Here is a 72,089-nt window from a genome sequence, read left to right as displayed (position 1 = left end):
AAGTTTTCATTAGAGAACAAAGTACTTTTGTTCCACTGAGATTGTATCTCTCCCATAAAGCTAATAAACACTTGTGGGTATAGCATATCAATGTTAGCAAAATAATTGTTTTATCGTCATCACTCAACTTGACATCAACATTAGATAAATGACAAATAATTTTTTTGAACTCACCAAGATATTTTTATAAGCTTACACCTATTTTTCTCTAAAAGGAATACAACTCTAGCTTCAAGACTAACTGGTTGGTGAGATTCTTTTCCGTATACAAATTCTCCAACATCTTCCACATGTCCGCTACTAAATCTTTTTATATCAAGTAATACACAATATAATCCGCCAACGTTAATAGAATCACACTCATTGCTTTTGAGTTGATCTTCTCCAAATCTGCATCTTCCATCTTCTTCGATTTCGTGCCAAAAACCTGTCCTAGACCATGGTGAATAAGTAAATCCCGTATCTAAACTTGCAAAAGACTAAAGTTCCTTCATCTATCAAACTTCTCGACCATGTACTTTCCATCTTTAAAAGTTCTTTCCATCTTTAATAGTTGTCGCCCTAACTCTGATATCAGTTGTTAGGATTGCACAAGCATAATTGGCAAATAAAACAAATAAAAGCACGCACACAAGAAAGACATAATTAACCTTAATTCTCTTACACCAATCTCTATTTATGGAGTCTTCAATCTTGCTCCATATATAACTTCCAAAAACTTCAAAAACTCATTCACACGCATGCATTTGACGTGATGGACTGGTCCATATATTATGGACCAGTCCAAATAGGACAGTTCCTAACACTATCGTTTTCAATTTCCCAATTCTACAACTCGCATTTAATTTCCTAGGGGTGTTGGACCGGTCCACAAAAGTTGGACCAGTACAAATACTCCAAAAACTTCATCCCGCACGAATTTAAACCACAAAACCAACACATATAGTCTAATTGAGACGCTACAATTGACAGAAACTTATACAGATCTTTCATGCAAACATACTCCTAAAGGAAAGCTGGCAATAGTTGCAAACGTATTAGCAAAGTTCATATTTATCCTATTCAGTTTAACATACCTAAATATATCGGATTTACCGTCTATAATTTTTATATATATATATATATATATATATATATATATATACCTTCTTCAACTATAAGAAACAAATTCAATTTTTAAATTTTTTTTTAATAAACACAAATATAATGATTGTACTAGTGGGCCTATCTAACAATTCTAGCGATTAGTTGTGTGAAATGATCATTACATGGTGTTGAAGCCAGCAAGCCTTTCTATTTTTGGGTACCATCCAAGAAATAAATTGAGATTTGTTCATGTTAACAATTCTTGAGATTTGTTTGTGTTTCAGAGGGCACTAAATTTGATTAAATTACATCTGTCAAAACAAATTGTGAGAAAAATCCAAGCATAAGCAACCAAAATACTTGGACAAAGCTCTCTTCAGATCAATGGAGTCAGTCGGCTCCATCGCCTTCATGGCAAGTGGCTGGAACGTTGCATGCACCATTTATGTTGGCACCAAGTACATTTATAAGTATGTTTAGAAGTACCGAATCAGTCATTTGAAATTTAAATTTAAAAGAATTTTTTTTTTCCAAATTTTAAATTGAATATCGTCGAATTTAAATTCCAAGACGTGAATTCGGTACTCCCACGCACAATTTCTCTTTGTGTGTCTCTTCTTTCCATCGTTCTGTACAATGGATTCACCCTTCAATAGGACTGCCTCAACGAACAAGCCACTGCTTGAGCCCAATGCCTCAACTTTGTCTTCACCTGTTGGGGATTGTCACCTGAACCCACAAAAATTAATATAAATGTCAAAAGTACATCAATGCCAATAAAAAAAATGGAAATTACACCGACCTTAAATCTAGTTAAACTAAAATGATAAATTACCCTAATTTATATATATATATATATATATATATATATATATGAAGTTGACCTAAAACCCTCCCGAACAACAATTCAATTATTGCAATCCCTCAATCTTACTTAGTCATTAGTAAGGATGGCAATGGCAGTTTGGGACGAGAAACGTCATCCCGATCCCGATCCCAATCCTCATTTAGAATAGCTACTCCATTCCCGCTCCAAAACCGCTTATTAAATAGGGTGAGGCGGAGCAGGGTGAGGAGCGGTGGGGACAGAGCGGGACGGGTTTTGTACAATGTTTTTGTAATTGTAATACGAATACAATGAAAGTAAATAATAAAATAAATTTTCAACTATGATAATAATTTTTTTTTTCAAATAAAAATAAGATTCAACTTCTTAATTGAAATTTAAGACTTAAATTATTGTTGGAACATCAAAATAATACATAGAAGTTCGCAAATAAGAATAATGTAAAAGAATATTTAGTGATTGGAATAAAATAAACAAAGATTTGTTTGCTATAGAACTAGTATTATTGAATATAAAATGAAAGATAACGACGAAATTGTAATTTAATTATCACTATAAACAGGGCAATGCAGGTGACCTTTCCCCATTCCCGCTCTATAACCATTCGGGCTTTCAATCATAACTCTCATCCTGACTCCAAAACCATTTAGCCACCCGTAACCGTTCTAAACGGGGCGGGTGGGCCCAACCGGCTTGGTTTTTTGCCATCTCTCGTCATTAGAATTATGTCATAATAACTTAATAAAAATTTAAATTTTATTTAAAGTGATTTTCATTTTAGTTTTTTCTTTTTAAATATTTAAAAGATAGAAATTAAAGATAATTACGCAAGATTAAACTGATGTTATAATGACGAAAATGTCCCTTTATATAAATTTAAGAAAATTTAAGTTTTCTCTAAAATGGTTTTCATTTTAGATTTTCTTTTCCCTTTTAATTTTTAAAATTTAGAATTGTAAGAAAAATTTGAAAATTATGCACCATTAAAGTTATTTTATAATAACTGAAAATTACGCACCATTAAATAAAGGGGCATTTTCATTATTATAACATCAGTTTAACGGTCTATAATTTTCTAAAGTTTCCATTTTAAAAAATTATAAAGAAAAACAAAACTTAAAATGAAAAACATTTTAAAGAATATCTAAATTTTAACGTTATTTTATTTTATTTTATTTTATTTTATTTTATTTTATTTTTTTGGCAGGGAATATTGTGCCAAAAATTAAAAGTATAGGGTTTATTTATTTTTATTTTATTTTATTTTATTTGCTGTGTGTACTAATCCTGGATGAATGTTTGTATCATATATTGGTTAAACATGCATTAACCTGGATTGCAAATCTTCAACGCATCAGACTCACTGAGAGGGCTTCCGAACGGCGAGGACCGGCCTCCTCCGAGTGACATCGACGACGACGAACCACTACTGTTGGGGGTTGAGACTGGGCTGGTTGAAAGCCTGTGCACCGCAAAATACAGGTCAAGCGCAGGCAACGTGTTGCACAGCCTTTGTCCATCCTCTTCGTTGAACCCGAACCCTAGCTCTATGCACCCTTTGAGCTCACTAAGATCCTCGTCCGTCAAGTCATCGCCGTCATTTATCCCATTCTTCCTCCGCTCCTGCCTGAGAATCTGGCGGCGCCGCCTCTCCCATGCAATATCCCGAGGAGTCTCACACATTGACAGCTGCTTTGACAACCTCTTCTGATTCCTCCAAAAAGGCGGGGCGTGTTCTAGACGCTCCAACTCCTCTGTTTCGGACTCCGAGGAAGAAATGGCCGACGATGACATAGATTTTGTATTAGACTGTGGCTCTCCCATTTTTTTTTTTCCTTTAAATGGTGATTATATATATATAAACAGTACAAAGAAATGCAATAACTTTGAAAGACTATGAATATCACTAATACAATTATGTTAGGAGGCCTTGGCGGGACAATGGAGTGTCACCGCCTCGGCCAACGGTGGAATTATCGGCAGGACACCGATAAAATTAAATAGTCGGATACGTTCCGATTCCGTTCCGAGGAGGAATGGGGGTTTCTCTTTATTGATCTGAAGGAACGGGACCAGTAGGACCAGCTCATGCTGCTGCAAATTTGGAGAGCTTTAACGGGAAAAAACACTGCTAGCGGATGGGTAGGGGCGGCTGTCACGGACATCCATTGAGGGCTCTCTCTCTCTACACCTTTGGTTTGTAACTGTCAAGAATGGAATATTTACGTTAAAATTGGCAAGTGAAAGCAATATAATTATATATATACATATAAAGTGAGTCAACTTCTAGACAGTTAGAGGTGTATTTTTAGGTATATTCTAGTCAAGTAGAAACATGCTAACTAGCATAACTAACTAAAAAGTTTTGTGTATTAAGTTTATTTATAGCTTTAGTAAAAAGTGTCTAGCATTCTCTTATCTTTAAAGAGGAAGGAGGGGTTCGAGGTCGACTATGGATAAAAATATATGCGTAAGGAAATGTGTTTCTTGCTAATAAAAAATAGGGCAAATTTCACGAAACCTTCAAAACTATCACTTTTTTTATCAAATACCCCCAACCTACTTTTAAAAACTCCAACACTATGAAAATTGTTCACATTGCACCATGTCTGTGATAAAAGGACGAAACTACCCTTCTGATATATACCAAATCAATTAAAAATGTCAAAATAGGTATTTTACCAATTACTAAAATACCCTTTGTGACATTTAAGTCACCAAAGCACAAAACGACTGCCTTTTGAGTCGTCTCCGGCTATGGGAGGTCCTTCGTCAATCAATGGTTTGTCTAAAGAACCTGCAACTGTACCTCCTACACTAAACGGCACTGCTTTCAACATACTCAACGTCGGATCAATCATTGTCGGTTTGTTTAGCGTCACTTTGGTTGCCTATAGTTGATCGGAGGTTTCTCTCTAGCCGTAAATATGCGCCGGAAGGCGGTAGCTCTGCCTCTTCTTGATGGCGCTCATCTCCATTTCCAACTACCGGCAACTCCATATACCAGATGGCCACAAGCCATCCTCATTGCTAATTGCGTTGCACCCACCACCAAAATCAGCAATGCTAAACCCTGTAGAGTGGTACTCCAAGCTTCAAAACTGAAACCCATCTTCGAAATTGACCTTCATCTGACCCAGCCATGACAGCCATCACCGTGCCCAGCTCCCTGCCATCGCCACCACGGTTAGATCACAGTCAGCCGGAGCCATTCAAGGCCGAGTCATCCACGGCCGAACCAGCCTCCACCAACAGCCGAGCTCACCGATGTTTCGCGCTCCCTACCGTAAGTCGTCCCTTCATCTCTGATTGTCGCCGCCGAAAACCCTTTGACGTCACTCTCTGCTGCCTCTCTATCGGTGTTCTCAACTTCATCATCACACTACATACATCACGATGTCCTCACCTCCAGTGCAGCCTTCTAACGTCGCTCTCACCACCACCCTCTGTCACTGCTCTCTGTGCATTATCAACACCACCAAAGCCCACATACGCTGCCGCCTCCGCTAATTCTCCATCGATCTCGGGTCCTCTATTTCACCTCCCTAGCGGACAAAGTCATCACACAGCCTTCACTTTCTCTCTCTAAAACTATTCTCTCTATATATATATTGCTATGTCCGCATCAACACACAAAACGCGGTCGTTTTGTACTTTGGTGACTTAAATGTCACCAAGGGTATTTTAGTAATTGGCAAAATACTATTTTGGCTTTTTTAATTGATTTAGTATATCAGAAGGGTAGTTTCTGTGATACCCCTCGATTCTAGAGCCACGGGTGATCAAGTCCGAGCACAAATCCGAGGGATACTAGCTGTCAATATGTAAACAAGCAGGAATAAAAACTGAATTAAGAATAAATTAATAATACGCTGAAAGAAATCTAAAATAAAAATCCTCAAACTTTAAATAATAAATTAATATAATTTAAATCCTTCAAATCCATACAACTCGGGAATCCATCTAGTGGACCCCTAATAATTCCAACTGATAAAACGTTTACAAAATTAAAATCCAAAACTAAAAAAAATAAAGAAAATCCTATGTAGTCGGAAGAGTGAGAGTTTGTATCTGCATCAACACGATCAAGCTCTAAACCTGGTACTGACGAACACCTGAAAAATAAGAGTGGGTCAGGCCCACATGCAAGTTCCAATCTACTACAATCCGTATATAAACCCGATACGCATATACATCCTAAATAGCTCAATAATAGCTAAAGTAGTCCATATAGATATAAGTACACACTATAGGACGTTCGCTAGTCCAGTAGATTTGTCTCAGCCTGAGTATAGATACCATGCAAATCACATATAATGTGGTCACATGTACCTATGTACCTAGACCTACCAGGGAACAACACCTATGTCCAGTTATCCATCCTAGGCGATATACGCACCCTAACCGTGATCAGGAGACTCAAGCTCGTACCACGGTACCATAAATATATATATATATATAAATTCCTTCCTAAGATTGAAAAATAAAGCAACCATCCATTATGTCATTCAACTGTTTTAGTTGACAGGACATGCATCCATGTAAGAGTTAGCTATTTTAGTTAATCCATTCTGTATGTATGATTGGGTTGGAATTAGCGTTTTGATCTAATCCGTCCCTCCGTATGTCACCGTCCCATACCGGTACATACATGCATATGATCCACAGATGATGCACATTCAAATGAATATCAAATATATCCAGAAACAAACATAATAGCAATCAAATATAGATAAGATCCTATTATGCATCCAGTATATGATTATAATCATAGATCCTCCTTTTAAATTGTTAAAGTACTGATAAACAATTTAAGCCATCCATTTCCATATAATTGACAGAACAGAAATTATGACAGTTCAGCAATTATCATCCATAACATAATATAATGAATATCAGAATTATAAATTGCACATTATACTAGAATTCCCAACCAATACATCCATACTAGTTCATTTACATTATTAAAACGAAGACTAGCATTTAAATCCTCCTCAATCCTTGTCGGCATGTAAATTAATATTTAATTCTCATGGCGACTATTTAATCCCCAACTATAAGTCCGGAGTATGATCTAATGATACTTAGATATAAAAACTGAGCACACCCACTCAGATTTTATAACCACACTCCTATTAGTCTGTTTACTTTACTAAAATAGCCGCTAGCATTAACCCTTCCATATTCTGTGACGACATGCAAATTAGTATTTAAAATTTCACGAAGTCTATTAATCCTTAAATATAAATCCAGAGCATAATATATTGAGACACAGAAGTATAAACTGAACACATTTTATTTGAATACCAAAACCACCTCCATGCTAGTCCATTTAGTTTTCTAAAGCGAGACTAGCAATTACAACTTCCATTACTCCTGACAGCATATAATTTAGTATCTAAATTTCATGATGTCTATAACTATAGTACAAACCAACATTCCTGGGACTTAATAATGTTATATAAATCATTGATATAAAATCCCAAAATTACCTTTCAATTCAGTCTATTTAATTTGCTAAAACAACTAGCAATTAAATCTTCCTCCTTCTTTGACAGCACGAAAATTATTTTTTCTATATTTCATGATGTCCATTCCCATAGCCTACACCAACAATCCTACTTCTTTAATGTGTTATAAACATTATTTAAGAACCCCCATCAAAGTTCAGCATTGCCTTTTAGCCCCTGAAGTGACAAAAATCACAAAAATCCACGTACTGGGCACTTACAAAAATTGGAGCCGCCTCCAATTTTAGGTTGAGCCGGCTCCAATTTAGGTTGACCCACCTCAACACTTTGTGGAGCTGGATGGAGCCACCTCCATTTCAATGGAGCCGCCTCCATTGAAGGGTGGAGCCGCCTCCACTTCTCCAGCCTTCGTTTTTCCTTCTCTGTTTCCTCTGTGTTGCTTATTTCGCATCCGGCCAAGTCTCAATCCTCTGCCCCAACTTTGTTAAAGATTTTTAAGGTTCAAATTAAGTCCTAACAAGCCTAGAAATGTCTTTAATTCCAGCATGAATTACTTAGCAAAATCTTAAACCATGAACGTAACAGTTTATGTTTTCTCCGTTTGTCTTCTTCACGATTAGCGAAGTTTAACCCTCCGTTCCAGAATTTTTCTTACATTCCTAGGGTTCAATTCAAGTTCATTCAATCCTAAAATTCCTCAAATTCTCTTGTGAAATTTATGATAAAAATTTGAAATAAAAACACAACAGTTCATAGTTTCAAATACGAACAGAGGTCTAAAATTGTACAGAGACTCTATCATGCATAAAACATCCGTTTTAATAGTTAAATTAAATTCCTGGAGACTATATAGAATGCACATGACACAAGTTTAAAGAAAGGGGATAGAATAAAACTTGCCTTTAGGTTTTGGTTTGAAACCTTTCAACGCCGGGTTTATAAATTCCGGCAACCCCAACACTGTTCTCCTCCTCTGGCCACCGTTACCCTCCTATGTGACTTCTTGATTCTATCCAGAACCAACCCCTTCATTCTCCTTTAGCCCCACAAGCTATCATCAAAACCTTCTATGTTTCCCCTTAAGCTTCTCTCTAGTTTTCCTCTCAAGACCTCTCTTTGGTTTCCTCTCAAAACCTTATTACGTGAATAGAGTTCTTCCCAACCCTAGCAGACGTATCAGGATATGTATCAGGATATATATATATAGGCATCCCAATCTTAAGTCTGATTATAACCGTATCTCTATAGGCTTTAATTAAACCCTAATATAAGTCGGCGACCTAATTATACAAAATCAATAAAACCGTACGACACAAACAACTTATAAAAGCTACCAAATATAATCTACCAAAGACACGTCAATTAAAACCAATAAATCAAAGAAGTAAATTTAATCACAATTAAACAATTAAATAAAACCAACCAACAAATAATTTTAATTAACCAATTAAATAAAACAAACACATAATAATAATTAACCAATTAATTTAAAATAAATTCACACTAAATCAACTAAGTAATTAAACCACATAAGTCACATAATTAAATTAAAATGCTATAAAAACAAAATTAAATTCCCTTTTTTATCCTTTTGAAAACTATGGGTATTACAGTTTCATCCTTTTATCACAGACATGGTGCAATGTGATCAATTTTCATAATGTTAGGGGTTTTCTAAAATAGGTTGGGGGTATTTGATAAAAAAAAGTGATAGTATTGGGGGTTTCGTAAAATTTGCCCTAAAAAATAAAGAAGAAGTTAATTTATAGCTTACCAACACCATGATATTCGATCTTTGATTTTAGGTATATTTTAGTGCTATAGAAGCAAAACTAGCATAACTAACTAAAAAACTAGTGCGTGTGTTACGTTTATGTATAGCAGTTTGACTTTCTTTGCGGGCCTTTAAGATTAAAGATCAAATCATCAAATTGAATTGAAGCTTCATCAACGTAAAGACACAATCGAGGATTAGGTAAAACATACAGTGAATTTCATGCCAGTAGAGAAGGGGAGAGATGTAGTTGCGGTGGTGGCTGCATGTGGAAAGGGTAATTTTGGAATTTTAATAAATAAAAAAAATAAAAAAATAAAAAATAGATCAAAATAGATTATCAAGGAACAACTTGCACCAAGACAAATAGCAGGGTGTTTTGTGCACCAAAAAATCTAATAGGGTTTTTTTGCACCATTTGAATCTAAGAGGGGTGTTTTTTGCACTAAAGCCTATATTTTTTTTAACCCTAATATAATGATTAGGGTGTAGCTAAATTATTATATGTATAATCAAAGAGAGACAGAGAGAGAGAGAGAACGAGACAAAGAGAGAGGCAACGATAAAGAGAGAAAGGCCGCATGACTTAATCTGTTTTGTACAACTGTTAATGTAAGATTTTCAGATGATGTAAGACATAATTCTGAACCGAATACTGAACAGTTCGACAAGTCTGTTTTTTACCAGAACGGAGTGTTTTTTGGATGGAAACGATCGATTGAGCCATGTTGGTTTACGGTCGAAAACCGTCGTTTAAGGATCCGAAATTGCATTTTTTAATCAGTTAGGAAATAGTGGATTGAATATTTTGTGATTTTTGTTCGAGGTTGAAACAAAATCTGATTGTTCTAAATTTTTATATTAATTTGTTAGTTTTTATTGATTATGTTTCTTATTCTGCTTTTTCATAATTTTTAGAGAAAATTTATTTTTAGGCTTATTTTCAAAATTAATTTCAGCATGCTAAAACTCATAAAATTCCCGAAACGTTAAGATCAATCCTAAAATTTTTGTTCCAATTACAAACTTTACATAAATATAATAACACCACCAATACAACAAATCTGATTATTTACTCTATTTTTTTTTCCTGAATGTGAAATTTTTTATATTTATTTAAAGTAAAAAATATTTTATAAAAAATTCTCTTGTACTATTATGTCCATTTTTTTTATATAATATTTTTCACTTTAAATAAATATAAAAAAATTCACATTCAGGAAAAAAAAAATTGAGTAAATAATCAGATTTGTTGTATTGGTGGTGTTATTATTTTTATGTAAAGTTTGTAATTTGAACAAAAATTTTAGGATTGATAAAAATTGAAGTGTAAAGTTAAATTTTATAGATTTTATTTAATAGTAAAATATAATCCAAAAATAACAATACAATACAACTCATCAGGTGAGCAGGAGAAAAAATAAAAAAATAAATAAAAATAAAAATAAAAAATAAAAAATAAAAATAAAAATCTAACAACAATTAAGCCAAGAGGATAGGTAAACAAACACGTAGCCAATAAACCACGTGACTTGCCAGTAGGATAAAAAATAAAAGAAGTTATGTGGTGGTAGGTTTCTACACCTAGACAAGTCACAAATGATAACTGATTCCTAGACAAATCACAAATGAGAGCTGATTTCCAGACTAATAGGACAAGTGATTGTAAAGTCACAGTCGCGTTGGGCGATTGTGGTTAGCAAAGCCCATAATTTTATGGCATGGTCAATTTATTTAGGTATGGTTGAGTTGCCTGTTTAATTTTTGTATAGGAATATTTACTCCCAAGCATGGTTGAGTTCCCAATGTACATTGTGCATTTAGTTGCCTACTTTCCTATTATATCATACTTGTTTAATATCACGCATTTAAGGGTATTTATTATCGGGTTAGTTTTGGTTAGAGATAAATGGTTTATCGGTTCTTTGATTGGGCTGTAATAGAGATGACTTGCTCATAGATTTAACCCATCTTTTTGTTGATATTTTAGATCCACGTCAGTTCCAGCCACAGATTTGAGGACTCAGCATTCTAGAGATTATCTTCATCATCTACTCTTCTGATTATTTCAGGGTAGGGACTTATCTTATATTATTCTAGATTTTATGGATTTTAGATTATAAATGTTGGATTATGGATTTGGATTTAGGAGTCCTTGTTTTACGGGATTCCCGAGTTGTAATAAATGGGTTTTTAAAGGTTTATATGATTCATGGATGTTTGGGATTTAATTATTTATTATCATTTCCTTTCTGCCTTTATTTCTTTTATTGTTATCATCTTGTATATATTTTTTGCTTACATATTATCAATTGTTTTGATATTTCCTGATTTTCGTGTATAAGCTTGGCCAACTTATACATGGAAATTAGGAGGTGTCACAATTAGTCTCCCTCTACCAAACAAGTTCAAGATATCACAGCTCGAGAGTTTTGGCGGGACTCTTGCACCTGCAAGTCGTATCAGTAGATCATGTGCAGAGCCTTCTCCACCATATTGAAGGGGTCGACACGGGTTTGGTTTAACAACTTGAAGCCAGGGTCGATCCATAGCTTTAATAAACTCAACAAGCAGTTTATAGGGCACTTCATTACAGAACGGAGGCAAAGTGAGCTAGCCACTTAATTGTTAAACGTAAATAAGACAAAGGAGAATTATTGCGAGATTACATCAGTAGGTTTAACACCGAAATGTTGCAAGTTGGTGAGGTGGACGACGAGGTGGCGCTAACTGCTTTCATATGAGGGCTATAATCATCATGATTCTTGTTCACTCTATCGAATAAACCTCCAACTTTCATTATGAGGACCAGATTTCTTCTTCGTTTTTTCTTCATATGCATTTATATGTTTTGATATGTGAGGAATGTGTTTTAGGGTTGTTCGGGATTTTCACTAGCCTTTCCTAGAGTCACATACTCTTAGAAACGCTTTCAAAACTTTTCTTTTATGTCGGACATGTGGGCTGTGTGGCCCAGGGACGAGTCAAGTGCTCGAGATTTAATTTCGACACTATTCATTTATTTATCTAAAGACACATTTGATATTGGGGATTTAAAATGTGACACATATTTGTAAATGTATGTGTAGATATTGATCATGACATTTTGGTAATTAAGAGGATACGGTGGGGCCTAAGTTTGGACTAGTTGGTATGTGTGTAATATATATGCATGCGACGAGTGAGAGATCACTCCTCTCTCTCATTTGGCCAGCTATCTTCCTCCCTCTCTTTTTCTTCTTCTTCTTCTTCTTCTTCGTCTTCTCTATTTGAGATCTAAGCTTCAAGCCTCATTTTGACCTTCTTCCTATTGGATTTTGGAAACGCCATTGAAGCAAGGGCGGATCCAAGGGTGGGCTTTGGTAGGCTCGAGGCCACCAAAAAAAAAAAAAATTTATTACTATAACCAATTTTAGCCCAGCCCAAAAAAAAAAAAATAATATTATTATTAATATTACTCCACCAAATATTAGCCCACCCCATTAACAATTCATAAATCCGACCTTGCATAAAAGAGTAAAACATAGAGCACGATGAGGGCTTCAATTTTACTACCTCCGTCCCATAATAATTGTCAATTTGAAAAACTTTGATTCACTACCACCTTTTATTTTTGAATCATTTGATGTTATTTTTAGTCATATTCGTTTGATATACTTATATACTACCTATATCCCATCCTAGAGATCTATTTCGATAACTTTGACTTATAAAAATTGTGAGTCAAAATTTTTGAAGTAAACAACTAATATGAGACGGAGGGAGTATGATTTTATTCTACATTTGGTGTATTTACACTTGATGGAATTTTCTAGGGTTTGCTCTTGATCAAGGTAGGAAGTGTGATATACCTTTTATTTATGATTTCCTTGTGTTTTGTGAGCATGGGAGGGTGTGAAGCATGCTAGTGTGAGTACGTATGTCTTAACCTAGGTGTATTATGATGTATATGTGTTGATGTGTGAGATTCTATGTCTTTAAATTGTGTATTACATGTTTATGATGTAGATTTGAGCTATTAGCATGAGTATATGTAGTAAGCATGATGTATATGTATATGATCTATGTGTATAATTTTCATGCAAATCTCTCTTTTTATATATATATATATATATATATATATATATATATATATATATAGTTGTTCGTCATTGTGGCTATTGTTGAGATCATTATTGATATTGAACTATTGAAAGCATATGTAGACAATCCTAGTTGACATAATGTATCCCATGTGTTTGATGAATTTCCTAAATGACATAATCGACTTATATAAACTCAAGATGATGTTGAATTTAATTCAATTGCATTAAGAAGCATGCCATGATAATAGAATGGATACTAGGTTATGAATTGTTTGGTGTATCATCCAATTATGTGCGTTTGTGAGGCGTTTGAAATGTAAGGTTGATATATGTGATATATTGCGACAAATGTGCGATTTTGGGATATACTGGGGTTATAAAAGCAGGGAGGGCATAGCCCTTAGGGTTGAAAATCCTCAAACTTGGCCAAGCAGGTTATCATCAGCAGGTTAGTAACCCGAGAAGAACCACTTGGGAATGTGTTCAGGTGTGTGGGCATGTACGAGGTATCCCCATTCTTGATTTTGATCATTTTGTTGTTGAGTTGGTTATTTGGTTTATAATTACAACTTATGGCACTTCTGTATTTCATCATTTTATATATGCCTATATGTGATGAAATAGGTTCTTTCTTGTTGCAGCATGTTGTTGCATGGATGTTGTTTATAAAAATGATGGCTATCATGTTTCGAGAATTAGACGTTAGGGAGCATGTCCCCGTTGCAGTGCCTAGCATTCTTTTGTGTTTGTAGAATTCAAAGAAATGTAGCTTAGTTGTATATCATGTTTTTTTACTGAACATTCGTTTTCACCCCTTTATTTTTCAGGAGGGAGTTGCTTTAGAGGATTCTCCACACTTTTAGCGGTGACTTGCTTGTGGATGCTTGGCATGGAGACTGTGGAGGTCTCTATTTTTGCTGTGTGTGGCATTTTGTTGTATTTAACTCATGTGACTAGACTTGACATTATGTAATAGACGATTGTATGTATTCTTTTGGAAGAGAGAAATGACACGGGATCTCCAACTTTTGGAGTGATTTCTTCTCTCTTTAGCCATCAGTGGTGGATCCAAGGGGGGGCTTGGGTGGGCTTAAGCCCCCCCTAAAAAAATTTTTTTTTTTTTTAGTATAGGTATATTTAGCCTAATGTTTAAAAAAAAAAAAAAAAAAAAAAAATTAGTAGTAGTATTAGCCTCTCAATTTTAACCCATCCAAACAAGCCCAATATCTAAGTCATAATTTTAAAACAAAGGCCCAACCAAATAGGCCTAAGCCAAACAAGCCCTAAACAAAAGTCCAGAGAAATCCTAAATTCCTAATCTTACACAAATCAGAGAACTCACTCCTTCTCTCCCTCTAAAATCTAACCCTATTTCCTTTAAAATTTTCCAACTCTTTAACCTTTCGATCCCCAATTCTCCCTTAATATTAGCCCACCCCGCCCCCCCCCCCCCCCCCCCCCCCCCCCCCAATTAACAATTCCTGGATTCGCCCTTGCTAGCCATTCTATGTATATGGCACTTGTTGTGTAGCAATGCATGAGGCCTCATCGGCCATCTTTTCATGCATCTATGCCATTTTCATAGCTTATTTTTCATTCACATGTTGGCCTTTAACATTTATGTGATGTATATACCTTGAATGGGGGTAACTTGATAAGTCTTCTTTTAGTTTAGAGGTTTTTTTTAATTATACTGTGAATTTTATGCACGATTTTGAAAGTAGAGAAGATTTTTATGATTTTAACCCTTTTCTATTTTGCTATTCTCAACCTAGCTAATTGTAGTCTTTTATTGCATCTTCAGCCTACAGAGGGATATGCATATTGCAGATTAATTTATCAAGGACAACAAATGGAAATTTATCTTTTAAGAAAAAAAGTCGGAATGCAGTTGTCAACCATTTTTTTTTTTCAGTGGTGTAATTTAAATTTTCAACCACAGATCACACATGTATGTTCTGATTTTACCATCAATTTGCTATACGTCTCACTATTTTTGTTCAGTACATTTCTAGCAAAAACGGCCTATATGTGGTTCAAGTTATTTGTTTTATTTTTAGTCCAATAAATTAAGCATAATGATATGTAATTTTTATTAGAGTAAAAACATGATATCACCATGACATCATTTAATATATCCTTTCAGTATCATTTACTCATCAATTGATGGATGAAATAAAATTGAACAACTACAAAGTGCTTGATATATATATATATATATATATATATATATATATATATATATATTCAAGTGCCGTATTGCCCGAGTGATTAAATTGCTCTCAATGTCCGAGAGTCCGTGTTCATGCCTTAAGCCTTCTCCCCTCTAACTACTAATCCCTAACATTCTTGGCATGATATATATATATATATATATATATATATATATATAAAAGAGATAATACAAGGCCTAAACTGATTAAATCCCCCACACAATTTTGAATACTACCCATTAAGCTTCAGTATATCCAAAGGTTCAATGCATTTCTCTTAGTCTGAGTTCACACAAATCTAAACTCGGCGAAAGCTCATCCAATACAATGGGCATAAAACAAACGCCACATTCAACAATCTCAAGCTTTGATTTGTTCAAGTAATTTCTACTGAAAGCACATACCACTCACATTCACAAAATTGATTAAAAAATAATCATCTAACCGCCCAATTTCATAAAATATGTGTTCTATACACGTTTTTGCAGGGGTTACTAAGAAAAAGAAAATAGACTAAGCCACACATAAAATAACCCACAATATGTCATTAACTTAAACAAAATTGCACAGCTGTCATCGAAGGATTGGTTCGGTCACTCTCTCTTCTTGTATGTTGAAAGAACCACTATGCTTTTTGTTTTTCTGTACCATGAAACTTCCTCCCAGCTTCAACAGCTTCCCTGCATGGATGGCAAGCCAAGAAATGAGAACTAAAGCAGAAAAGGAAATAAAATAACAAGTCCCACTCATGGTTTAAGGATCTTTAGGCTTAAGTCCAGAGAATTTAGGTTCCCATTATATTTCACAATGTTTTATCCTTGAAATCCGGGATGAAGAAAATATCAGTATAGCCTAAGCCGAGTATTTGTGCTTGTGCCAAGACAGGTATTCTAAGCGTTTAATGCAGAGTACTAGTGCAGGAACGGAACTCACAATTTCTTTGTATATGGCTTAAAAGAATTACAACAAGGTTATCAATCAAATCAAGAAATTACACAGAATGACGCAAGCAATTTTATTTAGTGCTTGCAAACTGAGTTGAATATTTAAAAAAAAAAACTAATTGCAGATTCTTGATATAATTCAAATAAACTTTAGCTCATCGAACAGAAAATTATGGTATGGCAACACGTCTTGTTCCCTCCATTTATATTGATGTTGTTTGCCAGCAAAGTCCATTATCATATTGTTTTCAAAGAACTTCTACTCAGAAATGGTAACACCATATGTCATTTCAATTGCAAATCTACTATTTTGGTCTCTCTCCTAACTATGGATGATTGTTCCATTTTTTTATTATTTTTTTTTTTCATATTTGAAACTCACACCCCCATTTTGCCCCTATGGGAACTTGACCCCTCGACCTTCTATTTTGGAAGGTAAGGACTATCAGGCTACAATCCCTGGTTAATATATTCCATATTAGATCAATTTAAATATCAATTTCCCATATAGTCTGAAATGTATATGTTGTAGGTTCACAAGTTAACCTCCCAGGTACTCTTCATGAAAGGCACTTTTTGACCCGATGAATTGTTTATATGTAGAAAAGCTCTGGCAAGGCTAACTTGTTTATATGTAGACCACCCTTTAAACCAAAAGCAGCAGCAGTTAAAAGAGGAAGACAGGATTCTCTCACACAACCTGAAAGCATTTACAAGCTCCTTATTTTCAGGGTCTAGCTGCACACCCTCGTAAAAAGAGTTGGCTGCTTCGTCAAATTTCTGCAATAAAGAGGATGAGAGAAATGTCAGATAATACATTTTTGTTTTAATTTTAACTATAGGGGTAGAATGTAATGATACATTTGGTGTCACAGAATGGAAAGCCCATTCTAACTCTGCATTTCTGTTCCACCTTTTGGTTAAGTCAAAGCGAAGTTGGAATCCCATTCCTTAGAATGTCCATTCCTACAATATGTTACAATGTTCGGTCCTCTTTATGAGTCAAGGAATGAGCATTCCATTTAATAATAATAAAAATAATATAAACCAAATTAACCGCATCAAATATATTCATAAAATATGGATATATATATGACCGAAGTGGAAACATAAAACCATAGTCATGAAAAATCTATCTAATACAATATGATATGATATCAAATAAAATATTATAATAATATACTATACATAAAAATTAATATTATATTGTCATTTTATAATATATATAAAATGTTATTTGATATCATATGATATTTTTTTATTCTATTAAATCACCATCATTATCATCCTTGCTTAAATCCCATATGAATGAATTTGACCACAAGAATTCTCTCTTTTTTCATTCTATTCTACAACAAGTTCTCTCTCATAATATTTAGCTTTTCAAAGTCATTTTAATGATTTCAACCCATGTTAATTTCAGTTGCCCTCTTTTTCTCTTACTTCGATGCAAATTTCAGTTACAGGTGCATCTATATGTCTTATTTGTATATGTTCATACCACCTAAGTCTATTGACTCTTATATTATCACATATAGGTGTCAATAATTTTTCTCTCAAATTTTGGTTTCTCTTTTAGTCACTCCTATCAACATATATTGTAGATATATATCAATCTATTACTATAATCAATAAATTATTATGATACGTAATTTATTAAAATATTATATTATTATATAAGATAATTAAATAATATATTTTACTTTAGTATCATAATACATCAGTACAATTTTATAATGTACTATTAATAATTTTATAAGATTATATGACAAAATATTGTAACAACATTCAATTATCTATTCCAGAAGTTAATTTAGTCTAACCAAACACTAGAATTAGAGATCATTCCATTTTTGCATAATTTCAAGTTTGCAACCAAACAATGGAACAGAAATGATCATTCCATTCCTGCATCAATTATGACTCCAATCTTTTATTCCATTACCACTTCATTTTTTTCCTGCATACCAAATGTAGTGTAAGGAGAATGAGAGCATGCCTGCAATAGACGTAAAGCTGCACCTTCCCGGTAGCAAGCCTTTGGCCAATCCGGTCTTAGTGCTCTGCAGGCCTTTGCATCGGCTAAAGCATGGTCAGCTTGCCCCAAACGGATCCAACAAAGGCTTCTATTAGAAAGCAAAATAGCATCAGTGGGGTCCAAATCAATTGCCTGCACATCCAGCAGCATAAAACAACTCAGTTCCATTTCATAAAATTCAAACACTATTAATAAAGATATATGGATTTTTGGCAACAATTCCTAAAACATTCATTAATGAAGTACATCCATCATGAATGCTAAGTAATGAAAACAACCAAGAAATAATGAAAATTATGTCAGAAAGAGGCTTGCTTTCTGGTATTTGTGCCCTATGCTTTTATTAAGGTATTCTCTCATGTATTTAAGAATTTTAAAATAATTCAACCAATATGCTACCTCTTCCAAGAATATTCCTTCTTTTTATTACATTGCTAGATTTCATTTTATCCGAAACGGATATTGTTTGGGTAGCACAAAGATATTTACAATTTATCTATAATAAGGAGGGACTTTATAGTTAAGGGAAAACTACAAACATATGGGCTTTTAGCCCTTAAATTACCAAATTATGAATAATCAAAGTGGGGTGACATAAGAATTTTCCATAAATATTCGCAAGGCTATGAACTCTCAATGCTCATGGTTCATCAAGGACTAAACTATCCATTTGCCAAGATATGCACAGATTTGTATGTTTGGACATAGAAGTATGCATCAATTTGAACTACAATTCACAGATGTCTAAATTTGGGTAAAAACAGTTATGCATCTATTCATAACCTTCTACTGCTTTATGGACCAATTCTAAAGTTGTGAGCACGTCGGCACACAAGTTTTTGTTACCAGTTTGTATGAAACTTCGTACTGCATTGCAGACCGATACCAACTTGTAAGCACAAATCTGAGACCCGTTAATAACTTTCTACACCGATTTCTCAATTTGGACAAAGATATACACACCAGTACACTTTTAGAGGGGGCACAGCGATTGAAACTTATGAACCAGTGTGCAAGTTTATGCCTAAATAGGTGCATATCGAGGTACCAACAAGCTATGAAAAGTAAAGAGTTCAAAATTTAGAATTATTTTACCAAAATTTCAGAATCAAGGTTAGTTCAATTTGCCTTTTCATTATTTTGAATTTATGGGTCCAAAAGTACATACTCAATAGTTTTCCCCTATAATAATGATTCCCTTATCTTTAAGTACTACAGATATTAGGACTTAATGGTCTATCAACATTCTCATTTATTTATTATCTAGCCGTATTGTGCCTTTCAATCATGAGCACCACCAAATTAATTAAACTTAGTAGAGAAATTGAAGACACAAGTGAAAAAGCCAAATGAACAGAACAGGTACCTGTGTATAAGCATCTGTAGCCATTAAATAGTCCTTCTGTTTGAAAGCATACTCTGCTCTTGCTTTCGCATCTGCAGCTTTCTGCTTTGCCTCAGGCGTCACCTGAAAATGATATCAAACATCTATGAGAAGGTTAAACACAAACTAGAATACAACTTTCTAGTATGGGATTTAAGTTCCACATCACAAACTAGAATACAACTTTCTAGTATGGGATTTAAGTTCCACATTATTAATAATGACTATTTGTTGCCATGATGATGTGCGTTCCTTATTAGATAGAACCATATTGACAAATAAATAGCTACTTCATCTTTCATGGGTACAAGTCGCAAATGTAAAACCAATATAAAAAAGTTGCACCAATTTGCTAGTGATTACATTAGTCATGACAAGCTATGGTTCAGGAAGTTGATATGCCAGGTTGGTTGGTTGCCCAAAGGGCGGTCTGATCTGGACAACTGCGTAACCTAGTGCAATATTTCAGAATTAGAAAAACAGAGGAGCTTAGGATCCATATGGATGACTTAAAATTAATGGATTTAGGAGATTCAATTATTCAAGAAATAATGGTTAAATTTAGATTTAAGTTTTAACATGCATGAAGTCATTTGAGAGCATTATGTGTGAGGACTTCAAATAACAAGGTGCAAGGAATTATTTTGAAATCCATGCCAACAAGATTCTAATTGAACAAGGAGCATAACAAAATGTCTCTCATACCTAACATCACCTTTGATTCCAGACCCAATTTCAATAGACAATCTTTTATCTAAACTAAAATCCCTTTTTCCAAATCTATTTATTATCCAAATGAAGAGCAATAGACATAAGCAAATTATACTAGTACCAAACAGAAAGCAAAAAAAGCTGGTAAAAATGACACCTGAGGCTTATCTTGCCCTGAGGTGATAGCATCCTTCAATATGTTATCTTCCTTTAGATTTCTTGTTTCTTCCTGAAAATTTCAGTCTGAAGTTAGAAAAAGAACTAAAAAAACCTGAAATTTGAAATGAGCAGGCAGAAAGCACAAAAAAAAGGAATGGAGGTGAATAGTAGATTGTTAGTTAGTTTAGGCTTGTTTCAATTAGAGAGAGGGAACAGGCAATGTGAAGGAAATTGAAGTAGATTTCATCACAGCCAAAGCTCCAATGACATCCATACCAAGGCTTTCACTTTTGCCTTTTGATCCAAAACTAATTTGGTAAAGTGACTGTTGTACTGATGGTTTATCCAAATATCCAAAAGATAGAAAACAGAGCATCTAGACATCTATCCATCTCAAGGAGGCATATAGAATCATTCTAAAAGAAGTTCCAGCACCAGTACACTCCAATTTTATAGGGGTAGAACTTTTCCTGATGAAAAACAAAGTTATTCTACTATTGCTTTTACAAAATGCTGGAGAGCTACTTACCGAAAAAAGAAAAAAGAAATGCTGGAGACCTTATTCCGAAAAGCCTTTTCTATAAATCAAGTTTGTATAAGTAAATAAATAATGAATGAAAAAATATTATCAAATACCTGTATTTTGCCAGTTTCAGCTTGCATATGTTCAAGTATTCCATCAACACACCAATCTGGAACAGTTTGCAATTGTGATGTTAAGGGAAAAAGAATCTCAACGGCCCTCCGATTACCTCTTGCAGCCGCAACCTGTATTGGCTTCAATCCATCCTGTAATGAGAAGAAAATTTATCACCGAATTCATAAATTCGTTTGAGTAACGCAAGCCATAAATAACTTGTATCACTTAGTGGACTTTTCACCAACTGAAACTAAACCTTCAAGATTTGCAACTGCATTTGAGCACATTCATGATCATGATTCCGTAGAGTTTGTAACTTAATTTAAGAACCAATTTGTGATCATGTGTACATTTGATCATCCCAAGAGTTTAACTCCAAATATGTAGTTCTCACACAGTAGTCCGTTATATTATAAAATCCATTATATCCACAAAGGAGACATACAGTTCACATTTTTTATGTTGACAGGTATCACAAGAATAGAGGACTATCACCATTTTTTTAAAACAATAAAGCATCATTTATAAGACTAATAAACTATAATACATGCTTGTGTCTAGAAACAATTACATTATTTACAAGAATTAATATGTTCATATCCCATGTTGACATGAATGAGGAGCAGAGAAAATTAATTTTCTTTTTACTTGTAGGAAATGACAACATCATATGTAAAACTACGAGATAAGATTGCTGAATATTTTGTATGTTCAAATTCTACAGTTCTAAGAAGAAGACGAAGATAACAACAACGACGATGAACATTCCCGATCCTCCTCTTCCTTATTTTCATGTTTCTACTTCATGCTTTTCTTCTATCTTTTTTGTTGGGACTTAATGTCATATGTTCCTTGATCAAACCATGTTGTGTCAATTGATTCATAATGCATCTGTGAGCCAAGTCAGTTTGCATATTGATTTCCCAGGGGAAATGCGATTGAAGATTGCATGAAAGTCATGAAAATGAGAAGGTAATCAAAATGAACGACCTTAATCGACTTGACGGTGAAGCAAGTTTGACTAAATAACCATATGACCAATGGACAAAATGGACTCCGACCACCCCAAAAGAAAGATTTAAGTTATTCGTACGTGCAACAAAAACAACAATCAAACCTTTTTTCCAACTACTTGGGGTTGGCTACATGAATCCTATGTTTCCATTCCGCTCTATTTATCGCCATAATATCACTCAATAGAGTGAAAAAGGGGCGATGCAAGACAGAATTCAGTAGGAAGCCTATTTGCATCTACCCCATGCTATTTTGGACTTTTTTCATTTATAATAACCAATTTTTTACTGACACCGTTGATTTAAATTAATTCAAGTATTGATCCCCCAACACTGTTCGATCGTCAATCAATCCATCTCTTGGTTGATTAATCAATGTTTGTCCAGAACGCTTCCATTGATGGATCGATTGATCCATTCAATCCAAAAAGTGTAAAAAGTGCATTTATTGATTCTTGAGCCATTTTAACAAACAATTGAGCATGTCCCTTTCGCCTCCATCCAATCCATTCACACTTGAAGAAGGCATAGTGGGCGTCAAATTGCATACCCCAGAAGCTAGCAGCGAAGGAACCCCGGAGGGAGTTAGTGCCGAGATCGTTACACCTTTCTCGAAATAGCGACTACCGAGTCTACTCCTGCCCTAGGGAAATAGTCCTATCCTGAACACATATATGATCCAATGCATGACATACAAACCTAAAAAGCTGAGTAATCCATCTATGGGGTTGATTTTTACCTTTTTACATTGAGATAAACAAGTGACCTTCATGATATATGGCTTCATATTAGCAGTAGTCCTTTGATCATAAATAAAATTTACCGACTCAACTCTAAAATCAAACAAATTAAATACAGACTCTGGCTTTTATTATGAAATTTGCCAACATTATACACGACACTAAGTCCTAACAGAAATTTAGCACATCGGGAAACCCAAAAGATGTTTGCTAGAAAATCACAGGCCACAACATTCCTCCAAAACTCTACCATTCGTAAGTTTGTAACCAAGGGCTGTGGAGGATTCCAACTTCTCAGCTATCCATTCAGGTCCAAGCTCAGATCCAACAGAAACCCATTGTTTCATATAAATGCATACCCTCTAAAAGCAAACAATAATTATCAAATTGTATGAGACCAAACAGCAATCATAAATCCATACCCTCTAAAGCAAACAGCATATAATCAATCAGTAAGAAACACACTGAACTCTTTTCTTTTGTGGATTTCTAAATGTGCCAGGAAGTCGAACTTCATGAATAACAAAAACATGCTCTGGTGCCCCCGCCCATGATAAACAATGTTGAAATTACTTCCCCATGAACTGATTTCTACCAGAAGCATTTTGATCGGGGATCCCTACGACAGTCACCCAGTGCATCCATTTTTTAGTATTATGGAGAAGCCTCCAAAATTTGCATATTTAGATCAATTAAAATGGTGTCCAAAAAATACAAAAAAGAAAATCAATTGCTAAAACCCAAAGTGAAAAATATAGTTACTCCAAACATCTTCACAAAAGCAGTAGTGACTATATGCATATACATATATATGCACCATATATATACATATATACGGATGCAAACAAAAATAGTGCATATACATCAAAGAAAAGGCGAAACACAACATTAACAGAATTTGGCAGGCATTTAAGTGGGAAGAACACCTAAATATATTTTACTTATCCTGAAGCAAGCCTCCAACAAGCAAATGCAGAGCACGGATATACAAGAAATAGAGTTGCAAAGAGAGATAAAACTGCTTCACAATGCTCACCTCGTCAGTGACATTGGGATCAGCTCCAGCTTTTAATAAGCAATTTATAATTTCTGGGCTCCCATTATCAGCAGCGATGTGTAAAGGAGTTGCTCCTCCTGCAGTAACATTCACAGCAGCACCTGCCTGTAGGGATAAAAGGTGCAAAGTTAAACCTACCGTGGACTGAAGGCATGAAATAGCACAATGTCAAAAATCATACAATAAGTTACACCAATATATCATAGACAAACAAAAAGGGGCAGTTTTGCACCATGGAACCTGCAAACCCACGTGTTTGCGCAAGGAATACTGATAACAACATTATTATTCATCTTAAAGAATAAATGAGCAAGCAAATAGTGTCTTTGTCTCTATTAAAAGTCTTCAAATAAATCTAATAGATACTGTGCAATAATATGTATCAACCAAAAATGTGCAGTACCATACATGACCAACCACATACATACACATTATTTAGAAGTAAAAAATTCTCTATGAGATAGTGAATCGTTAAAGAAATATTCCCAACAAAATAATAATAAAGGAACTTGGTAGTTGTCACTCAAAGTTTGTAAATTGAGGAAGGCACTTTATGGTCTAAAACAGTCTCCAAGAACTTTGACAGATTCTACAGGGTGATGACTAAGTTTAGATACAATCATACGAGCAGAGTTAAGTTAATCACGGTATGCTTAGCAAGCAAGAACTTGACAAGAAGTGTATGTTGTGACTGGAGATGACAACAATCAAATATCTGGGTGAAAGGCTTAACTAGCCAAGGTATTTGAGATCAAAGACTCGGGCAAACTGCGTTATTTTTACACTCTTGACCTTCTAGAAGAAACTGGAATGTTTGGTTGTAAACCTGACAATCAATACACCAAACGAGGCTAATTATCGTTTTTGGATAATGAAAGTGATCACATTGATAAAAGGAGTTATCAGAGGCTTGTTGGAAGACTCATCTACCTTTCCCATACTTGACCACATATAGCCTATGCAATTGGTGTAACCAGTCAGTTTATGCACAACCCTCATATTGTACATTAGGCAATTTACCATATTCTGGGATCCCTAAAATCATCTTTGGGGAAAGGAATGTTATTCTCCAATCATGGTCCCTTGGAACTTGAGGCCTTTGCACGCGCAGATTGGGCGGGTTAGTGTTGATAGATGATCAACTTAATCTATTGCACCTTCTTAGGAGGGAACTTTTTACATGGAGAAGCAAGAAACAGTTTGCAGTAACAAGGTCTACTGCAGAGGCTTAATACGGACGCCTTATCACATGGCATCTATGACATGGCTTAAAATTTGGATCGAGGAATTACGATTTGCTGACACTCAACCAATGAACATGTATTGTGATAACAAGGAAGCCATCAACATTGATCATAACCCTCATGTCCAGCATAATCAAATGAAACATATTAAAGTTGATCTACACTTCATCAAGTAAAACCTGAAGAGGTCAAAAAAAAAAAAAAGGTAAAACCTGAATAGTGGATTGTTTGCATGCCTTCTGTGAAGTCTGAGGAATAATTGGCTGATGTAATCACCAAAGGTCTTAGCAGTAGGTCTTTTCGTTCTACTATATGCAAGTTGGGCATGAGATGCATCCATGCATCAACTTGAGGGGGATTGTTTTTCATTGGCTGAGGAGCAGGGGTTCTCTTGTAATTACTAGTCTCCTGATAATATAAATAGACAGGAGTAGATAGAAAAACAATTCTCATCTCATTCTACATAATTTCTCTCTCTTTCTCCTCCTCTTCTTCTCTTAACCCTAATAAGAAGCCTAGAACACTTTGCATTTCAACTGTAAGGGTAGAAACAAAAAGGGGGAGGGGGTGGAAAGGAAAAACTTAGGTGACTAATTTATGTTACTAGCATTAAAATTACATAACTATTTTCCTTTGGAAGAGAGAACCCTAAAATTGAATTTGTATTTCACTATTCTGCAGACCAAAGTTTGTGGCCAATCAATCATCTCTTGGCCTCTTGCTACATGATCATATCAAGATTAGTATTCACCAATTTTTTCAAGTTCATAACTCGGCCACAAAAGAAAAAAGAAAAAACAAACAGCTAAATGATTCAGGAAAAAAAAAAAAAAAAAAAGAACAAACAGCCAAAATGAAACAACTCTCCCTCCTTACAGAATATTTCAGGGTGAGCGAGGTCAAAGACCAGAGACCACTGAGCTTTCATAATCACTGAGTAAGTAAGAAAAATTTTCACTTTACCTATCAGTAACTGCATGAGGGCCTAAAGGGAGTATCTCACCCAGGTAGAAAGAGCGAGTAGAAATAAGCAACGCTAAAAAGATGCTCTTAGGTAGATTATCTTGTCAGAAACTGGGTAACTGTTCGCTAGATGTTTGCAAGTAATAAGATTAACGATTTGGCAGCTCTTTCTGACAAGAGGAACCAACATATATCTATATATACATATATCTCAAAGAGAAAAGCTATAACGAGGTCCACCTCATTACAGCACCCACAAGCTCTCCATTCTTTTACCCAGATTATGTCAAATTTCGAGACACAGACCTGATCATTTGAAAGAAACCAAGGATTATAAAATCAAAAAAAAAATTCTTATAAAAAAAAACTTCAATGAAACTTCATATTCTTCTTTTGCCCAAATTTGACCAAACTAATGCTCCGTTTGGTAGGAGGGAATGATGAAGGGAAAGAACAAGTTTTTGTTGTTTGGTAGGAGGGAAAACAAGAGGGAAGGGAAGGATGGATGGAAGAGAGATGCTGGATGAGCCAGCTCTCCACACCCATAAATTTTTATCCCCTCAAAATTGGATGGAAGAGAATGATTATTGTTATGTATAATGTGAAGTGACATTATTGCCCTTAATTAATTTTGATCAAGGTTATATAATGAGCGTATAATAGTAAAAATCTCTCCTTCCCTTCTAATCAAACAAAAAAAGGTGTCACCAGACTCACCATATCCATCCTTCTACTATTCCTTCCACTTAACCAAACAAAAAGGGAGGAAGATACCTTCCCTTTCACCCATTTTTTCATCCTTCTTACCAAATAGTGCAGAAGAGTTCCATTTTTAACCAGCTCAAATGAATTTACTTTGAAGTACTTTGACATCACTTTTTTTTATGGCATGACCATTTTAATACGAGCAATGTGATGATGTAATCTGTGCACGACTTTTTGCACTCAAAATGTGCTAATTTAAAGGAAAGTTCATGAAAACTGCCATGAACTGCTGCACTTCATGGAAGCCTTACTCTATCTCAAAATTGCCACTCCACAGCACCAGCACAAGTTATGTGGTTCAAATTAGTGTTGCAAATAAGTAAATATGATTGAAAGCAATTTTCCACAACAAATCAAATATAAGTAGGTGCATCAATAATGCAATTAAAGTACGGAAAAACAAAAATAAAAGGAAATTGCATCTATTCAGCAAATCTGTTATGTAGAAATTGTAAGCAAGCCATTTAGCATATAGACAGAATACTAATGAGCTACAACGTAGGGAATAAAGCATGCCAGTGAACAGCCAAGGAATCAAAGAGTACTCAGAAAATTATGACCTGAATCAACAGCTCTAAGCAGGGCAGTGAAGCTGCAGCTACAGATGACAATAGCGGAGTGATATCATCATCAGTTTCTACATTAGGCTGCAAAACAATTAAGATAAGAAATATATTACAATAAAAAGACAAGTACCTCAAAACAAGAAAAGATTTTTCTATTCTTGTTATCAACCAACACTCAGCAAGCAGATGTAAAGGAAAATAGAAAATCAATAAGTAAAAGTTTGCACAATAACAACATCATAAAGAGATGGATGAGTGACAATTACTCACATCAAAAGAAAAAAGTGTAAAGATCAGGAATTGGATATATACAAGATATGCGCTGAAAAGTTGGTGTAGCTAAAATTATTATCAGTATCTTCTGTTTAATTGTGGACTTCCAGAAAAGTCCACAGGTTAACTTTTTAAGCAAAAATTGTCGTCTATGAAATGATTCTTAGAGTATAACATGTACCTACAGCATGTAACTACATGTTTTTCTTTTTCATTTGGCTCCTAATATAGAACCCTTTGCATGCCTTTATATTATAGCACAACCGAGCACAGTGTGGCATCTCAGTATTGAAAGGATTCAGAGCACAATTTAAGGAATCTATACTAGCTCACACAAAGAACAAGTGCACCAAATCCATACGATCCCTTTATATATGATAGCACAACCAAGCATAGTGTGGCATCTCAACATTGAAAGGATTCAGAGCACAATTTAAGGAATCTATACTAGCTCACACAACGAACAAGTGCACCAAATCCATACAATCCCTTAAGATGGTGGATCCCAATCCCCTTGATGATAAGAGATACTTGTATAGTATTTATGAAGAGGCACCATTGAAGAGGGTGTAAACCCTCCAAAGTGACTTGTATTGTCATTAAATACATTTGGTCTATATTTTTTCACACATGATTCCCATGTGTTCCTAACTATTACGGTAAAAGTTTGGAGGACAGTAATGCTTAAGATGTCTGCAACTTGTAACTTTTTTTTTTTTTTTTTTTTTTTTTGCCACTTTTTTGGCTGCATTGTTGTTTGTATGAGCAAAATTGTTTCAACAATCCAACCACGATAGCAATTTGTAAAAACCTATTCCACTAATTGAGTATATGTTGGATCCGGGTGCTATTGCCAGAATTGAAATGGTGAGACATGGTGACATAAATGATCTCAACGGTCATCATCTATACTACAAGACAGTGCGATGTACTGTTTGATGGTTTCTCATTTGGCAATCCAGTGAAATAAAAACATGAGCATGAATTAGGTACACAAGCCCAACCTGTAACTGGGATCCACACAAGGCACTTGAAAGGTCATCATAATGACAACATTACAAGGGTCAACAGATAAGTGATAAATATTGAATAGTAGAACACAAACAAGAATATAATAGTAAGTGGTCTCACAAAGTTTCAAAGATAAGGTTCAAATAGGCGGTGACAAAGCTTGCCCATATGAAGAAAGATCCAAGGAGTATAATAAATTTCTGCATATATATGTAGATGAAAAAAAAAAAAAAAAAAAAAAAAAAAATTGATAAATAAAGAAAAGACATGTTTACATCAGCGTGGTGCTCTAGCAAAAGTTTCACCGCATCTGGTTGGTCATGACCAGCAGCCCAAATCAGAGGAGTACCAGCATCACTTTGTGAATCAACGTTTACACCTTTGGAACCACGATACATTCTATATTTTTTCACACATGATTCCCATGTGTTCCTAACTATTACGGTAAAAGTTTGGAGGACAGTAATGCTTTTAACATGTCTGCAACTTGTAATTTTTTTTTTTTTTTTAACTTTTTTGGCTGCATTGTTATTTGTATGAGCAAAATTGTTTAAACAATCCAACCACGATAGCAATTTGTAAAAACCTATTCCACTAATTGAGTATATGTTGGATCCGGGTGCTATTGCCAGATTTGAAATGGTGAGACATTGTGACATAAATGATCTCAATGGTCGTTATCTATACTACAAGACAGTGCGATGTACTGTTTGATGGTTTCTCATTTGGCAATCCAGTGAAATAAAAACATGAGCATGAATTAGGTACACAAGCCCAACCTGTAACTGGGATCCACACAAGGCACTTGAAAGGTCATCATACTGACAACATTACAAGGGTCAACAGATAAGTGATAAATATTGAATAGTAGAACACAAAGAAGAATATAATAGTAAGTGGTCCCACAAAGTTTCAAAGATAAGGTTCAAATAGGCGGTGACAAAGCTTGCCCATATGAAGAAAGATCCAAGGAGTATAATAAATTTCTGCATATATATGTAAATGAAAAAAAAAAAAAATGATAAATAAAGAAAAGACATGTTTACATCAGCGTGGTGCTCTAGCAAAAGTTTCACCGCATCTGGTTGGTCATGACCAGCAGCCCAAATCAGAGGAGTACCAGCATCACTTTGTGAATCAACGTTTACACCTTTGGAAAGTAAGAACCTCAGCAACTCAATGTCTCCTGAAAGAAAGCATGAACTACATTAAAAGTGGGATCTGAAAACAGATAAATAATGGAGGATTGGTTTGAAATTTGTGCTGTGACTGAAATACATTTAATTCCATGGTCAAAAGTGAAACAATCATTTTCATAGAAAAATCATTCAGAATGACGATGTTAAATCAATGCTTCATAGATTGAAATTTTGACTTTGGTTAAAGTTCTTTATTTAGTTTTCAAAACCTAGACATACTGTTACTTTTCTTTATTTGGTTAAAGTTCTTTCTTTATCTAGGTCCAATTCGAATCTTCGCATACTGTTACTTTTGAGTCTAGGATTACTGTCCTATCCATCAAAATATTTAAAATCAATAGGTTCCTTAGTTCACGTGGCAGATTAAAATTATGCATCTCCCTCTCAATGCTGTCTAAGGATTCCTTTTGTCACTGTCTTTCTTTTTCTTTTTTCTTTTTTTGGGTATTTCTTTCTTTCAATTACTTAAGTTATGTGAATCCAGTGGAGGGTTTCACATGACTATATATATTCTTTCAGATCCTTTAACTTTCTATCAATTAACATTTACTTTGGCTACATCAAACATGCATGATAAAAAATATTAAAAAAAGAAAAAGAAAACATGCATGATAAATTTTTTATGGCTATTTTCTTAAAGGACCATGACAAAGAATTCCATTAGAACTTTATGCTGAATATGAATGACGAAATAAAATTCTATTTTCTTATCAAATTACATAAGAAGTACCTGGATTTAGAAATTTTTATCCAAACAAAGAATTTTGTGAATCCAGGGATTTCAAATTACATAGATTTCAAAGCATTCATTTTAACCAAACCCCCCTTAAAGAAAATCAGAACACTACACAAGTACAAAATCCTTGATTTGCTGTCAGATGCAAAATATTAAAATTACAAGTACTATCAGGCCAGCAGACTCTAGATTTAGGCCCAATACCAAACCAGGCCAGGCAAGAATAGCACAATGCAAATAATGGTGTTAGACCTGCCCTGTAAAATATCAGCCATAGCACCCTCACCACTTTTTAGTAGTTCCCTACATCTAATTCCTGAATTATATTGAACTCATACAATTCCATTAAAGAATTCAAATGACTACCTAGATAATTAAAACATATAGTCTTCTGCTCCTTCTCACTTAAAATTTGTATTTAAAGAAAAAATAACATCTAAAACAAGAAATATAAATTTAAACAACATATACACGTGTCTTTAAAAGTTCAAAGGTAAGGTTTCTAATATTCAAAACAATATGAGATCATCGATATACACTTCTTATACCAAGTCATTCCTACAACCAGCCGAAACAAAAAGGATATTATTTTTATGAGAGAGAAATTCAAGTGGGACAGTTGTTCAAATGTAGAGGGAAAAAGTGAAAAAATTATCTAATAGATGCTCTCGGGGGGTAAAACAGCAAACCTAATCCAGCAGCATGATGCAGTGCCGTGGCACCGAGTTCACTGGGTATAGCATGATTGGCACCACACTCAATCAGGTATTTGGCAGTTGCAGTATGTCCTTGCCGAGCAGAATGAATTAGAGGAGTCTCGCCTGTAAAACAACAGAGGTTTCAACACATAACCAAAAGCAGCCTTATTGTATGATCACAACACATTAACCAAAGTATAAGTGCTTTTATATGCTACTTAAGTAATGCAAAAAAATTGCAATCTAATTAATGATAAAATATCTATGAAATAATATATAGATTATTTAAATCACAAGAACAAACTTCATTAACAACAAGAAGAGATTTGGAGAAAGAAGACTGGCCAAAGGATTACCAAGCAGTAGACTAATTAGGTGAACTCAGAAACTCAAAACCCAATGGATTCACTACCTTCTTCTATAAACTTAATAAGACATCATAAAAGAAGATCTAGGATTTTTACTGGAATTTCACAAGAAGAGGTTTGATAAAATTGAAAAAGCAACATTTGTTTCTGTGGCTACAATCTCCATTGCGCAATATATACACAACTTCCAACTAATTAGCCTTTTCGGACTGCACCACCTTAACAAAATGGGATAGGCTTTTTGAGCTCACATAAATTGTAATTATGTGATTAACAGCACAAGGCTGCTTTCTTTTTCACCAATAAAGCAAAATTAATAAAATACTATCTTTAAAAGTCACAATCCCCTGTTAGATTCGAACCCTCGGTAAACTAAACCCAATGTTACGCCTTGAACCACTCGGTGGAGAAAATTTCTATCGCCTATTCTATTTCTTTCATATGTTGTACTCTTTAACAGCACAAGGTTGCTTTTTTATTTACCAATAAAGCAAAATTAATAAAATACCATCTTTAAAAGTCACAATCCCCTGTTAGATTCAGACCCTCGGTAAACTAAACCCAATGTTATGCCTTGAACCACTCGGTGGAGAAAATTTCTATCGCCTATTCTATTTCTTTCATATGTTGTATTCTTTATATCTTATGTCCATTGCCCCTTTTCCCCCCAAAAGTCAACATTTATTAGGTTCCAATCCTTAATATTATTTTAATTTGCCAACTAAAAAAGGAAGGAAGAATGGGCAGAAGTTTTCCAATTCGTAAATTCAGTGCCCTACAACAAAAGTTCACCACACTATGGAACCTGCAGTATGGTATCAAAAGTCAAGAAGTGTAGTAATGTTTCATGGTAGCAATGCAACACAAGTTAAACTTGCAGCAAAACTAAACTACTTTCAAGTTAATTAAAGTAAAAAAGGTCTTTTCTGGTGGAAGAGATTTCCAATTCGTAAATTCAGTGCCCTACAACAAAAGTTCATTGCTTATTGCAATCTTCCTTTGAACTTCAGCATGAATGTCCTGGAGATGCTTACTAAAAGCATCACCTTCTGATGCACCTCAATTGGTAAAGGGACTAAATCAATTGGCTTCCTAGGATGTAAACCTGTCACAATTTCGAAGGGGTTGCGCCCAATGGTCTTGTTTACAGAAGTGTTGTACGCAAATTCAGCCACAGGAAGAATCTGGTCCCAGCTAGTAATATGGTCACCAATAAAATAATGAAGCAAGTCACCCAAGCTGCAATTAATGACATCGGTTTGGCCATCAGTTAGTGGGTGAAAAGAAGAAAATTTCAGCCTTGTATTCAGCAACTTCCATAATGGTGAAAAATAACTCATAAAGTTCACATCTTGATCAGAAACAATGGTGTTGTACTGTTGTGCAACCCATGAAGCTGAACAACTTCTTGGGAAAGAAGTTTGGCATTGTTGACAACATCGAAAGTCTTAGAATAAGAGATGTAGTGTGCCTTTTTCGAAAAACACTCCGCAAAAACGAATATGGCATCATGTCTTTGACTTAGTCTAGGCAACCCAAGAAAAAAAAAATCATCTTCTGACTCATCATCCTCGTTACGACATCCACTTTGCTCCAACTGTGAAATAAAGTGAGTACAAAATACATCATTTGTACCATGAAGTTCAGATACCTGGTACCATTTCACAAATAATACAGAAACCTGATCCTAAAACTGGTAGGATCTGCTTCCTCAGACTCGGCATTGATATAGTTATCCCTGCTTGTAATAGCATACTCAGAACCCTTCTTTTCTTGGGATTGTTTGACCCTATCAACTTTGCCAGAAGCAAATTATAGTGGATAGTCGAGCCAGAGATGCTTGGAGGGCCACTGCCCACTCCCTTTGTTTATGGTGGAGTTCGTGGTGTGAGAGGACTAGGAGGCCCTTTGAGGCGTGAGAGGACTAGGTTGTCCTTCGATGGAGGGGAATAACCTATTTGGTCTCTCAAGGATTAATGCGCAAACTTGTAAATTTGTGGAGGATTTTGTGAATTTTGTTGATAGTGTAAAGCTATAGTTGGTCGTTGTCGGCGTTTTGTGTACTCTATTGGGAGCGCTCCCCTCTTTAGCGCCTTTTAATGAATCTCATAATTATCCGGTAGCTACAATTTTCGTCATGTATACATCAATCACGTCAATCCATCGCACCTCATCTGAATTTGAACTCCTCGTCATTGGAGTAATCTGCGTAGGCCGGGGGCCTACGTGGATATACAATCCATGTTTGGTTGGTTGCAAGACACATTGTCAGCACGACCATGAACTGAACCACAAACCTTATTTCCACCAATCCCAAACCAACAAACTGTCTACACCGTTGATTCATTCTTGAGTATACATGGTTTCCCAAAGTGGGTGCTACCAAAACTATCAATCGTCATTAGACCAGGGTAAAACAAATACAAATGACGGAGCGAATGCTATGAATGATGTTCACGAAGAACAAATAACAACTTTGAATCCACAAAGTTAGATAAAATCTTTTAATATAATATGAAACCTAATAAAACTGTCCTACATCAATAACATAACATGGCCCAAACTAAGATCCGTGGGCTATGTCTAAGAAACCTAAAAGTCATGAAAATACTTTTGATCCATGAAACATAAAAGAACTTACATAAAACTCAACCAACAGCTGTATATGACTTGAAAAGACTTAATAATATCAATCTCAAGTAAGCCCCACATGCCAAACAAAGGCTTGGACCTTGGAAGTATCCTTGCCGTGCCTTTTATACTCTTCAAAGACCACTTCCATTATCTTCATCAACAGATTTTCGCGTGTATTGAAAAACAATGTTGGAGAATGATTCAATAAATGATATGGAACATAAGTAGTACAAACCCACACTTAGAATGCCTCCACAAGCCTGATAGAGTATTACTATACACATTATAGGGTAAAGAGATGGAAAAAAACAGCAAAAAAACAAAAAGGCCATTATTGTTAATGTGATTATGAACACACATATATGGGAATAATTATTTTATTCAACATGGGAAAGTTCCAATGATTCAGGAAAAAAAAAAAAAAAAAAGTTCCAATGAAATACATCATGCAATTTGATACTCTCCATGAGACATGCATACTTTGATTCATTAATATCTAAATTAACATGTTGCAACATAGATCCAAGAAAGCCATTTTTTTGGGGGGGTGGGGTAAATATCTGCTATGCTTGGATACCAACTCCAAACTAACAAAATCCAAGTGTTCCTCCAAGAAAAAAATTTGCACTAGCCCAACTAAGTTATAATGAAATATGTATTATGGTCAAATAATCCGTAAACAAAATATACTGTCTCTCCACTTAAATTTGCAATGTTCAGATTCACCAAGATCACCACAACTCAGGTACTAGTTCAGCAGCAAAGGTAAATTTTTTTTCCAACACAATGCTACTTTATCCATATTCCACATTCAAAATTCCAAATATAGAAAAATAAGAGATTCTGTTTACAATTGAAGAACTAAAACACAGATTCAGAAAGGGCAACACACACATAAAGATATATACGTACAGATGTTTAACATATATACACAGATATATAAACACAAACTGAAAAATATATATATCAAAGGTATATACCATCATCATCTTTCACATCCACATTGAGATTCAATTCCTCCAACAGGTACTTGCAGACCTCAGTCTTGCCTTCCCTCGCAGCAAAATGAAGAGCCCCTCGTTTGTTCGCATCCTTAACATCCGCCACGGTTTGTGCCAATCCCTTCCCGTCATCAAGCTGTTCCGCCAAATCTACCAAAAACAAAGAATTCAATTAACAGAAAATTTCATCAATTTAATAGAAATTTACTGGTAAAAAACTCTTACTCTTGAAGAGATCAAGATTCCCAGTACGGGCAGCATTAAGAAACAGTTGAACTTTTTGCCTCACTGCAATCAGAAGATTAAACACAAGATCAAACACAAGATTAAACACAGTTGCAACACTATAGAGAGGCTGGAGAGACTGGAGAGAGAGAAATCTATGGAATATCAGAGAGATTATTAAAGTTCAACAGTAGAGAGACTAAAGAGAGGCAATAGGAAAACCATTAAATCATCATATCTAATGTGTGTATATAGAGAGTACCTGCAAGGGCATCGGTAGCCATTACTGGGGAAGAAAGAGGTGTGTTTAAAAGTTGTACTTGAAATTTGAGTCGGGGGATTTCTAAAACCCTAAAAACCTCGTTTTTAAGGTAGGTGTTGGATTTGCAGTTAGACAGAGACAGAAGACGGTTTCTTTTCTTTTCTTTTTTTCGGGAAGTAACAAATTAATTAATTTGTCAACTAACCCTAAAAACCTCTCTTATGATAAGAGTTTTCTGAAAACAGTAAACTGAAAATAAAACTGTACTGAAAATTTACTTATAAAAAGATATCTTTTTAGATGATTGTCTCTTTCTTGTTCTAAATTTTTTAAAACTATTTTTAGACTTATAAATCAAATAAAACTTTAAAAAATTATACAAAAACACTCATGCTTCATTTAATTTTTTAAAAACTCAGTTATAAAAAAACCTATTTTCATATCTGTCTTTTATAGGTATGAAAATAGTTTTCTGTTCTCTAAATTCTTAACAACTGTTTTGAAAATTACAACCCACGCAGCCTATTATATTTTAATTATCATTATTTTTTAAAAAAATGCAATGATATATAACTTTTTATAATATAATTTGATAATGATAAATTTTAGTATTTTAATTTAAATTCTTAAACTATTTAATACAAATATCTATTCATGAATTTCGAATTGTTGTCATCATTAAAATGCTTAGTAATTATACTTATTACGAAATTAATAAATAATGATCTATTTAAGTATAAAATAAATATAAATTCATACAAATTATACTTTTTTCAAAAATAATAACTAATAATCTATTTAAGTATAAAATAATAAAAATTCATACTTCATATAACATGTGAAAGAGAAAATAAAATAAAATAAAATAAAATATAGTACAATACAAGTTAAAAGTACAATAAATTTATTAACCATACCATCTATATTATAGGGTTAAAAAATTAAAAAAAAATAAAAAAAAAAACTCATTAAACTATTGTCCTTTTTGCAAATAACTCTCTTGGATGACAAATTACTTCATGAACTATTGATTTGTTATAATTAAGGACAAACCCATCGCAAAAGACTATTTTACCCTTTGACATTAAATTTGTCATTTCTTAATAAATTATTTTTATTATCTTTTCTCTTATCTAAATATTAATTATATTATTTACCTTAATTTTATTATTAGTATCAATTTATCATAAAAATGGAAAAAATAAATAAATAAATAGATTTGTAACTACTATTTTTTAAAAATGATTAACTTATTATTAACACTTTACTATTTACAATAAAACATATTATACGCAGTTTAAATTTTTTTACCATAGAAAAATACCATCTTTTTTTACACAATATGTAACGGCCCAAATTTCAAGAACCCGAAGCGTTAGTGAGTAATCCTAAACCCAACCTGATATCGAGTCTGAAATGCCGAAACAAAAACAAAGAAGAGGTCATTAGAGGTAAGTATCATCTCTAGGAAAATAAGAGAGCCTCATAAAAAGTCTCAAGACAAAATAGGAAGACAAAAGCGAAAGTTAAGATCAAAACGGATAAAATATGGAACTAGGAGTAAAATGGTCATTTTACCCAAGGTGGAGAAATTTGACTCAAAACAAATCAAATTAAGTGTACTTGTAACGACCCAAACCCGGAGATCCGAACCGTTAGCCGGGTCCTAACTCGAACCTGAGGTCAACTACGTTAAATTTTTCATGGCATGTATCTATACACCACCCTTAGGACTATCACTTTGCATCCACAATAGTTCAAATGAAATTCCAGTAGCCCGGAGTAAAAAAAATAGGAGAGGAAGAACATTTGGCCTAAACAGAAGCACTTCGGTCGACTGAAGTGAAGCTTCGGTCGGCCGAAGCAGATCCTCCAGAATCGGTAGATTGAAATAACCTTTCAGTCAACCAAAAGGTGAGATCCCGAGAGTTGAAAAAGGTTCGGTCGACTGAATCCCTTTTCGGTCGACCAAAATAGGAGATGCTGAGAATGGGCCATTGGTTCGGTCGACCGAAATGGCTTCCTCGAGCCTTGGAGCTGAAACTAAGGTGCTGCACTTTGAAGGAGGAAGGAAATTGGAATGGGGACCCAGCAATTACTCCAAACTTGTTCTATGCAATAAAAAATGTGCTACTTAATGGTCATAGGCTAGATTACCAACACGTAATCATATAAAACATCATTGAAATTAATTACATGAGTTTCAAACTTAAACTTTACGTCATGAACAATTTACATCAAAATGAGTTTACAATATCGAGTTACACTATTATTTACAAACCAGATGAACTTAATACACTTCATGACAAGAGCTTTACAAAACGAATTCAGGTTCTACAAAATATCTCCAAAATGTCCATTCAAGTTCCCTCAAGACTGTGGTGGATTTTCATCCGCCAATTCCTTACTAGGACCTGAAAAATGTTAAGTATGTAGGGTGAGCAATTTGCTCAGCAGGTGACACTTAAGACATGTCTCTTGTGTCCCCGTAAATCCAAACAATAAATAGGACAATAGGAAGCAGGATCATACCATGTCCGAAAAATACAACATCATATCCAATCTCAACATAAACAATACGGTGCAATGTAATGCAATACATGTCGATGTTGCTCCCCATTTTCAACCTTCAAATCCATCACTTTTTAAACCGTTAATGTAACCCCCTTTGGTACCACCTCAGCGCCGAGAGAAGGATTGGCTACTGTCCATGACCGTTGGTACCTCCGCAGTGTCATTATGGGGCCTAGATAGCTCAACCACACTAGGGTAGTCTCCCTAGTTCCCTCTAGGTTACATTAACCTACCGGCCCTTTGGTGACCCCGTGGCGACCGAGTTTTCATAAAACCGTTTCATCAAAACACTTTCCCAAAATTCCCCTTTTTCGTATCAAAACAATTCTTCCCTTTTTTATGCCCAATGTCAATGCATGAATGTATCAATGTCATGTCTATGCCTATCATTCTACAATCACTCAAAATTTAATTGGCAAAGCACAATTCATAAGAATTTTTTTAATGAACTACAACATGTTTTCATACAATAAAATCTAGCATGATAGGCATATAAAGAATCAACACATAGACATGTTCTTCACATAGATCATTTAATACCACAATTACTCAATTAGCAAATATACACATCAACTAAGCAATTGGCTTGATTCTATACAAATTAAGCATGCTTTTCATACAACCTATTTAATACACATCCACTTATGTTCACATATCTTAATCAAGTCATTTTAAATTAAAATCAACACAATTAAGCATTCTAAGACACAATTCAAGTATATTAACTCACTAAAGCACAAGACTTCATGGATTAAAGACCCCTACCTTTTAATTGTGCAAAACCCTCAAAGTGGGTCAAGAATTTCGAAATTCCTAGGGAGGCTCAAAGCTGGAATCGCTGGTACACACGCGTAGAGCTCGCTGTGCTCTCTGTTTTGCCGCAAACGGCACTTAAAAATTCCAAATATTGAAGGAGTAATCTTGATTCAAAGTTTGTTGCAAAACAAAATGAAATAAAGAAGAAAAGAGAGGAAGAAGAAAGAGCTACGGGAGAGTGAGAGATAAGAGACCAAAAAAAAATGTGGTCTTTAGCCTACAAATGCGATAGTGGTGGGTCCCACCATTATCATTTTCTTTTCCCTTTTTCTTTTATCTTATAATCCACACCACACAAATACATGCAATGCACCACTATAGGAATGCTACATTATTCATATAAAATAAAAAGTATGAAATGCAATTAAACCCAACTAAAATCCTGTACGCAAAACGTGAAAAGACGAAAATGCCCTTGCGGCGACAAAATTCCTGAAAAAAAAATGAAAAATACTGAAAATTGGAAACATCATAGTACTCAATCGAATCTAATCAATTCATAACATCCCAAGAGGTTCAAAGACCTTTAGTCATGGTTTTCCAAAAATACCCCCTCCCGGCCAAGTGATTTCCCGACACTGTCCCACTAAAATTAGATATCTCTCAGTATAAATGGAATCTGAAAGTGGGATTGATACCATTGGAAATCTAACTCAAAATCCTTGAGTCTAGACTCAATAATGGCCTAATTTGGATCTCAAATGAGGGAGATATGACTATTGCAAGTTCTGGTGAAAAATATATCCAATGCATGAACAGTAACTGCACATTCTGCCCTACGACTGAAAGTAGGCTCCCGAAAATGTTTTTCAAGGTCTAAATTGAATATGCACTGTCCAAATACACCCAAATGACCCTAGAATGTCTCGGAGTGGTCGGTTTAATTGTAAAAAAAAAAAAAAAAATGGATGAATAGTAACCGTAACCAAATTTGCAAAAAAGAAAAAAAAAAAAAAAAAACACTCAATCTTTGGTACATTGTTTCCCCTTACCCAAAATAATCCTTAAGGCCTATAAGGTCAATTCCAGGTAAAGCATAGAATGGACGAAAATACCCCCGAATATCAAAATTGAACATTTGGATGCAAAAATGGAACTTTAAACATACATAGAATGAAAAGTGGGCCTTAACCTCATTTACATTGTTTTGAAATACTATAAACATACATACTCAAGGTTAAAATACCGGCTTACAATTCCAAAAAAGTAAAATACATTATTGAGTATATAACTCCAATTTATACATTGAATTACATATACGACAAATGTAAACGCAAATGAATCAAAACATGTCATCAACTCCGATTGTCGTCCCAAGTGACTTCTTTCCTGAAAAATGTTTGTATAATAGGGGGTGACCACTGCCGCTCAGTAGGGTATAGATTATACAAGTAAATGCGTTATTCGAATTCCCAAGGACATACAAGAATGCTCGGCATCCCAAGGATGAAGGGTCATACAACCTTAAGCCTAAACTTCGTTAAATAAAAAGGGGATCATACACCCTAACTCTAATTTCCGAAGCATAATAGTCCGACTCAACTCAAGTAGTCACATAATCAAATCATGCATTAAAATATCAAGTTGTCAAATAATAACCACAAAGAACCATGAACTGAATAAGGCACATTATCACATAATAGCTAACACGAAACTATAACCGTAACGAAATCCGCATGATCCCATGAATTATGAACTTAACACAACCCAAGAACCTCACTATGATGCAACTCACACATTTAACTCCACGATACAAAATGATGTTGTGTTGGAATCAAATTTTGCACCTATAAACAAATGAGTGCCCTTTCGCACCCTATGGATAACATCTATCCATCAGATAATATATATATATATATATATATATATATATATATATATATATATATATATATCATGAATATCATGCTATGCACCCAATGCACCCATGAACCCAATGATAACCACAATGAACCCATGGCTAAAGTGACACACACACCATGACTCACACATGATGAAAAAAATCTCAATGCAACAAGGATGTCTAAACTACACAAGTAGACACTTAACCAAATCCTCTAAATGCATAAAAACACATATGCACAAAAATATCCATAATGATATTATCTACAAACAAAACATGATTAGGCAAATATATATTAACCAAATACCCATGCCCAAAGTGACACACACATCACTTCTTATCATGCTTGACATTTCCAAAACCCAATGTAAGCCTGAGGCAAAATAATAACAATTCTATACCTTAAATATTATAAACATCAACAGACATTAAGTAAACAACTAGGCTCATATTTCCATTTAGCAAATATACATGCTTTACAACTCCCCACATCCCAAAAGACTCAAAGAAAATGCAAATTACAAGTATAAGTCACCCCAACCTTAATTTAAGATGAAAATCTCAAATGACACCAAAACAGAACTATTCTGAATGTGACAAAACTTCGAGGTTAAGTTGGGAACAACGAGGAGAACAACTAATCCTCTTCTGGCAACTCCAAAATCCAAACCCGAGCTCAAACCAAAAACTCAGAAATGGGCAAAATAAAAATCTAATTGGATGAAAAGCAAGACCGTACCAAGGCCATCACAAAACCCTCATACGACAAAGGTTGAATCAAAATAGAAGAAGATGGAATGGAGAAGAAAAGGACATCTAAAAAGAGAAAAAAAAATCAACAAAGAGGGAGAGAAATCAGATTTCTCTCTCTCTTTTGTACTTTCCAAAAATATCGCCTGAATGGACCCCACACGACCCCGAAAAGTGAAAGTCATTGAAACGCGCTCAAACGGAATAAAACCGTAAATGTAAAAGCACCGATATAAAAAATAATGAACAACAAAAGAAATGACGTTGAAAATAAGTCCTGAGCAGAAAAATCCGTCCTAGACCCACACGGCGACTCCAGGAATCAAAAACCCTAAAATGGGAGAAAATGTCTGAAATGCATTTCTAAGAACATATGGCTCGACAAAATACTAAAAAGAATCCTGTACAAGAATCATATCCCAAAATAAGACATATTGCCTTAACTTTCATTAATTGCACAAAGGTCCCCAACTGAAAATATCTCAAAAAATAATTATTGCCCCAGAATAAAAATATTTTCAAAAGATAATCGCATTAAAACCCCAAAATAAAAATATCTTCAAAATATAATCGCACTAAAATCCCAAAATAAAAATATCTCCAGAAGATATTCGCATATACCCCTAAAAAGAAATCGCACAAATACTTCTAAGCACCAAAAGGTAAAGTATAAACAAATACAACACAAATTCGATTTGACACGAAGGTCAAACACACAAGTATGAAATAAAAAAAAAGTGTTGGGAACTATTTCTGAACACTTGACTCAATTTGGTCTGACTAAACCCGATCCCGAAAAAAATAAACGAAAAAGGAAAATACTGAAAAATGAAAAAGGAACACGTCCTCACATAATATATTGATGAAAAATTAATAAAATACTTAAATAAAAATACTTTCTTTTTAAGGAAATTTATTCATGAAAATTTAACAAATTATTTAAATTGTTTTAAAATTTTCTACTTAAGATTTTTATTTAAACAATTAATTTAAAAAAAATTTAAAGGGAAATTTGGGCAAATTTAATGCAGAATATGACATCAAATTAGTATGATTTTTTTTTTCATAATTTATTTCAATAAGAAAAATAGATTTAGTGTAATCCAATAAGAAATTGCAATATTATGGTCAATTAATAAAATATAGTCTAGACATTAGAGCATTTTGTAACAAAATATGATAGTTCATAGGGTATTATGCACAAAATATACTTCAAGGGGTTATTTACGAATTCGAACATAGTTGACAGGGGTTTTTGCACTTTACCCTATATTGTATAATATATTTTAACATTTGTTGCCCCAGTTTATAACATTTGAAACTAATAAGCATATACATATAATTTAATTTAAAATTAATATTTAATAAGATAATTAAATAATTATTTTTTAAAATAATGATTAAAATTAACTTCTTAAACTAATAATCAGGTTGATTTATTAAATGATCAATCAACATAATTAACACAAGGTAAAAGAGATAAATATTATAATTTTTATCTCAACTTTTTAAACGTAATTCAATTATTGATAGGTGTATTTTCAAAATTCTAAGACAATATCAAAATTATGATAAATTTTTTATTACAATTTACTAATATTTATTTAGTAATGAATAATATTCAACAAATCAATGAAACTCTTTTAAAAAGAGAAAATAAAACTTTAGGCAATATATAAAAATATATATATAAATAAAATAATAAGATATGTGTTTTGTGGTAGAGTTTTATAAAAACTCTTTTAAATACCTAATATTAATTAAGAAAATAAAAAAAAAACTCTTAATAAATAGGTAATTTGTGTTTTTCAAACACCTCATATTAATTAAAAATAAATAAAAAAATTCACAATAAATAGATAATTTGTGTTAGTGTTTTATATAAACTATTTTAAAAACTCTTTTTATACTAATTATTAAATATTTTTTATATTAATAAATAAATACTGAAAATACTGAAATACTGAAACTTTTTACAAGTATATTAATTAAGAAAATAAAAAACTCATAATAAATAGGTAAATTGAGTTTTATAGAAATTCTTCCAAACACCTTATATTAATTAAAAAATAATTTTAAAAATTCATAATAAATAGGTAATTTTTGTTAATGCTTTATAGAAACTCTTCTAAAAACTCTTTTTATACTAATTTAAATATATTTTTAATATTAATAAATAAATACTGAAATACAGTGTGACGGCCCAAGTATTTTAACCCGGTGCGTCAGTGATACCTAAAAGTTGACCCGGTAATGGGTCCGAAATGCGGAAGCGAAAGATAAAACAAAGTCTCCGACCTAAAATGTCATTGGCCTCCGACCTCCTATAATACATGTCAAGTACATTGAAAAGAGTGTACTTATTATGTACACTTTACATATATGGAATCAAATATACACATTTTTACATAAAAGGCTACAAATAGGGTTTCATGCCAACATTTTCATGAAAATGATACTTTAAGTCTACGAAACTTCCATGGCATAGTGTGCATCCCAAATCAAGGTCCTTGTACCTGAAAAATGTCCCCACTACGTGGGTGAGTAACATAAAGCTACTCGTAGGAGATGAGCATGCATCGACCTAGCATTTTACAAAATTATCACCTTATGCTGAAACATGTTAAATGAACTCATGCCATCTAACGTCTATGTCAAGTGAGACTCAGGGAGCATCCTAAGCTACCCATGCAATTTAAAGTGAACAATGGCATACAAGTATACATGCTCAAGTATACTAAGTAATGTTGAAACATGTTATACAACATACAATCATACATTTCCAAGTATACTAAACCATGTTAAGACAAGTCACACAATGTCTAAGCATATTACCCAAGTATACATTTTATATGGAAATCTCATAAATCAAGTATACGAACATAAGTATATTAAGCTCAACAAAATGCACATAAGGCAAGTATACATGGCATAAGTATACTAAATGAAAGTCAAACTCACGGAGCAAGTATACAAGTTCAAGTATACTAAATAGTATTCAATTGTCCCAAACAAGCATCAATTCTCAAGCTACAAGTAATCCATGATTAACAACTTGAAATTAAATGCAAAAACAACAATTAGTGGAAAGACTAGGACATGCGGTCGCTAGACCAAGTAAGTATTTTCGGATAATTACGACCTACAAGGTACTACCTAGTGCGCACTTATGACTTAGAAGACTTTTGTCTCCGTACTAAAGCCAAACCCTAACCATCACATAATTTATGTCCTCACAAGCTTTCCAAAACCAATAAGTTCAAAACTTATACAAAATCAAATGCAAGTTACCACATTCCATACACAAGTAAGGTTGATTCCACACAAACTATGTCTTAGAGTTCAAGTCTAAATAACATATGACATGTCATGTTCTCAATATGCAATTTACATATAAAGTAAGAATATTTTACAACAATTGAGTCACATTACTATCCTAAGCCACAAGTACTAAATAAGCTTCAATTTAGTAATAAGCTTTCAAGGTAAACAATTGTAGTATTCTAACAAGCTATATATCTACACAAGATATATTTAAATAAGCTTTACAAGTCAATGATATTCTATATCATGCTAAGTCCAATTACCATTTTAAGAGGCCCCAAATACTAATTCTATATCCAATTAGTAATATGCTCACAAGGTAATTAATTTCACTACATTAAAAAGGGATTTTCAACCTAACATGAAAAGTCTCTAGATTTTATATTAATCCCAAATAAACTCAAATTAATATATGTTAAGGGACATAGCATAGCCTTCACATATATTATACTCAAAATCAATTTAAGTGAGTATAACACTTAAAAATAAAATTAATTAAGCTAATTAATTAATTTTCTCTAGATTTTCAAACATATCTAAATGTCCTCAATTTAATATATATCAACCACCATACCAAGGCCTAAATTTCTAGCATGCCACAATTTAATTCTAAGTTGCCTAGCACCATGAGAATTAAATCTTAAACAAAGAAAATTCTATAACTTGAATAAGGCATGCTCACAAGTTGTATATGCTCATATAACAATCAATACAACATTAATATAACCCTAAAACATCCCCTACCTCCATTTGAGATGAAATCTCAAATCCCCATCAAAATAAATCGGCTCCGAATCCGACGAAACTCCTAGGTTTTGTCGGGGACAACACCACGAACATGAATCCCAAGGAAGCCCCATTAAAAACATAATTTGAATTCAAACCCGAACTCAAGAAATGGCCAAAACGAGATTCCAATCGGTTAGAATCGAAGACCTTGCCGAGGGGAACAACAAACATAGAGGCATTACCACTTTTTAATGAAGGGAAGAAGTCCAAAAGAGGAGAGAGAATGTGGCAGCCATGGGAGAAGCTTGGACCGGCCATGAGAGAAGAGAGAGAGAGAAAAATCTGATTTTTCATCTACTAACCCCCTATTTATAGAAAAACTCAAAAAGTGCTCCGAATGGGCCTCGCCGGGTCCGGAAAAGTGAAATTCTAGCAGACGCGCTCAAACGGCAAAACTCTGTGAACGAAAAAGATTCCAAATGAGAAAATATGAACAACGGAAGAAACAACGTGAAAAATTGAGTCCCGAGCAGAAAGTTATGCCCAAAACAAGTTTGACGCAAACCGGGGCCAGAAACCCTGAAACTGGAAAACATTGACTAGAAAGAAATTCTAAGAGTCCATGACTCGACGAAATGTCAGAATGAATCCCATACGAGGATCCAAGATCAAAACAAGACATTTAGCAATAACTTTCATTAATTGCACAACGGCGCCTCCAAAAGGTGAAAACTGCGAAACTGCCCCAAATAAAAATATCTTCCAAAAGACATTTTCTTAGATACCCCTGAAATAAAATATCTTCAAAAGATATTTATAAAAAACACCCCAAGAAAATGAAATGTTTCCAAAGAACTATGCATCCGCGCCCCTATGGGCACCGGGAGCAATCAGAGTACTTTCTCACAAAAGTAAGGATACGTATCTCATGGAAATCATTGAGAATGAAGATACGTGAAGTCAGAAACCAACTCCGAACATAAGAAGTGTGGTTACGCAACAAAGTGCCAAACGGGAAAAAGACAAAATAGGGAAAATGACGAAAAGTGAATAGTGTCGAAAAACGAAAAAATGTGGAAACGACTCGGTCCTCAAAGGAAGTTGTCAATCCACAGAAAAAAGTCTCAGAAATCACTCCAAAGCACTCAAGATGACACTAAGCGACATGAAACTGAACTTAGAAAGGAAAAAAATCAACGGAAAAAAATTATCTGTGAAAATCTGAAGAAAGGGAATGGAATGAAAATGATCGGGTCATTACAACCTTCCCACCTTAAAGGGATTTCGTCCCCGAAATCCAGCCCAACGAAACAGAAAGCGAAACCAGGATAACTATAGAGTACATCTCCTAGTATCCCTTACAACGCGCTACACCAGCGACCTCAAAGTTGAAAGGAACACACAAACCAGTGTCAATTGCACCCGCGTGTTCATGATAAGACAACCCCTCAAGGGAAAAGTGACCACATGGCCATACGACAAGTCAGAACTCACACACTGAACCCAAAGTCAGACAAGGGAATGGAAGACAACAACCGAAAGCATCCCTCCTAATGAACCACCATACGAGTTTGAAAACAACCAACAAAAGAACTCCAAAATAACAACGTATCAAATCAAGGTACTAAACAGAGACGACATGGCAGTATGAATAGCGACCAGAACCCACCCACGACGTACTCAAATGTGTCGTAGCAATGACAATGCCTAGTGCCCGCCCATACTTACTCGTCAGTAAGGTAGCATCGACGGTAACTAGTACTCGCCCACAACACACAACTTGTACGGTAACATGACAGTGTAATGCACTAATTCATAATCTGCCCCCTACTAGGTCTACCCAAGAAACCTCTCGATACGAATGACATCAATGTAAAAAATGATCATTGCCAAAAGCACTACGGAGATCAACATTTTGTGAGAGTTGAGATATGGTCCAAAGATGTCTGGCCAGACCATCCTGGCCAATCCCAAAACTCTGACAACAATGCCATAGGTACCGTTATGCTTAAGGCCTTAAATCCTCAATACAACAAAACCAGCATCTCCAATGTCTCAAAATACTTCAACCAACAACATCAATCGAGAATCCAAAACCTGAAAAGTAAATCAAACCTCTAAAAAATCAAAACGAACCTAATCACAAGACATTTAATTGAAAGTCTTACATTTCTCCTTAAAATAGATCAATTACAAAACCAATCACCATGATCAAACATCAGATCCATATCCCTATCACGGATAACTGAATCCTCAAAATACAAGTCCACCAAGTGGCACACACATCAAAATGCCAACAACTAAGGTCACAAGATGAATCTCTCAAAACCATGCTTGGCAACACCAAGCTAAATCAAAATTCCTCAATTTCTATCGATCCATAAACAATCACTGGAACTACGATTCCTCAAGACCATGCCTAGTTATAACTAGGACGAGAAAACTCCACAGACAAGCCATATCTAACAGTGATCCTTCAAAACTCCTCCTAAGAGTCAACAACATCAAGATTTCCAAAACTGAAACAAGTCTCCAAAAGACGTTCTCAAAAGAGTATTGAGCTCACCTCATGAATCAAACAAATCCTCAATGGTATGGACATATGTCACCATGAAATGATCTCACACCAATCAACTCACTCTGAGCACCACAGCCATCAACAACCACGGTAGAAACTCCCCAAGGGAAGACACGAAAGAAAGGGAACCACCAGTCCTCAAAAGGACAACACCACGACTCCATCACTGTAACAAAAGACAACAAGGCCAAGGACTTCACCCCTACATGGAAGTGAGTCGACCAAAATCCATCAAATCCTCACCAAGGACTCAAGACAATGATGGTGACCCTCACGGATCAGTCAACCCCAAAACAGCGCACAACACAACGGAGAAAAGAGACTCACTCCTTGTGAAGTCCCTTACAAGAACCAAACACGAAACCATTGTGGAAACCCGCATACACGCTACGTGCGACTGAGGGAAAACAAAAGGGAAAAACCAAATCTGGAAGTCATGCATATGACAAGGAATGCAACTACCATAAAGAAAATCTACTCACATAGATAAAATCCAAGGGTACATGCAACACGTCTCCACGTAAGCACAAAAGCATGTTACAAAAGTACAATAACAACATGGCATCTCTAAACATATAAGAAAGGCATGCTAATGCCACACAACAAGAAGGCAAATGTGGATACACCTCCACCTACTCATGCATCAAAACATCATAAATAAAACTACTAACGTGGTAGTAAACGAAACTGCATAAGACAACATGATGTAATAATGAACCCTATGGACATCGTGTCCTAGAGTGTCTAAGAAAAGAAAAGACAATTCTTAGTCATAAACTGTCTCCAAAACCAATGCGACAACAACCTGTCTCCAAATAAACGTGAGCCCTTACCACAACGGTAAGATTCTAACAATCTAACTCCGAATCTAGAGGTGACACCACAAGTGACACTAATAGTGCAGTGCTCTCACTACCTGTAACATCAATCAATCAACTTGATCCCAAAAGCGTCATCACGCAAGAACTCCTCAAGTAAAATGGCAACTATAGCCATACCAATAACAACTAAATCAATCACCACGACTGATCCCCAAAACAACCATCATCATCGCCGATCAAAGGACAATGCCTATCAAAACAAAACCAACACTGATTCCATCCGAACTGCGCTTGTAGCTAGCCAGCACGGTAGCATGACAGTGCCATGCACCCGCCCACAAACGTACCCGCCTACGAAAAATGCAAGTTCCAGAGGAATCTTCCTAGACAATCAAGGATCCTAAGAGGTTCATAACCTCATCATGGCCCAAAACCAACATTTCCAGTACTACGGCAACACCAAATGACTCACCTCACAAGAGCCTAAGCAAAAGGTGACCATCCACCTACCTCAAAACCAATGCTAAGTCGATAACAACCTACATCACCATGAGACTGCGACTACAATCACCATCCACCCTAACTCGTGCCTCAATGACCAAACTCGTGTCATGCTAAATATGCAATACAGTTATGCATATACAAATCTAATCTAGCATACATCATATGTCATGCTCTTTACGACAAATTTAAATCATGCTAAAAAAATGGCATACCACATGTAGCACGTAAGCACATAAACACATAAACATGTTATCAAACCAAAACATGTTATCATGAAGCATATAAGCACATAAAGCATGGCAACATAAGCATGATATGCACCCAAAACCCGTATTCAAACCAAGGAGCTCTGATACCACTTGTGACGGCCCAAGTTTTTCAACCTGGTGCGTCAGTGATGAACCGAAAGATGACCCGATAATGGATCCGAAGTACAGAAGCAAAAGACAAACAACGGTCTCTAGAGATACAACATGACTCTAAGACACCAATGTGACCTTCAGCGAGGTCACGGAACCCAAAGGAAACAAATGCGGAAGCAACATTTCAAAAACGAACAAGAATTAACCTAGGGGCAAAAACTTCATTTTTAGCTTAAAAGTGGGTGCCACCAAGCACACCATTGGAAATAAAACGAAAAATTAATAAACTTAGATTAAAAAATCGCTTGATTCGGAGTTCGGATGAAGAAGATATGGCTAACGGAAGAAACAGGGGCAAAACGGTCAAAAGTACCAACCCAAGAACATCTAACCGGTTAGAAGGCCAGAAAACACAACCAAGACACTGGCCCAAGTCATCTAACCATTTAGATAACCCCTTTTAACTGGTTAGATGTGAAGAGGGCAGTAAGATGCAACCCAAAAACCTGGCAGCAGGGGTTTTTCCGGAAAAAGTAGATTTTTGAGGGCCTAGATGACATTTTCTGGAAAAACACAAAGAAAAAACTCTCCTCAAAATCGAGTTTTCTATATAATATTTAAAAGAAATTGAAAAATACACACTGTGAAATGCCCAAAATGCCCTCCCAAGAAATCTGGTCCAGAGGGTCGAAAAAGCTGCTAAATAGAAAAACAGAAGCTGAACTTCGGAAATGGTTTCCGATGCTAAGACGACATTTTCAGGAAAAACACGAAGAAGAAACCCCTCCTAAAATCACATTTTCTAAGTAACCATGTGAAGAACGGAATTTATTTCCCAAAGAAGATTCCCAAAATACACTTAGGTCAGAATATGCAACAAAAGTGTAAAATGAGTCCGTAAGAGGCTCATTTCACCAAAGAAGAAGCTTTGCCCGGAAACGACCATGCACACAAACGTAACTTACCTAATAAGATGTGCTACAATGGTCCACAGCTCAAAAATACCGCCGATACAAAATATGACCCCCCAACGGCCACAATGCCAAAAACGAAGTTTGGAACGAAAACTTGGAATTTAAAATCATGAGATGGTTTCAAAATGCCATTTGGCCCTTGGCCACACTTCATGCATGATAAATGAGACCCTATGGAAGAATCAAAATGGAATTCTCATACCCAATGCAAACATGGTGAAACAATAACTCAACATTTTTTAATATTTTCATGGTATTCCATGAAGTCAAGAATTACATAAAATGCAGTATAAATGTCATTGGCCTCCGGCCTCCTCTCATACATGTTAAGTACATTGAAAAAATTGTACTTATTATGTACACTTTACATATATGGAATCAAATATTCACATTTTTAAATAAAAGGCTACAAATAAGATTTCATGCCAACATTTTCATGAAAATGATATTTCAAGTCTACGAAACTTCCATGGCATAGTGTGCATCCCAAATCAAGGTCCCTGTACCTGAAAAATGTCCCCACTACGTGGGTGAGTAACATAAAGCTACTCGTAGGAGATGAGCATGCATCGACCTAGCATTTTACAAAATTATCACCTTATGCTGAAACATGTTAAAGAAGCTCATGCCACCTAACGCCTATGTCAAGTGAGACTCAGGGAGCATCCTAAGCTACCCATGCAATTTAAAGTGAACAACGACATACAAGTATACATGCTCAAGTATACTAAGCAATGTTGAAACATGTTATACAATATAAAATCATACATTTTCAAGTATACTAAACCATGTTAAGACAAGTCACACAATGTCTAAGCATATTACCCAAGTATACATTTTATATGGAAATCTCATAAATCAAGTATGCGAACATAAGTATATTAAGCTCAACAAAATGCACATAAGACAAGTATACATGGCATAAGTATACTAAATGAAAGTCAAACTCACGGAGCAAGTATACAAGTTCAAGTATACTAAATAGTATTCAATTGTCCCAAACAAGCATCAATTCTCAAGCTACAAGTAATCCATGATTAACAACTTGAAATTAAATGCAAAAACAACAATTAGTGGAAAGACTAAGACATGCGGTCGCTAGACCAAGCAAGTATTTTCGGGTAATTACGACCTACAAGGTACTACCTAGTGCGCACTTATGACTTAGAAGACTTTTGTCTCCGTACTAGAGCCAAACACTAGCCATCACATAATTTATGTCCTCACAAGCTTTCCAAAACCAATAAGTTCAAAACTTATACAAAATCAAATGCAAGTTACCACATTCTATACACAAGTAAGGTTGATTCCACACAAACTATGTCTTAGAGTTCAAGTCTAAATAGCATATGACATGTCATGTTCTCAATATGCAATTTACATACAAAGTAAGAATATTTTACAACAATTGAGTTACATTACTATCCTAAGCCACAAGTACTAAATAAGCTTCAATTTAGTAATAAGCTTTCAAGGTAAACAATTGTAGTATTCTAACAAGCTATATACCTACACAAGATAAATTTAAACAAGCTTTACAAGTCAATGATATTCTATATCATGCTAAGTCCAATTACCATTTTAAGAGGCCCCAAGTACTAATTCTACATCCAATTAGTAATATGCTCACAAGGTAATTAATTTCACTACATTAAAAAGGGATTTTCAACCTAACATGAAAAGTCTCTAGATTTCATATTAATCCCAAATAAACTCAAATTAATATATGGTAAGGGACATAGCATAGTCTTCACATATATTATACTTAAAATCAATTTAAGTGACTACAACACTTAAAAATAAAATTAATTAAGCTAATTAATTAATTTTCTCTAGATTTTCATACATATCTAAATGTCCTCAATTTAATATATATCAACCACCATACCAAGGCCTAAATTTCTAGCATGTCACAATTTAATTCTTAGTTGCCTGGCACCATAAGAATTAAATCTTAAACAAAGAAAATTCTATAACTTGAATAAGGTATGCTCATAAGTTGTATATGCTCATATAACAATCAATACAACATTAATATAACCCTAAAACATCCCCTACCTCCATTTGAGATGAAATCTCAAATCCCCACTAAAATAAATCGGCTCCGAATCCGACGAAACTCCTAGGTTTTGTCGGGGACAACACCACGAACATAAATCCCAAGGAAGCCCCATCAAAAACACAACTTCAATTCAAACCCGAACTCAAGAAATGGCCAAAACGAGATTCCAATCGGTTAGAATCGAAGGCCTTGCCGAGGGGAACAACAAACATAAAGGCATTACCACTTTTTAATGAAGGGAAGAAATCCAAAAGAGGAGAGAGAAGGTGGCAGCCATGGGAGAAGCTTGGACTGGCCATGAGAGAGGAGAGAGAGAGAAAAATCTGATTTTTCATCTACTAACCCCCTATTTATAGAAAAACTCAAAAAGTGCCCCGAACGGGCCCCGCCGGGTCCGGAAAAGTGAAATTCTAGCAGACGCACTCAAACGGCAAAACTCCGTGAACGAAAAAGATTCCAAATGAGAAAATATGAACAACAGAAGAAACAGGGTGAAAAATTGAGTCCTGAGCAGAAAGTTATACCCAAAACAAGTTTGGCGTAAACCGGGGCCAGAAACCCTGAAACTGGAAAACATCGACCAGGAGGAAATTCTAAGAGTCCATGACTCAATGAAATATCAAAATGAATCCTGTAAGAGGATTCAGGCTCAAAAGAAGACATTTAGCAATAACTTTCATTAATTGCACAACGGCCCCTCCAAAAGGTAAAAACTGCGAAACTGCCCCAAATAAAAATATATTCCAAAAGATATTTTCTTAGACACACCTGAAGTAAAATATTTTCAAAAGATATTTACGAAAAACACCCCAAGAAAAGGAAATGTTTCAAAGAACTATGCATCTGCACCCCTATGGGCACTGGAAGCAACCAGAGTACTTTCTCACAAAAGTAAGGATACGTTTGTGATACCCCCCGGATTTCCGGATGCGGGTTGGCCAGGCCCACGCCCGATTACCCGAGGATATCAAAACAATTAGCAATTTAATGAACACAGAATACAATATAGAAAACAAGAATGAATAAAATTTTGCTGAAAAAAACCTAGAATGATAATCCAATAATTGAAAACCTCAAAATAATTAATTTCATTGATAATTAAAACTATTTTGATACAACTGATCCACCACGAATGGAAATCGTTCTCTAATTTATACAACTTGGGAATCCATCTAGTGGACCCCTAAAATATCTAATGGTACTCAAAAGACTGGAAGAAAACCCAAGTCTTAACATGAAATAAAATCCTACGCCATCAGTAGAGTGAATAACTGTATCTGCTCAGCACGATCAAGCTCTACAGCCCAGAACTGACGAACACCTGAAAAAAATAATAAAAGGGTGGGTCAGGCCCACGAGTAAGTTCTAATTTAACTGCAATCCATACAGTGACCCGATACGCAGATACACCATAGATACCTCACAATATCTATCTAGTCCATACATATATATATCCACACTATGGGACATTCACTGAACTACAGTAGGGATCTCAACCTGATTAGAAGGCAACATGCGAATACGCACCCAAAGGTGGGCATGAGTACCTAGACCTAACAGGGTACACCCAACCTACTATAACCAGCTACACATCCACTGCATATACGCACCCTAACCAACAAGTTTGAGACTCAAGCTCAACTCGTGGTACCATAAACATATATATCTAAACTCCGTTCCTAACCATTCACAATAAATCCAATAAGTCATTCGGCGTATTCAACCGTACCGACTTATATATATAAGGAGGATTTATTTAACAACCCGTTCCCTTATTCCAAAATAGGTAGGACTGAGTATTTTAAATCAGTCTGTCCCTAGTATGCCACCGTCCCATACCGGTGCATACAATCCACAAAGTCCATATAATTGATAGAACCAGTCATACGGTTCACCAATTAAAATCCATAAGGTAGGAATTAGCATTTTGAGCTAAACCATACCTAGTATGCCACCGTCCCATACCGGTGCATACCATCCTCCATATCCATGTAAATTACAACATTCAAATGATAAGCAAGTAATTTACAATGCAAAACCAAACCCAGATAATTGACAGAATTTTAATGTGAGAATTCAGCAATTAAAATCCAATACATAATTCCATATAATTGGTCAAATTTAATATAAGAATTCAGCAATTATAATCCAATATATGATTCCAACTAATTGACCGAATTAAGTATAAGAATTCAGCAATTATGTTCCAATACATAATTCCAGGTAAATTACAAGGCATAAATAATAAGCACGTAACTCATAGTCCAAAACCAACCATCCATATCATTACAGAATAGTATTTAGTATTCCAATAACTTAAATCCAAAACCATGTAAATTACAGGCTATAAATAATAGTACAATAATTTAAAATCCAAAACCAATATCCAAATAATTACAGAAGATTTTTAAATGTTTCAGCAATTTAAATCCAAACAATTAACCATATAGTTGCAGGAGATGATTTAATAAATCAACAACTAACATCCAGAGCCTGTATAGATCACATCTAACACATCAATGACCCTATAATATATTTAAGACCATTTTATAAATATATTACATCCCACTGGAATGCCTAAAAATAAGCTTAAGCATTTAATACTTCATTCATCCACCAACCGTATACAATTGTACATAAGTGTTATACAGTTTGATCCGTTAATTTAGAATTAACCTTAAATCAATTTAGGGTCTTAATAACACCCAAAATTAACTATTTAATCCCCCCGTGAAGTCTCATTAAATTTCTAAAATTTAATCAAGCCATTTAGTTCCTTTCTCTGTTAGTAGCATACACCGTTGTATATTTTTACACTGCTTCATTCTTTGTCTTAAAGACTTAAACCATGCAACAATAAGTTTAATAACACTTAAAATTAACTACTTAGATCCTCTGTTAAGTCCCTACAGTTCATTAGAATCACTCAAAAGCTCAAACAGTGCTCAAAACACCAAACAGAGCCCTAGAAAACACTTTCTGGACGTAAAACGAATTGGAGCCGGCTCTTGGAATGGAAGAGCCGGCTCTTCCCCTATTGGAGCCAGCTCCAATTCCCTAGGAGCCGGCTCTTGCTGAAGGGGAGCCGGCTCTTGACTTTCTAGAGCCGGCTCTCTCCCTCTTGAGAGCCTCCAGTTCAGTCTCTACTCCGTTTTTACCTATCTGCTCGTTCTCTGGTCAGTCCTTACCCTTCTGTTTATTTCTTAAACTGATCTAAAGGATCTAATACCCTCCTGATAGCATCCCTAAGGTTTGATTATAGCAATTTAAATCAATTAACAGAAGTAAACTTGTGCAAAAACTGAAACCTCATGCATAGATTACAACGAAGCTAAAAGCAACAGAGATCTAAAATATTAATAGCAACCCTCTTATGAGATTTACATAACTCCCGTAGTCTTTCCATACGTAGTTTACAGTAGTTGCAATAAAAACAGAGACAAAAACTACGACAAGAACCCTCATGCTTAAAGGACATAAAACTGAACCAACTTGCATGCACTGTAACAGATATTGCAGAAATCATCACAGAAATAATTCAAAGGATACATATGATTAATTTGATGTATAACATACATGAATGATTTAGTTGTTAATTTCCTTAAAACCCTAGAGCATATCTAGGTGCACAGAACACGGCTCAAAGGGAAAAAGGAAGATAGAACTTGCCTGAATAGGTTTGCAAACAAACCCTTGTTGCCGTTGGTCTCAGTTTTTTTTTTCCGACATCTACTGAAACTTGTCTAACCTCCTAGAACCTCTGCTCCTTCCTTCTCCTTGGTTAAACCTTGGAACCCCAGTCGAAATTCTCACAAACTGCTTTGTTCTCACCAAAACTCCCTCTGTAACTCTCTCTTTTTTGGTAGACTTTTTTGTGTAAAAACTACGACAATATGTAACCCTAGGTTTAACATATACTGAGGTATTTATAATTGCAAAATTAAAACCCTAATCCACAGAGCCCTAACTTCGTCGGCCCACAAAGTAACCCAGTTTAGTTACATATCAGATGCTTATGAGACGGCTCCAAAAACCCTAACTAAAACGTATCTAAAACCTTAGTTAATGGGAATTACATAATTACCCTGTTCAAAAATTAAATACTTAATAAATAATTAATTTAATAAAACCCATTAATTAAATCAAATAAGCAAGCAACGAATCACTTAAAACACATAAAATAAATAAAACAATTAATTAAAATAAACCAACAAATAAAGAATTACACCCTTAATTAAAATAAACAAACAATTAAAAAAAAATAACACAATGAATTAAAATAAACAAACAATTGGACACATAAGCATATAGATACAAAATCAATACAAAATGCACAAAAATAAAAGTTAAATTCCATTTTTATCCCTTTTGAAATTAGGGGTATTACAATGTTTCACATGGAAATCATTAAGAATGAAGATATGTGAAGTTAGAAACCAACTCTAAACACAAGAAGATTGGTTACGTAACAAAGTGCCAAACGGGAAAAAGACAAAATAGGGAAAAGGACGAAATGTGAATAGTGTCGAAAAATGAAAAAATGTGGAAACGACTCGGTCCTCAAAGGAAGTTGTCAATCCATAGAAAAGAGTCTCGGAAATCACTCTAGAGCACTCAAGATGACACTAAGCAACATGAAACTGAACTTAGAAAGGAAAAAGATCAACGGAAAAAAATTATCCGTGAAAATCTGAGGAAAGGGAAAGGAATGAAAATGACTGGGTCATTACATGCAGTCCATTGCAAACAAAAACCAACCAGAGGCCTATTACAGATTGGGAGCCCAAAAACAACAACCACATGTCAAGTTGGCTCGATTAGCAAAAAAAACTCCGTTTGACATAAAAATGGACAGCTCAAGCACGATAAGCCCATAACTCCATAACGCCCGTCATAAAAGAAATAAGCACATGATCAGTATGCATAAATACCCACGTCTGGAAAGAATGCCAGAAAACAGCTCCATATAATTCTTTGGAAAAAGGCTTATAAATAGAGCACGAATGAGAATGGACGAGCATCGAATTCCTATTATTGTTCCTCTCTTCAATTTTGTCTATTGTCCCCACAATTTTTCGTGTATTCCTTTCTGATTTATTTTTTTAAGTGCTCGAGTGTGAGAAATTGCACCTACACTTTGGCCCCGTCCGTGGGAATTCAATACAAAAAGCCTGTTTTCTATCACTTTAATTCGACATCGCTCAGGAATGGCTACAGGATCAGACGCCGCACAAACACAGTAACATAAAATCATGCAGAGAATGCGTGAAGAGATGCAAGTGCAACTTGACGTCCTTTGACAAGCCAACGAAGCCAGTGCAGAACAGATCAATGCACTAAGACAGGCTTATGAAGCCAATATAATGCAAATTAACACTCTGTGCCAGGAAAATGAAGGACTTAGAGGTAATGCTCGGCAGAATGATCCACCAACCGACCCTCAGCCCGAGCGTCAGAACGCAGATCCTCCTCTGGCGCCAAGTCACAATAACCCTCCTCTCCAATAGAGGGTACTACGATAACAATTCGACGGAATACTGGACGATGCCGAGGATACAGGAAGCCAATCCTGCATCCCAGGGAACTTCGCTATGGGAGGGCCTCGAACCACCAAGGTCCCACCCTCAGATGATGCCGAATCAAGTAAAAAAGAGGCGTGGGTCCCGGTTGCTGAACAACCATCATCAGGGAATAATTTCATCGCTAGGCTCTGAAAGGAAATGGACGAGTGAATCAAAGGGTTGAAGGCCCAAACACCCGAAGATATGGTGAGAGAATTCACTGCATCAATAGTGAAGACTCCTTTTACGGATAAAATAAAACGGGTTGTAAGACCCAAGAAGTTTACAATGCTAAAGTTAATCAAGTTTAATGGAACTGGAGACCCTCTCTAGCATCTAAACCATTACACTCTGGAAATGACACTAGAGGTGCACAACGATCCATTCATGTGCAAGATATTCCTATCCAATTTGACGAGGGTAGCCCTGGAATGGTTCAAAAACCACCTATGTAAGTCAATCCCAAAATTTGAATCACTGTGCATCGCATTTTTTACCCAGTACTGTGGGAACAAGAAATAAAAAATAACCATTGCCAGTCTCTTCATGATTCGATAGATGAAGGGGGAGGGCTTGCAAACATTCCTCACTCGATTCAATATGGAGTCCTCCGGTATTCCAGATTGCAATTAGGTCACAACCATAGAAGCATTCAAGATAGCCATGGTGCAAGGTTCGCGTTTTCATTCTTCTTTGGTGAAGAAAACTTCGACTAACATGTCAGAGTTGAATTCACGGGCGCAAAACTATATCAGACTCGAAGAAAATAAAGTAACCAGACAATAAAGGGCAACTCTGGTCACCGTGGAAAGCTGACCGAGGGAACGACCGAGCACCTTAAGGGTCCAGCGTCAACCCCTGAACATCGAGGGAAGAGCCCCTGAAAAGAAATCTCGAACGACCGAAAATGTCACGCCCCTCAAAGTGACACTGGCCAGATTGTATCAAGAGACTAAGAACAGAAACATTTTTAAGATCCCTCCACCAATCAGACAACCAATGGAGCAGATAGACCAAAGTAAGCAGTGTGCGTTCCATAGTGATTTTGGCCCCTTAACTAATGATTGCAAGAGTTCTCAAGCAGAAGCGCTAATAGCCAAAGGCTAATTGACAGACTATTCGATTAACCCGGGATAACAAAGGCAACCAGAATGAACCTAGCCAATTCCAAAGGCTGCGATGGATAACCATCCCGTTCGAGTAATTAATATGATTCATGGTTATCCGAAAGATGATGAACAACTAAAGAATTCCTACAAGATTTAACTCAAGCAAGCCCATAAGATACGGAGGATTGGCGAAATCAACGTTGTTGGCCGTAAACTCAGTTCTACACAGGTTTCCTTCAATGTGGGAGATCTCAAAAGGGTACAACATCCACATGAAGACCCATTAGTGATTAGTTTACTAGTGGCCAATGGCCTGGTCAGACGCGTACTGATTGATCCTGGCAGCAGTGCCAACATCATAACGAAGTGGACTTTTGATTAACTAAAGTTAGCCATAGATCAGATTTGCCCCACCGACAACCCTTTGGTAGGGTTCGATGGAAGAAGAGTGGAGCCCTTAGGTGTAATCACATATCAGTCATTGTTGCCAAAAGATCTCTAAAAAAACTTTGTGATTGCAGATATCCATCAAACCTATAATTTGTTAATGGGTCGAGGGTGGATCCACCGTATAGAAGGAGTCCCATCAACTCTACATCAAGTCATAAGGTGCGTTAACCCGAGCGGGCAGGAAATCATCGATATTTGGGGGGATCAAGTGGCGGAAAAAGAATGTTATCACACAACGATCTGCCTAACTGATAAGAGCAAACAACTGCTGAAATAACAATTATCAGGCTCATCCTCTCCCGAGGAGAGTAGGGAGCCAGAAGAGGAACACCTGACCGAGGAACCCCTAGATGACCATGCAGATAGTCACAGGGAATGAACACAAGCTAACCTACATAGGGGTGCTCCAGTCAGCCCAGGAAAAGGAAGAGCTGATAAAAATTTTAAGGCAGAATGTTGATATCTTCGCTTGGAATCACTATGATATGCTAGGAATCGACCCGCGGATAGCCTGTCGCAGCCTAAATGTGGATCCAAGTCATCGCCCAGTGAAACAAAAGCAAAGAAGATTCACCCTTAAAAGGAACAAAATTATCGCTGAAAAAATTGATAGACTTTTGGAGGCAGGGTTCATCAGAGAAGTCTAATACCCTCAATGGTTGTCGAATGTAGTGGTGGTCAGAAAAAGAATAGCAAATGGAGATTATGCATCGACTTTACTAACCTGAACAAGGCCTATCCGAAAGATAGTTTCCCACTTCCCAAAATCGATCAGATGGTGGACGCTACGACCTGGTATGAGAAACTAACTTTCCTTAACGCTTATTCAGGTTACAACTAGATCCCGATGGACCTTTCAGATGAAGAGAAGACTTATTTCATTACCGAACGTGGGACCTACTGGTACAAAGTGATACTCTTCGGACTGAAGAATGCAGGGGCAACTTATCAACGGCTAATTAACAAGGTGTTTGAAAAGTAGATCGACCGAACAATTGAAGCTTACATAGACCACGTGGTTGTGAAAAACAAGGATAAAAAGGATCATTTGCAAAATCTGCAAGATGTATTCAACACTATCAGAGAAAATAAAATGATGTTAAATGCATCAAAGTGTTCATTCGGGGTGTCTTCAGGACAGTTCCTCGGCCATTAGGTAAACAAGAGGGGGATAGAGTCAAGTCCCACCTAGTTGACAAAATTGCTAGAGAATAAAGAACCCCAAACCATGAAGGAAGTTTAAACCCTCACCGGGAGAATAGTAGTTCTGAGCCATGTTATATCCAGATTGTCAGACAAATGCAAGCCCTTCTTCGATGCAATCAAGGTAAAAAAAAAAAAAAAGAGATTTGGGGGGTAGAGTAATGAGAAGCTCTCATAAAACTCAAGGAGTACATGATGAACCTTCCAATTTTATCTGCCCCAGAACATAAAGAGCCATTGTATCTCTATCTAGAAGTATCCAAATCAGCGACCAGTTCGGCTCAAGTAAGAGAAGTGGGAAAAAACCAATACTTGGTCTTCTATTCCAGCAATATTATGACTGACGTAGAGAGCAGGTACTCGATGGCGGAAAATGTGACGACCCTGGTTTTTAGGCCAGCGTGTCATGTGATGAACCGAAGATTGACCCGATAACGGATCCGATATGCGGAAGCGAAAATAGAAAATAAGACTTTAAGAAGTCAAAATGACCTTCCATGAGGTCGTGGAACTCAACAAGAACTAATGCGGAAGCAAAAGATCGAAAATATGACAAATAAGCCCCCAGGGGCAAAATAGTCATTTCTGAAAACTGTAGATTCGGGTGTCACCGAGCACACCGCTAGAAGGACAACAAAAAACTAATCAAGATGGACTCAAGAATCACATGATTCGGAGTCTGGACGAAGGAGAAATGGTATGACGACGAAAAACGGACACTTAAAGCTTTAAGGACAAACTGGTAATTATCTAGAAATAGTCGGGTGTAACCGAGTACACCGTTGGATAGACGACGAAAAATTAATCAAGTTAAAAAAAAAAATTTACTTGAATCGGAGTACGGAAGAAGGAGAAAAGCCCAAAAGAAGAATTGACATCGCGGTAGCCCGACGAGGGGCCATGACAGCCCCATACGCACGCCCATGCACGCCGCGCACGCGCTGGGTGCACCATGGCTGGCAGCAGCCCATAAAGCTGCAGTATGATTTTTTTGTTTTCAAAAAAATCCAGAACAGAGGCTGAATTTGGAGGCTTAAATGATTTTTTTTTTGCAAAAACACAAAAAAGAAACCCCCTCAAAATTGAGTTTTCTATGTGACTTGCAAGAGAATTCAAAAAACACTCACTGCGAAATGGCCAAAATTCCCTCCCAAGAAATCTGGTCAAAAGAGCTAAAAAGCTGCTAAAATGAAACTGGAAGCTGAAACTTCACGAGGGATTTCCGGTACCAAGATGATGTTTTCTGGAAAAACAAGAAGAAGAAACCCCCCTAAAATCACGTTTTCTAATTGACCATGTCGAAAGAAGAAAAATAAACTGATGTGAAAAGTCTATAATGCCCCTAGAATAGATTATGCAGCAAAATTGAAAAATGATTCCAAAAGAGGCTCAAATCACAAAGGAAAGGGTTTTTCCCGGAAACGATCATGCACGTAGATGTAAATGGTGATTTTGAGCGTGCGGGAATGGTCCACGGCTCCCGAAAATGGCCGAGTCAAAATCCGACCCCCCAACGGCCAAAAAGGCGAAAATGAACTTGAAATGAAAAATATAGAATCCAAAATTAGGAAATGGTTTCAAATGACCGTTTAGCCCTTGGCCACACTTCGTACAAGATTAATGAGATCCTACGGAAGAATCAAAATAGAATTCCCACACTCGATGTAAACATGGGAAACAACAACTTACGATTTTTCAATGTTTTCATAATATTTTAAGAAGTCAAGAGATACATAGAATACGATTTACATGTCATTGGCCTCCGGCCTCATCTCATACATGTTAAATACATTGAAAAGAGTGTACTTATGTACACTTTATATACATAGAATCAAGAATACAAGTTTTGTCAAAATAAACAAAAGTAAACATGATATGCTAACAAGTGCATATTCAATGTCATCAAAAATACTTTAAGACTTCTAGCATATCTAAGAGTGTTGTGTATCCCACAACAAGTCTTCTTTACCTGCAAAACACCCAGTAACTTCGGGGTGAATAAACAAGACTAACAAGTTTATTCGTAGGGAATGAGAATGCATAACTCGATTTCTTTAAGATTTTTAGACAACATGAATCATTTCAAAATGGATCATGACACCTAACGTCTATGTCAAAGTTAGACTCAGGGAGCATCCTAAGCTACCATGGAGCACTAACAACAAGAATCATGATATAAACACATATGAAACAAGTCAAGATTTGGGACAATCCAAGAACACGACAAGAAGTATACTCGAAATCTAGAACAAGGCATAATATCTATGCTAGCAAACAAGGATAGAATACGAGACATGAAGTATGCTTGAAATCAAGAACGAAGCATAATATTTATGCTAATGACAAGATTAGAACATTCTAATTTACACGATAGGAGTCATACAAGAAATCAAGATCAAGGCATAATATCTATGCAAATAACAAGGTTGGGATAATCCAATTAGCAAGACAAGAGTTATACACGAAATCAGGAACAAGGCATAATATCTACGCAAATGAACAAGGATGGAACATTCCATAAAACACGAAAAGAGTCTTAAATCCTCAAGGAATTCAACACCTGAAATTAAGGAATGAAATCACGAATGAAGCATAAAATCTATGCAATGAAACAAGATTGGAGTATTTCATAGATACGACAAGTTTAAATCTTCAAGGAATAGCAACTTGAAATTTAAAGAGTGAAATCAAATAAGGTGGGAACTTGGATATCACCTGGATTAAAACCGTACTCTTGGGATCACTTTAGGGTTACCAACCTAAAGGTACCTTCCTCTAGTCTTGGGATCATTTTAGGGTTATCAACCCAAGGGTAACTTCCCCTGTTCTTGGGATCACTTTAGGGTTATCAACCCAAGGGTACCTTCCCCTTTCTTGATTGATATCCCAAGTCCCAAAATCAACAAGTTGTGCAAGTCAAGATTGTATCAAATACAAGAAATGCATTAATCACGTTTCATGCAAAACCAAGATTTTGGAACACGCAAGTCATGCCCTAAGTACTCAACTATAATGGCATGTGAAATGTCAAGAAATCATAGTATGCAACTATATAGACAACAACCAAGATATATAGTGCATGGAGTTCATTGAAGTAAATATACCACAAGTATAAGATACATGATTTAATTACTTTCTAAGCAACACATGTGTAATAAATCATTCCAAGACAATTATGCATGTTCATTAAATACATTAATGAAACTAAGATACTAGTGTTCACGATACTTGATAAAAGAATAAGGTTCATGGAATTCAAGTCAAGTTCACAAGTTTAACAAGAATTCATAACGAGGCATGATTAACACGATGGAAGCATATAAGGAAATTTAATCTACTTAAGAGATTAAATTGTCTAGAGTACAATGCAAGTCCAATGTCAAGTTACAAGTTCATTCTAAGCAAGATACAACCATGTGAATTAAGTTCCATACAAAGGAATTAATTAAATATAAGTTTCAAAACTTGTCCGATTATTGTCGATTGATACACGTGAAGGAACTTGTCAAGGAAAACACGAGTGCAAGGTTAGAAACCTAATCAAGACCAAGGAACCAATGAATTGATTTTGATTAATTTTTTTAATTAAAATCCCTAGATTTTGAAACTCACCCAAATAGTCTCAATTTAATATATGTGAAACTACATGACATGCACGTCACAAATGTCCAGTCGGAAATCCAATGGGGTGAATAGTACACTCGGTATAATTTAATTAATCAAATTAATTAAATATTTCTAGATTTCAAAACAACTCTGATTACTCTCAATTTAATCTATGTTGAAGAGCATGCTAGGGCCTAATGTAATATGCTAACACATATTGATTTGAAGCTAGTTAAGGCCATGTGAATTAATCTTTCACTTAAGATAAATATTAAATGAAATCTTTAATATTTATTCAAATGTTCTAAATTTAATACACAACAATGATCATATCAAGGGGCAATATAATATCATGCTACATGTTTAAACTAAGTCATGAGCAACCGGAAAAATCAAATCCCGTACAAGAAAAATAAATAATAAAATCTCTAAATTTTATATTTAGTCATGCAAACAAGTTGTATAAGCATTACAAGCTTGCTATATAACAAGAAAATAAATTATAACACCCCCTACCTTGATTTGAGATCAAATCTCAAAAGCCCACCGAAATAAAAGTGCTCCAAATCCAACGATATTGAAGGGTTTTGTTGGGGACTACACCGGGAACAAGAATCCGCAAGAAGCCCCATGAAAATCCAAACTTGACTCCAAACCCAAACTCAAAATTTGGTTAGAAACGGGTTCTAATAAGGGCAAAAGGTGCGCGTCGCCAAGAGAAGCATTAAACGTTAAGGCCGAAGACTTTTCCTTTAAGAAAAGTGAACCAAAAGAGGAGAGAGAAGATGGCAGCTGTGGAATCTGGTCCAGAATGTGTGGAGAAGAAGAGGAAAATTATGTTTTAATTTTTCCAACCCCCTATTTATAGAAAATATCAAAAAGTGCCCTGAAAAAGCTCCGCCGGGTCTGGAAAAGTGAATTTTGAGCAGACGCGCTCAAACGGCAAAACTATGTGAACAAAAAGGATTCAAAATGAGAAAATATGAACAACGGAAGAAACAGCATCAAAAATTGAGTCCCGTGCAGAGAGATATGCCCCTAAATCACGTTTTCTAATTTGCCATGTTGAAAGAAGAAAAATAAACTGATGTGAAAAGTCTATAATACCCCTAGAATAGATTATGAAACAAAATTGAAAAATGATTCCAAAGGAGGCTCAAATCACAAAGGAAAGGGTTTTTCCCGGAAACGATCATGCACGCAGATGTAAATGGTGATTTTGAGCACACGGGAATGGTCCACGGCTCCCGAAAATGGCCGAGTCAAAATCCGACCCCCCAACGGCCAAAAAGGCGAAAATGAATTTGAAATGAAAAAAATATGGAAACCAAAATTAGGAAATGGTTTCAAATGACCGTTTAGCCCTTGGCCATACTTCGTACAAGATTAATGAGATCCTACGGAAGAATCAAAATAGAATTCCCACACCCGATGCAAACATGGGAAACAATAACTTACGATTTTTCAATGTTTTCATAATATTTCAAGAAGTCAAGAGATACATAGAATACGATTTACATGTCATTGGCCTCCGGCCTCATCTCATACATGTCAAATACATTGAAAACAGTGTACTTATGTACACTTTACATACATAGAATCAAGAATACAAGTTTTGTCAAAATAAATAAAAGCAAACATGATATGCTAACATGTGCATATTCAATGTCATAAAAAATACTTCAAGACTTCTAGCATGTCTAAGAGTGTTGTGTATCCCACAACAAGTCTTCTTTACCTGCAAAACACCCAGTAACTTCGGGGTGAATAAACAAGACTAATAAGTTTATTCGTAGGGAATGAGCATGCATGACTCGATTTCTTTAAGATTTTTAGACAACATGAATCATTTCAAAAGGGATCATGACACCTAACGTCTATGTCAAAGTTAGACTCAGGGAGCATCCTAAGCTACCATGGACCACTAACAACAAGAATCATGACATAAACACATATGAAATAAGTCAAGATTTGGGACAATCCAAGAATACGACAAGAAGCATACTCGGAATCTAGAACAAGGCATAATATCTATGCTAGCAAACAAGGATAGAATACGAGACATGAAGTATGCTTGAAATCAAGAATGAAGCATAATATCTATGCTAATGACAAGATTAGAACATTCTAATTTACACGATAGGAGTCATACAAGAAATCAAGATCAAGGCATAATATCTATGCAAATAACAAGGTTGGGATAATCCAATTAGCAAGACAAGAGTTATACATGAAATCAGGAACAAGGCATTATATCTACGCAAATGAACAAGGATGGAACATTCCATAAAACACGAAAAGAGTCTTAAATCCTCATGGAATTCAACACCTGAAATTTAAGGAATGAAATCACGAATGAAGCATAAAATCTATACAATGAAACAAGATTGGAGCATTTCACATATACGACAAGTTTAAATCTTCATGGAATAGCAATTTGAAATTTAAAGAGTGAAATCAAACAAGGTGGGAACTTGGATATCGCCCGGATTAAAACCGTACTCTTGGGATCACTTTAGGGTTACCAACCTAAGGGTACCTTCCCATAGTCTTGGGATCACTTTAGGGTTATCAACCCAAGGGTACCTTCCCCTGTTCTTGGGATCACTTTAGGGTTATCAACCCAAGGGTACCTTCCCCTTTCTTGATTGATATCCCAAGTCCCAAAATCAACAAGTTGTGCAAGTCAAGATTGTATCAAAGACAAGAAATGCATTAACCACATTTCATGCACAACCAAGATTTTGGAACACGCAAGTCATGCCCTAAGTACTAAACTATAATGGCATGTGAAATGTCAAGAAATCATAGTATGCAACTATATAGACAACAACTAAGATATATAGTGCATGAAGTTCATTAAAGTAAATATACCACAAGTATAAGATACATGATTTAATTACTTTCTAAGCAAAACATATGTAATAAATCATTCCAAGACAATTATGCTTGTTCATTAAGTACATTAATGAAACCAAGATACTAGTGTTCACGATACTTGATAAAAGAATAAGGTTCATGGAATTCAAGTCAAGTTCACAAGTTTAACAAGAATTCATAACGAGGCATGATTAACATGATGGAAGCATATAAGGAAATTTAATCTACTTAAGAGATTAAATTGTCTAGATTACAATGCAAGTCCAATGTGAAGTTACAAGTTCATTCTAAGCAAGATGCAACCATGTGAATTAAGTTCCATACAAAGGAATTTATTAAATATAAGTTTGACAAATTGTCCGATTATTCTCGATTTGATACACGTGAAGGAACTTGTCAAGGAAAACACGAGTGCAAGGTTAGAAACCTAATCAAGACCAAGGAACCAATGAATTGATTTTTATTAATTCTTTTAATTAAAATCCCTAGATTTGGAAACTCATCCAAATAATCTCAATTTAATATATGTGAAACTACATGACATGCACGTCGCAAATGTCCAGTCGGAAATCTAATGGTGTGAATAGTACACTCGGAATAATTTAATTAATCAAATTAATTAAATATTTCTAGATTTCAAAACAACTCCGATTACTCTCATTTTAATCTATGTTGAAGAGCATGCTAGGGCCTAATGTAATATGCTAACACATATTGATTTCAAGATAATTAAGGCCATGTGAATTAATCTTTCACTTAAGCTAAATATTAAATAAAACCTTTAATACTTATTCAAATGTTCTAAATTTAATACACGACAATGAGCATATTAAGGGGCAATATAATATCTGCTACATATTTAAACCAAGTCATGAGCAACCAGGAAAATCAGATCCCGTACAAGAAAAATAAATAATAAAATCTCTAGATTTTATATTTAATCATGCAAACAAGTTGTATAAGCATCACAAGCATGCTATATAACAAGAAAATAAATTATAACACCCCCTACCTCGATTTGAGATTAAATCTCAAAAGCCCACCGAAATAAAAGTGCTCCGAATCCAATAATACCGGAAGGTTTTGTTGGGGACTACACCGGGAACAAGAATCCGCAAGAAGCCCCATGAAAATCCAAACTTGACTCCAAACCCGAACTCAAAATTTGGTCAGAAACGGTTTCTAATAAGGGCAAAAGGTGCGCGTCGCCAAGAGAAGCATTAAATGTTAAGGGCGAAGACTTTTCCTTTAGGAAAAGTGAACCAAAAGAGGAGAGAGAAGATGGCAGCCATGGGAGGCTGTGGAATCTGGTCTAGAACATGTGGAGAAGAAGAGGAAAATTATGTTTTAATTTTTCCAACCCCCTATTTATAGAAAATCTCAAAAGGTGCCCCGAAAGAGCTCCGCCGGGTCTGGAAAAGTGGATTTTGATCAGATGTGCTCAAACGGCAAAACTCCGTGAACGAAAAAGATTCAAAATGAGAAAATATGAACAACAGAAGAAATGGCATAAAAAACCGAGTCCCGTGTAGAGAGATATGCCCCAAACAAGTTCGGCGGCAACTGGGGTCAGAAACTCTTAAACAGGAGAAAAATGACCAGAACGGAATTCTAAGAGTACACGACTCAACGAAATGTGAAAATGAATCCCACACGAGGATCCAGGCACCAGACGAGGTATTTTACAATAACTTTCATTAATTACAAAATGGTCCATACAAAAAGGGTTAACTGCAAAATGCCCCTGAATGAAAATATCTTCCAAAAGATATTTTCTTTGATACCCCTAAAATAAAATATCTCCAAAAGATATTTATGAAAAACGCCCCAAGAAAAGAAAATAATTCCAAAGAATTGTGTATCCAAGCCTCTATGGACACTGGGAGTAACCAGAGTACTTTATTGAAAAAGTAAAGATACGTATTTTGTGGAAACCACCCAAGATCAAGATATGTGAAGTCAAAATCTAACTCCGAGCACGAAAAGTGTGGTTGTGCCAAAAATTGACAAACGGGGAAAAGACAAAATAGGGAAAAGGACGAAATAGTGTATAGTGTCTGAAAAGTGAAATGTGGAAATGACTCGGTCCTCAAAAGAAGTTGTCAATCCGAACAAAAGAGTCTCAGAAACCTTTTTCGAGCACTCGAGATGACACTATGAGATAAGAAACAGAACTCAGAATAGAAAATTAAACGGAAAAAATTTATCCGTAAAATTTCAGGAAAAAAGAAAGGGAGTCAAATGACCAGGTCATTACACAAAAAATCATCCTTGCCCTGATCTATGCCAAAATGAAGCTTCGGCATTACTTCGAGGCTCATCGGATAATAGTCCCCACGACATATCCGATCAGAGCAATTCTCAGTAAACCAAATATTTCGGGTCAGATTACTAAATGGGCGATTGAGTTAAGCTTGTTTGACATTCGGTACTAACCACGTGCTGCGAAGAAGGGGCAAGTGGTAGCAGATTTTCTTTTAGACTCTGATCCAGGAGAAGAGTAACAAATTACAAAAAATCCCTATTGGGAGTTATATGTCGATGGTTCCTCACGCCAAAACGGAGCTGGGGCAGGTTTGGAAATAAGAACTCCCGAGGGGACCAAACTCCAGCAATCAATCTGACTAAAATTCCCAGCCACAAACAATGAAACAGAGTATGAGGCATTGTTAACAGGGCTCAGACTAGCCAAAAAACTCCAGGTAAAACACCTTCATGCTCATAGTGATTCATAGCTTATCACCAGACAGGTGCCAAGAGAGTATATTATTAGAGAAGAAATAATATGTGCATACTGAGAAGAAGTTAAAAAACTAGCAAAGTATTTTGACACGATTGAATTTCGATAAATCCCAAGGGAAAAAATCCCGATTGCTGACTGCCTGGCCTTCGCAGCATCCATAGCGGACGAATAATTGACCAGAATCATTTCCATTGATGTCTTGGATACACCAAGTATCCTAAGAGGAGTTTAGGTACTAGTCATTCCATGGGAACCAAGCTGGATAGATCCGATACTAGCTTAGCTTAAAATAGGAGAGCTCTCTAATTCCAAAGAAGTATCGCGGCAGCTAAGGATAAAATCCGCCAAGTACTCAGTTGTAGAAGGGCAGTTTTTCAGGTATTCATACTTCGGGCCCTACCTCTAATGCGTAACTTCCACGGAGTCCAGAGAAGTTTTAAAGCAGTTGCACGAAGGGGAATGCGGGAATCACTCTAGAGGCAGGTCACTAGCTCACAAAGCTCTGACTCATGGCTACTTCTGGCCCTGCATGGCAAGGGAAGCCGAAGAGTACTCCTGAAGATGCGACAAGTGCCAAAGGTATACCCTCTTCGTCCATCAACCCCTAAAAGAGATACACACCATGAGTAGTCCATGACCATTCGCCCAATGAGGAATGGACGTAGTAGGACCACTACCACCGGCCGCATTACAGAAAAGGTACGTCATGTTAGCCACTGACTATTTCTCTTAATGGGTAGAGGCAGAAACATATGTGAGTGTAACTAACGTCCAAGTGAAAAAGTTCATCTGGAACAATCTAATATACAGATTCAGAATACCAAAATCCATCATTATAGATAATGGTTCAAATCTGAATAATCAGTACAATAAGCGTTTCTTCGACAAATACGGGATCAATCAAAAGATGTCAGCCGTATACCACCCATATGGCAACGGACAAGCAGAAATAACCAACAGGACAATTTGCATCAAAAAGAAGCTCGAAGACAATAAAGGAAAATAGCTAGACGAATTGCCAAATGTCCTATGGGCATATAGAACTACTCCGAGATGCCCCTAAGGCAAAACTCCTTTCTCTTTAACTTACGGA

The 72,089-nt window shown here is 35.5% G+C and overlaps 2 protein-coding genes across 3 annotated transcripts; both read right to left on the bottom strand.

Annotated features, from left to right (window-relative positions):
* Nucleotides 1–1,270: 1,270 nt before the first annotated feature.
* On the bottom strand, nucleotides 1,271–4,004 carry LOC132287343 (uncharacterized). Its single transcript, XM_059789775.1, has 2 exons — nucleotides 3,265–4,004; nucleotides 1,271–1,815 (listed from the first exon to the last, which is right to left on the bottom strand). The coding sequence occupies exons 1-2, from the start codon at nucleotides 3,755–3,757 to the stop codon at nucleotides 1,736–1,738; spliced, it is 573 nt and encodes a 190-aa protein (XP_059645758.1). The 5' UTR covers nucleotides 3,758–4,004; the 3' UTR covers nucleotides 1,271–1,735.
* Nucleotides 4,005–15,877: 11,873 nt separating this feature from the next.
* On the bottom strand, nucleotides 15,878–36,274 carry LOC132295173 (uncharacterized). 2 transcript variants are annotated; one of them, XM_059793325.1, is made up of 13 exons: nucleotides 36,108–36,274; nucleotides 35,846–35,908; nucleotides 35,600–35,770; nucleotides 31,609–31,740; nucleotides 30,031–30,170; nucleotides 27,695–27,781; nucleotides 24,142–24,267; nucleotides 21,349–21,501; nucleotides 20,711–20,782; nucleotides 19,825–19,926; nucleotides 18,420–18,590; nucleotides 17,121–17,200; nucleotides 15,878–16,156 (listed from the first exon to the last, which is right to left on the bottom strand). In XM_059793325.1, the coding sequence occupies exons 1-13, from the start codon at nucleotides 36,127–36,129 to the stop codon at nucleotides 16,102–16,104; spliced, it is 1,374 nt and encodes a 457-aa protein (XP_059649308.1). In that variant the 5' UTR covers nucleotides 36,130–36,274; the 3' UTR covers nucleotides 15,878–16,101. The 2 variants fall into 2 exon arrangements, with proteins under 2 accessions (XP_059649308.1, XP_059649307.1); XM_059793324.1 differs by lacking the exons at nucleotides 30,031–30,170; nucleotides 31,609–31,740; nucleotides 35,600–35,770; nucleotides 35,846–35,908; nucleotides 36,108–36,274 and adding an exon at nucleotides 29,260–29,766.
* Between the last annotated feature and the right edge of the window lie 35,815 nt (nucleotides 36,275–72,089).

The sequence above is a fragment of the Cornus florida genome, unplaced genomic scaffold (assembly GCF_030987335.1).
Source record: "Cornus florida cultivar Cherokee Brave unplaced genomic scaffold, ASM3098733v1 CherokeeBrave_3.0.0_Hap2_Chr02, whole genome shotgun sequence".
In the NCBI taxonomy this organism is placed as follows: domain Eukaryota; kingdom Viridiplantae; phylum Streptophyta; class Magnoliopsida; order Cornales; family Cornaceae; genus Cornus; species Cornus florida.
The sequence above is the reverse complement of the archived record's forward strand: the minus strand, read 5'-3'. Positions and strand labels throughout refer to the sequence as shown.

Coding starts and splice junctions, on each gene's coding strand:
- LOC132287343 (XM_059789775.1), bottom strand. CDS start 3,757: ATGGGAGAGCCACAGTCTAATACAAAATCTATGTCATCGTCGGCCATT. Junction 1,816..3,264: donor GTTGAAGATTTGCAATCCAG/GTTAATGCATGT, acceptor TTGTGGGTTCAG/GTGACAATCCCCAACAGGTG.
- LOC132295173 (XM_059793325.1), bottom strand. CDS start 36,129: ATGGCTACCGATGCCCTTGCAG. Junction 35,771..35,845: donor GAATCTTGATCTCTTCAAGA/GTAAGAGTTTTT, acceptor TGTTTTTGGTAG/ATTTGGCGGAACAGCTTGAT. Junction 19,927..20,710: donor CAGGGCAAGATAAGCCTCAG/GTGTCATTTTTA, acceptor TATCATTTTCAG/GTGACGCCTGAGGCAAAGCA.